General features: G+C 45.4%; 2 protein-coding genes across 4 annotated transcripts; both read left to right on the plus strand.

Annotated features, from left to right (window-relative positions):
• The first annotated feature begins 23883 nt into the window (after window positions 1-23883).
• On the plus strand, window positions 23884-30030 carry Spata31f3 (SPATA31 subfamily F member 3). 2 transcript variants are annotated; one of them, XM_076933526.1, is made up of 5 exons: window positions 23884-24095; window positions 24565-24610; window positions 25001-25061; window positions 25966-26453; window positions 29373-30030. In XM_076933526.1, the coding sequence occupies exons 1-5, from the start codon at window positions 23949-23951 to the stop codon at window positions 29633-29635; spliced, it is 1005 nt and encodes a 334-aa protein (XP_076789641.1). In that variant the 5' UTR covers window positions 23884-23948; the 3' UTR covers window positions 29636-30030. The 2 variants fall into 2 exon arrangements, with proteins under 2 accessions (XP_076789641.1, XP_076789642.1); XM_076933527.1 differs by having other exon boundaries at window positions 23911-24095; window positions 29376-29783.
• Window positions 30031-31693: 1663 nt separating this feature from the next.
• LOC117708814 (spermatogenesis-associated protein 31F1B-like) lies at window positions 31694-46971 on the plus strand. 2 transcript variants are annotated; one of them, XM_034502699.2, is made up of 4 exons: window positions 40102-41227; window positions 41841-41886; window positions 42376-42436; window positions 43095-46971. In XM_034502699.2, exons 1-4 carry the CDS (start codon window positions 40931-40933, stop codon window positions 46804-46806), a joined length of 4116 nt encoding a protein of 1371 aa, XP_034358590.2. In that variant the 5' UTR covers window positions 40102-40930; the 3' UTR covers window positions 46807-46971. The 2 variants fall into 2 exon arrangements, with proteins under 2 accessions (XP_076791261.1, XP_034358590.2); XM_076935146.1 differs by lacking the exons at window positions 40102-41227; window positions 41841-41886 and adding an exon at window positions 31694-31807 and having other exon boundaries at window positions 43095-46965.
• Window positions 46972-71531: the final 24560 nt, after the last annotated feature.

Consider the following 71531-nt stretch of genomic DNA (forward strand, 5'->3'; position numbering starts at 1 on the left):
ATAAAGTCTACCACAGCTATTTAATGAGTGTTTGTCATTATAAAATCTGCTGGAGAGATGGCTAATCAAGTCTAGAGCACTGGCTGATCTTCCATAGGATCCAAGTTCAATTCCCAGTCCTTGATGGCAGTTTACAATCACCTGTAACCTCAGTTCCAGGAGATTTAACACTCTCTTCTGGCCTCTGCAGGCACCAGGCATTAATACAGACATGCATGCAGACAGACACCCATATACATAAACTAAACAAATAAAATTTTAAAAATTCCTTGAGAAAATATATATAATAAGTTTATTCTCCTAGCCCTCTGTGTTATATATCTGTGTTAAAATATCTGAATTTGGATAAAGAGTTATATAGATTTGAGGCTGGAGAGATGGCTCAGTGGTTAAGAACTGCTCTTGCAGAGGACCTGGGTTCGAGTCTCAGCACTCACACTAGGTGGCTTATACAACTTACAAACACAACAGTCTGTGACTCTAGCTCTAGGGGTTCCAAGTTGGCCTTCATGGGTACTGATACTCACATCCACATACCTACACATAGACCCCCAACACACACATACTTAAAAATACTAAAACAGAGTTATACAGGTTTTCATTTGTTTATTCTGCAATATTTAGTGAATGGCTTGCATTTACCAAATGTTGTTCTTGGAGCTAGGATACAGTAATGAAGGCCACAGGAATTCCTGTTGTCATGAAGCTTGTCTTCTGGGGTAGGAGTGGGGGCTCATGTTATCATAGTGGAGGACGTCACAGTTTAGAGGGAGCTAGTCTCGGACAGAGAACAGGGAATCAGTGATAAGTGCGTATTTAGAAAATGTACAGACAAACTTTTCATTTTGTTATAGAGATAGTCTAATATTGACAAGCTGTCTATGCTTAAATGAATATCTTATCTATATTTACAAATTTACTTTAAAATGTTGTTGTGGTTTGAATTATAATGGCTCCTGTGCATAGAATCATATATTTGCATACTTGGCCTTCGGTTGCTGGAACTTTTGGGGAAGGATTAGGAGGTGTGGCCTTGTTGGAGGAGGTGTGTCAGTGGAGGAGGGCCTTGAGGTTTCAAAAGCACATGCTATTCCCAGTTAGCTGTCTGCCTCCTACGTGCAAGTAAGGATGTGAGCGCTCAGCTACTCCAGCATCATGCCTGCCTACCTGCCTCCATGTTCTCCAACATGATGCTCACAGACTCTAGCCCTCTGCAGACATAAACCCCAAATTAAATGGGTCATGATGTTTTGTCACAGCAATAGAAATGTAACTAAGACAAATGTATTCATGGGTTATAAAACATTTGAAGGAAATGATTTATTATTATAAACGTATTATTGCTACCTTTCTACTACTGCTTGGATCAGGAATTTCCCTAAAGGCCCCAGTGTTAAACACTTGGTCTCACCTGGGCACATTTGAAAGCAGTGGACCGAAGCAGGAGATCTTCATGTTGTTGGGGACACACCCTTTATGGGGATTGTAGGACCCTGGTCTTTTTTGTTTCCTAGTGAGGAGATGTGTGTTTTTGTTCTGTTTCTCAATCCTCCCCAACTGTGATGTGCTGCCTTGACATGGGTAATTGAGCATCGCCTATATCCTGTGAAACTGAGCAAAAACAAACCTTCCTCTCCATGAGTTGATAATTTCAGCTGTCGGTTATAGTAACAGAAAACGGAATAGTGCAACTACTATAGTGAAATTTGTAAACCTAGAAAAATCACCCACAATTTTATTACTATTATTATTCTCTTAAATTGTTTGTATAGTTCATTTGACACTTATTTATTAAGCTGTGTGTGTGTGTGTGTGTGTGTGTGTGTGTGTGTATGCGTGCGCGCGCCAGGCCTCTGGTCTATGTGAAATTAAGCCCAGATTAAATTAGGATACAGAAAAAATGAGTACAATTTACTTAAAGAAAATCATAATAACTGTTTTCCTGCTATCTTAGGAAACCATAGCTGCTGGAAATCTGCTCATCAGCTCTCTGCAGATGCTCAGGGTTGGAAGCCTGGCCCTTTCTCCATGCTTGAACTTCTAACATTTATGAGGCTCTTGCTGTTTTAGTGTGGGGACATTTGGGTTCATTTCCCAACTGGGAATGGCTTGGATGACAGAGAGCTTAGAGTGAGGGAAACGACAGAGGACAGCATCACATAAACACACAGAGTCTTCCCGGGCCAGGGTTTTATTTGGAGGCTCGAGATAGACAGGGTGGGAGGGATACTGGCTACACAGAACAGCTTGGGTACAATTGTAGATACTGAAGCTGGATTAAACCATTGAGACCTGCCAGGTGCCTGAAGATCAGAGAAGGTTCCAGAGGCAGAGGCGCACCGGAGGGCTCCACTGTTGCCTTCTTATCTGAGGCACTTTCTAGGTACATGGCTGCCTATACGTGACAATATACAAGCTTGCATTTTTTTTTCCTTGAATATTGGCTTAGGGAATTAGATGAAGATCTGAGTCTCTTAAATATTAACCTAAAAACAAGTCAGCTTTGAGTCCTACAGGCTGAAGCTTCAGTTTCTCATCTCTTCCAGCTTCTGTCAACCTGTCCCAGGCTGGGTTCTTGCTGAGTTATGTTTCCAGTTGGACTATGTATAGTCTCTCAATTGAATCCTCACTCTTGACACTGAAGTACATTTAGAGCCATTTTTTTTTTTTAATGTTAGCACTAGAAAAAAGTATGTCAAGAAGGTCTTCTATATCAGTTCTCCATGTCCTTTCCCTGCCTCAAAAGGTCATTAGTTTTTCTGTACAGTTGAAATGATCAGTTTCCTGGTGGTCAGATCTGTAAAGAGACAGTAACATAATTACTCTGAGTCTTCACAAATACCAGGAGAGATGTCCCTGATTTTCATGGCACTGCATCTGGGCTCTTTTGCTTTCTTCGAAACCCTTTTCTGACTTAAATTTTGATCCGATCCAGCAGTGGGCACTAGCCGCAACACCCAAGCATTCTTTATTCTAGTCACTAGGCTTGTGGGATTCTGGGTATGACTTTTAGCAAAGAAAATCCTGTACCCGCCCCTCTGAATAAGAGCTGTTAAACATTTTGAGTGACAACTCCAAAGATGTCAGGTTCCTTCTATTCTAGCAGGGGACAAATTGGCTGGACCAACCTCTAAAATCTGGAGGTATATGCCCATCAGAAACCCATAAAGCAGGTGGCCACTTCCTGATACAGGAGGCTTAGACTCCTGACTTGGCTAAGTCCTGGAGATTTTATGAAGAAGACCGACATTTTTTTCTTCCTCATTTTACATATAAATGATAATTTCACATATGGAAGTGAAGTTCAAAGTTAGCACTCATTGTTATTACAATGTAGAAATGTAGGGATGCTGGATTTGTAACGTTACAGACATGCTATGCTGGGGATGCAGTTATTCAGACCAGAGCTGAGAGTCTCAGAGTTACATGATGCTAGGTTGTTATTGACTAAAACGCCCCAGTTCCAGAGGGGCAAGATGGTATGGCTAGACAGGATGGAGGGAGAAGCAGGCTGGCTGGCTTAGGCTGGTGATATCTGTTCAGCTCTTCTCAAGAGGCCATTTTATGGATTTGAATATTTAGAGTAGTGAATTTTTCTACTATGTGATGCAGCTGAGACCCAATTTAACAGCTCTTACTTGTGTGGGGATGATGTTTGCAATGATTACAATGAGCTTGAAGACACCTGCAAATTCCATCACTTTAAGCCTTTGTTTAGAGCCCCAGTGCCAGGAAAATAAGCATTATTCCCTGATTTTCAGTCTCTCCCTCATCTCTTCATTATCTATAGGAATGCTTGTTGGTTACAGGCCTCATGCTACTTATAGGAGATGTAGCAGTAAAGACCAGACAAGTGAGTCTCACCCACCCAAGACTTGCATCTTGTGGAGGTAACAATAAACAAGGGACTTAATGACATAATATTTGACAATTAACAATATGGGTGTTTGAAGGCAGCCTAATACAAATCATATATGGACACTCTAATCCAACATACCTATAACATCTCCACAAACACAGTCCCCAGCTTAAATAGGGGTACAAAGTGCACATGGTACAGATGTGAACAACAAGGCACAGAGCCAAAGGTAGAAATCAGAGGCTTACCTCAGGGGTGGGAACAAAAGTCATAACTCAGCGTGGGAGAAGAAAACTTTACAGAGTGGAAAAAAGAACTCACACTGTATGTTGAGAGGATTCATGAGCTCCTGCTAACCAAGAACAGTGCCTATCTGCACCCTGGTGGGACTTAGGGTTTTAGTAAACTTCTCACCGTATCATTTACTTCTTATCCTTCCCCATTATCAATACACACAGACACACATACAGAGACACAGACACATGTACATAGACACGCACACAGAGACACATACAGACACACACACAGACACATAGAGACAGGTACAGACACACACACACAGACACACACACATACACACATTTAGGTAAAAAACTGGCTGGGGAACCCAGGGTTCCTCCCGCCACACTGTGGGTAGTCTGCTGGGAACGATCTGGGTTCCTCCAGCTGGAAGTTAGGCCCAGCTGCTCAGTAAAGGCCTCTCCACGGCTCCTCACGGCACGGCCCTAACACACAAGAAAGTCCTTGGGTTTCTAAAACCGGTTTATTGGCATGGCAGATGGTGGATGGATCTGGATGTCTACCCCTCCAAAACCCAGGGCAGACCTGAGTTAAAAAGGGAGGGGAAGAGGGGGGAGGTGCTGGGGAGGAATGCTTAATTGACTCCACCCTCTGGCCTTCAGGTACCTTATTAGTATGTAAATCTCTCTAGGGCCTAGGCCTGCTTATCACACCCTCCACCTGTGTACATGACTGTAGGGTGAAGGTGGAATAGAGATTAGACCTCGTGTCAGGCCCGACACACACACACAGACACACACAGAGACACAGACACACAGAGACATACACAGACACAGACAAACACAGACATACACACACACACACACATGCACACACACACAGGGAAGGGGTGCTAAAAAGAATGAGCTCATAATCTAAAGAAAATAGAGGAGGAAAACGGAGCAGATGGAGGACAAGAGAGATGAAAGCTGATAGACTTCCAAAACTTGGAGAGCTGAAGACCAGATGGACTGGTGGTGACTGGTTTGGGAGCCCAGAGAAAGGGAAGGCCAAACTCCTTGAAGTAGGTTACAAGAAAAAGACAAATTCTGGAAGAGCCTAGAATTCATGCAGCTGTCTCAGAAAGTGGGATGAAGGATGAAGACAGACCCCCAAATCTCTCCCACACCCTATACAATATCCCTTTGCAATATCCCTTCTCCCAAAGATGGCAACCTGGGCCGCCAAACCCTGGCGCAGGCGAGGGAGCACACTGAGAGCTCAGGGACAGCTCCTTACTTGCCTTGCCCGCACTGCCTTCTGGGAAGGAGACCGAAGGAGGGTTTCCTAGCATGGGATTTGCAAAGCCTAAATAATTTACTGTCTGGCCCTTTCCTAGTGCACTATCTACAAAGCCTACATTATTTATTATCTTGTTCGTCACAGAAAAAACTCGCTGACCGCTGCATAAGGCTGTAAAAATCCAAGCGTTTTTGAAATCTAAAGTATGCAACATTTAATTTCAAGATTCCATTAACATTCCTAACATTTCCTGGATAATGAAGACGATAGAATTACAGGGAGAAATAATTTTATGGAATTCTTTTTTAATGTTTGTTTTATGTATATGGGTGTTTTGCTTGTTTGTATGTCTGTGTACCACATGCATGCCCCGTTCCTAAAGAGGCCATTGGCCTCCTGGAACTGTAGTTATAGATGGTTGTAAGCTGCTATGTGGTGCTGGGAACCAAGCCGGGGTCCTCTGGAAGAGCAGCCATGGTTCCAGTTCCTTTACCATATTCTTATTTTATTTTAACTTTTTATTGATTCTGTGAGAACTTCCCATCATGCACCCCAACCCTACTCATCTTCCTCTCCCCTTGTACCTGCCCTCCACCCTTGCAACCTCACCCCAACAGAGAAAAAAAAAATCTCATTGTAGAAGCTGTACTGTGTCACGGTGTGTCCCACATTATACTCTTTTGTCCAAGCCTCTTTACTTGCAAATGTTCATTGCAATGACTTGTTAGTTTGGCCACAGGCCTCCAGCTTCTGCTGTTCTATCAATACTGGAACCTCACTGGGACTCCTCTCGGATACCCTGTTGTTGCCCTGTGTCACGGAGATCCAGTAGTTTTGATCTGTTGAACTGGCGGCTTCACGCACTCCAGCAGTTAGTTCACCAGAGGGGGAGATTTTGGGGTGGGCTAATTCAAAGCCCTGGATCTGGGCCCGAGAAGTATCTGAGCTGTTTAGCCCACCAGCATTTCTGCTCTCAAGCCCTAGCGCTGGTTCACCTGGAACCTCCCCTGACCCCATCCACAAACCAGGGCCAGCTCTATCCTACTGCTCAGACCAGGTGCAGGGGTTGCTCTCCCGAGGGTGCAGCCAGTGAAGGACATGGCCAGCTCTCCTAATCTCATGGTCTAGGTCCAGCTATCCCATCTGCCATAGGTGTGAGGCACTAGGAAGCGAAGGAAAGGAGAGCTGGAGTCATCCCACTGTAGACCAGAGGCAAGGCAGGCTCTCATGTGCTCGCTCGGTCCTCTGGGTCAGCTGACTAGAACTGCCCATACACATATACACATGCACACATGCCAGCTATACTGTGCTGCCCAGGTGAGGTGCTGGGCCTCTCTTCCTGTCCATGGTTTTACTTTCATATTTCTCTATGATTACATCTTATATAGTCAATTATATTATCTTAATTAAAACAAGCAACTTTTCTTTTTTTCTAGAGAGGACCAAGAGACAGAAGACAGAAGAACCACAAACTAATTAGCTAGTTCATTTCATGAGCATGCATTATGTATTATATTAACAGATTTTTAGATAGCAGATAATCCTCTACTACATTCACACAGGTATTGCTCTTCTGAGAAAAAAAATGTGTAAATCAAAATTATATTTAGTGAGCAGTGTTTTGTGTGTTTCTTGGGAGACTTCATGCATGCAAATCTTGTCTATAATTTATTTCAACTCGTGTGACAGGTCTGCTTTGGTTTAGATTTCTTGTACTGCTGTGAAACAAGCCCAGAGTGGTACATGCAGGCAGTCTGCCAGGGAGCTCTGACCCAGTATAAAAGTCACAATTGTTTTAATATACACGCTTATGATTTCTAGAATTACAATAATTTCATAGAATTATACTCCTTCAAAAAGATACTCATGACTGTCATTGCATTTAGATCAATACATGCTAATCAGGAGTTTTTTAATTTAGAGGATGTTACGGAAGAAGGGATGATTTGCTTAACTCAGAAAATTAAGTTAGAAAAATTAGGGACTTTGGGTCATGGAAAATTATTCATTTATAAAACCCCAAATCTTGTGTGTCATTATTTTTGTAAGGTAAGGTAATTTTTCAGAGACTTGGCGTCATGCTTCCTACTTTGGCTTTGAACTAAATCTGTTTCTCCTTAGCACGGGTAGATTAGAGACCCTGTGCCCTGTGTGCTTAGTGTCCCCAAGAAGAAACATGAGCAGTCTGATAACTCTCTCTTCGCCTCCAGACTCCACGTATTTATCTATCTGGATTGATAACGTATTGGTCATGTAAACATGTTTTAAGAGCTGAAGAGTAGCTATGAGAGCTACGTATGTACTTATCTGGTGAGAACTCTACGGGCTCATGTCCACAGTACATGTATATGCTCAGAGGACAAACTTGGGTCCTCCAATCAGGCGCCCACCACCTTTTTTAGCATTCATATCTTTTACTTGAGGCAGGGTTTCTCACTGGCCAGGAACTTGCCACCTAGGTTAGGCTGGCTGTCTAGTGAGTCCCAGGACTCTGTCAATCAGAGTGGGTTTTAAACACATGCCACCTTGGTAGACTCTTTCAGTTATTGATTACATGAAGTGTAATGTGTGGGGCTCCACAGGCCTCTGAGCAGGGGCTCCCCTCAATAGACTCTCAGTCCCTTTCCTCCTTCTTTCGTCCCTCAAACCCCTTTCTCCTTTCTCGTCATCCTCTTAGGACTGCATGTGCACACACCCACAAAGACCAAAAATTCTGTGGAGAAATGCACCCACACAGATGTCTATACCTAGAAACACATATGGTCAGGTTCAGAAGACCCAGCTCCACAGATCCTGTTCATGCGATACAGAAAAAATATGCTCAAAGAGAGACATCCACAACCTCATTCTCTACACAAGGACAAAGTGAAATTCCAAATTCACTGAATTAAGATGAGCTGGGTACAGAATAAAACACACTCAATGCTTTGGAATCCTCCTGTTAGCCCCACACAGCCCTGAAGAGATTTTAGCAGGTCACACACACCGATTCCTATATTCAGATCACTCAGAAAAACAAACAAACAAACAAACAAACAACTCCCTTGCCCAACCACCAGCTTAAGTACCCTTGTCCGGGAGGCTTTCCAAGATTACTATTTTTATAGGAGATCTACACAGCTACCCATCTACCAGACACGCCTCGCATACGTGGACTACTATTGTATGGATGGGTGCCTGGTAATTCCTACTATTCAGAAACCGTAGGACTCACTCTGTGTGTAGGTACAGGTATGTCTGTGCCCATGGAGGTTAGAGGACCACCTGAGCTATCATTCCTAAAGCTTCATTCATTGAAAAAAAGTCTCTCTCTGGTCTGGAAATTGCTAAGTGGGCTGGCTGGATAGTGAGTGTCAAGGTTCCTCCTGTCTCCATCTTCCCAGCATTGGCACATCAGGAGAACATCACCACACCTGATTTTTTTATTGGTTATTTTGTTTATTTACATTTCAAATGTTATCCCCCTGTGAGGTTTTCCCTCCACAAACCCTCTATCCCATTCTCTTCCACACCCTGCTTCTATGAGGGAGCTCCCCCACCCAACCACTCACTCCTGCCTCACTCCTAGCATTCCCCTATGCCAGGACATCGAGCCTTCACAGGACCAAGGGCCTCCCCTCTCATTGATGCCAAACAAGGCCATGCTCTGCTACATGTCCAGCAGGAGCCATGGGTCATGCCCCTCCCCCATGTATATTCTTTGGTTGGTGGTTTAGTCCTTGGGAGCTCTGGCGGGGGTGGGGTGGGGGGGGAGTCTGGTTGGTTGATATTGTTGTTCTTCCTATGCGGTTGCAAATCTCTTCAGCTCCTTCAGTCCTTTCCCTAACTCCTCCATTGGGGACTCAGTGCTCAGTCCAATGGTTGACTGCAAGCATCCACATCTGTATTGGTCAAGCTCTGGCAGAGCCTCTTAGGAGACAGCTATATCAGGCTCCTGACAGCAAGCATTTCTTGGCATTTTTTTTTTTTTAAATCAGTTCTGGAGACCAAATTTAGATCCTCTTGCTTGCAAGGCAGGTACTGACTGAGTTATCTCCCCAGCTTCAAAATACACAACTTTTGACTTATGTATTTACTTACTTATTTGTTTGTTTTGAGACAAGGGCTTCTGTGTAGCCTTGATTGGATTGGGGCTTGCTACATAGTCCAGGCTGACCTTGAATGTCCAAGTGCTGGGGTTAAAGGTGTGTGCTGCCGTGGTCCACCCGGGAGTTTTAAGTCAGCAAGACAGATTTGGTTCTATCCTTCACAGTACTGTAGTCAGTGAGCATTAGTGGGTAACACTTTCATCTCAGAGGGATAGAACTAAGACGAGATCAGCTTAGAGGAGAAACAGCAGCACTCACACTCTTCCGTTAGAAAGTTGGAGGTTGTGGTCATCACAGAATTGCTCAGAATTGTCCCCCTGCCTCAGTATCTGGCCAGCAGGGCAAGAATTGGGACAGTTAGTCGGGGAGAGGCAAGGAGTCAGTATGCCTCTGCTTTGCACCCACGAGGTTCTGGTTTTGTTGAAGTGTTTTGAGCCAAATGGTTTCTTTGGGATGGAGCCACTGAAATCCAACTGAAGTAAGATGGAAGAATACACCAGAATGCTAATGTCTAAGTCTACAGTAGGAACCGTGCGCCACCTCCAGGGACCCGGCATGATGCCCCCTGGTGGTCAGGGCACTCTCTTCTTGTTGGTCTATTTACAGAAAGGGATTGATGAATTTGCAATCAAGTCGGAAGCGTGAACGAGTCTCGCTCAGGTGCTGCTATCATTGGGCTGGGCAGCACAGGCATCTCTGTTAGCACCTGAGGTGCATACTTAGTCAGAAGAACCAGGTGTGCCCCTGTAGGATACTGCATGTCTTTGGAGCCAGCCTTTTTCTTTGGTTCCTGTCATAGGGTTTTACTGCTGTGAACAGACACTATGTCCAAGGCAACTCTTATAAAGGACAACATATAATTGAGGCTGGCTCACAGGTTCAGAGGCTCAGTCCATTATCATCATCAAGGCAGGAGCATGGCAGCATCCCATCAGGCATGGTGCACACAGAGCTGAGAGTTCTACATCTTCATTTGAAGGCTGCTAGCAGAAGACTGACTTCCAGGCAGCTGGGATGAGGGTCTTAAAGCCCACACCCACAGTGACACACCTATTCCAACAGGGCCACACCCTGTAATAGTGCCACTCCCTGGGCCGAGCACATACAAACCATCACAGTTCTTTATTTTCAGATTCTATTAAGATGTTCTCCCCCTTTCTCTCAAAATCTAACATCCCAAGGGCGTAGTAGTGGCATGCACACCTTGGCAGTAACCAGCAGCTCTCTAATTGGACTTAAGACTTGCTCTAATTGGATTTGCAACCATCTCAAGAGAAAAATTGTGTCATACTGGAAACCTAGCTAACTACCTGGGGCTAATGAAGTCTTTGCGAAGAACCTACACACACCACTACAGTAAAGCAGTGTGATGGCTAAAAACCCTCCATTTTATGCTAGATATACATCTTGGTTCCCACTACCTATTGGTCCCTGACTCTAGTCCATGAAAAAGTTTCCAGCAACTCTGACTCAGTGCCTTCCTCCCTGCAACCCAGAAATGTACAGCCGTGACCATCTATTTGTTATGACAAATGTTTCAGGCTTCTGTGACCTAATTATACAGACGTTTAGGTCACCTTGACTACCTCATCTTGGTAAAACCAACCAGCATTTAGCTTGCTTGCATAGATACTCAAGGTCTTCTTGTGGGTTTTGCCTTTAAAAATCCTTCCCTTGCTGGGTGTGGTGGCACAAGGTTTTAGTTCCAGCATTCGAAAAGTAGAGGCAGGAGAATCTCTGAGTTTGAGGCCAGCCTGGTCTACAGAGTGAGTTCCAGGACAGTAAGGGCTACACAGAGAAACCCTGTCTCATTAAAAAAACAAAACAAAACCAAAACACAATAAAATAACCATTCCCTTACCCCCTTTCTCACAACCATCTCAGTTGGCTCAGAGATTTCATTATAATTGGATTGAGTCTATGATCTTTTCCTAGGGATCAGAACATAACACCAGCATAATTTTAACTTACACTGTAAATACTTATTCTTACATTTATGGATACATTTGTCTCACCCCTAATTAAAGAAATGTCTTCTTGCAACAGACAGAAACCCACATAGAGCCATAGTGATCAAAACGGAGAGAACAGGGAGCACGTGTCACCCAGTCCCAACTAGTCCAGAACAGCTTCTCAGTCCTAACTAACTAGTCCACCTCCAGCACAGCTTCTCAGTCTTAACTAACTAGTCCACCTCCAGCACAGCTTCTCAGTCCTAACTAACTAGTCCACCTCCAGCACAGCTTCTCAGTCCTAACTAACTAGTCCACCTCCAGCACAGCTTCTCAGTCCTAACTAACTAGTCCACCTCCAGCACAGCTCCTGCATCTAAGGTAGAAGAGGGAGCAGAAAGATTGTAAGAGGCAGAGGAACAGAAAGTTTGATGTGAGATTGTATCTCCTAGAAATGTCAGGGAAGCTACACCACGGAGACTGCCTGAGTAGGAACTGGATAAGGACGGCATGAATAGACATGCTAAACAGAAGGGGGTTTCATGGAACCTCAGCTCTAGACAAAGAACCACAGGCAACTAAGGCACTGTGACATGGGGAGAAAGCATCTTTCCCAGGGAAGAGCATCAAGTTGGTTATCTAACACCAAGGGGTCAGCCCTGAAATCTTGCACATATGAGTAATATTATACAGACTGAGCAGGTTGTACTTATATATTTAGGTACATGAACACACACACACACACAGAGGCACACACACATGCATGCACTTATACGCCCACCCATGCATGCACACCACCATCACCACCAATATCAACAACAATTAAAGAAACAGAGGCCATGAATTTGAGAAAGAGCCAGGTAAGGGGTTCACACAGAGAACTGGAGGGATGAAAGGCAGGGGAAATGGTATAATTCTATTTTATTTATATACATAAATATTTTTAAATATATCTAATAATTTTAAATATTATTAATTGTATATTAAAAATTATTTGTTATAATTTAAAATATTAATTTTAAATATCATACATGTAAATATATAATATTTTATATTATATAAAATAATAAAATATTAGTTTTGGTCATAGTGTTTTATCATAGCAATAGTAACCCGAAGACACCCGAGTTGGCTTAGAAGTCATTATGTGTTCCAAGCTGGCCTTGAACTTGTCATGTACTTGCCTCAACTGGCTAGTACAGGTGCCCATCACGACACGTGACTAGACTTCAGTTTTGATAAAACAAAACTTGTCAATTTGGTATTCTATGGATCATACTTTTACCATAAAAATTTGACAAATTTTGTGTAATCCAAGATTGCAAAGTTTTTTTTTTCCAGAAAGTTTTCAATTTTGGATTATATACTCAGTTCTTTAATTCTTAAAAAGTCTGTGCATTTATCAGGAGCGCTGCACCTAATAAAACCTTTTACACTGACAAATGTTGGTTTATTTCCAGTCTATTAGTAATACAAAATCTTGATATAAAGACAGAAGTCATTAAATGAATAATTCCACAAAAGGTTGAAACTACATGTTTTACTCTTAAATGACATTATTTGTAAATATTTAATTTTAATGTTTTATTTTTTTAAAAAAGGAAGTATCTATGGACAAACTCTGTAGACACACACACAAAACCGACCAGAATATTTGTGGATGAACTGTAAATACTGACTTTTTTCCCTGCTACATTATACAATAACCATAAGAATAGCCACAAATACGTTCATCCTATATCACATGTCCACCCATCTTTATTATGATATAGGTATTATATAAAATCCACTAATTTAGTAACTAACTGTACAGATAAACGGCATTAAGTACGTTTACATCATTGTATTCCTGGTTCATTCTGTAGTCATTTTTTGTTGTTGTTGTTTAGTGTGAAGAATCAATGAAAAGAAATTGCTTTTATATACTGATATCAATCGTTAGTTACCCAAGCCATTTATTGAAAGGACACTCCTTTTGTCACTGAATGGCTTCAACATTACCATCAATCGTTTGTCTATTGTGTGCGGCGACACCTCTGTGTTTGTTTTGCTTGTTCTTGTTTTGTTTGGCTGGCTTAAGGTCCTTTTGCTTTACTCAGATGAAAATCCTAGGTATGCAAGGACTAGCTCTTCTAGTGCTGTTTGGCTTAGGCCTTGGCAGCCAAAGGCTTCTGGGCTGGGCTGGCTCACTCGGACTTATTTTTATTTTTAAAATAAACAAAATTAGTTAATTTATTTACATTAAATGCTGACACCCTACAGGTCCCCCCCTTCATGGTGACCCTCCCCCCCCCATCCCCTTCTCCTCTGAGAGGGTGGGACACCCCCCTTAGCTATTCCCCCACTCTGGCTCATCAAGTCTCTGCCAGAATAGGTGCATTTTCTCTCATTGAGGCCAGACATGGCAGCCCTGTTAGGGACTGGATACCACAGTCAGGCTACAGCTTTAGGGACAGCCATGCTCCGGCTGTTGCAGGACCCACATACAGAGTGAGCTGCATGTCTGCTACATATGTGCTGAGGGCTTCATTTAAAGTGTGTTCCTTGGTTGGTGGTTCAGTCTCTGAGAGCTCCCAGAGGTCCGGGTTACTTGACTCTGTTGGTTCTCCTGTGGGGTTCCTATCCCCTCCAGGGTTTTCAATCCTTTCTCAACCTATTCTATAAGGGCACCTGACCTCATCCAGTGTTTGGCTGTGGGAATCTGCATCTGTCTCAGTCAGCTGCAGGGTAGAGCCTCTCAGAGGACAGCCATACTAGGTTCCTGTCTGCAAGCTTAACAGAGTATCGTTAATATTGCCGGGGACTGGTGTTTCCCCTTGTGATGGGTTTTAAGTTGGGCTGGTTACTGGTTGGCCATCCCTTCAGTCTGTTTCATCTTTGTCCCTGCATTTCTTTTAGACAGGACAAATGTTGGGTCAAAAGTTCTGAGGGTAGGTTGATGTTCTTATTTATCTGTTGGGGGTCCTGCCTGGCTACAGGAGGTGGCCTTTTCAGGCTCCATGTCCCCACTGTTAGGCATCTTGCGTAAGGTCATCAGCATTGGCTCCTGGGAGCCTCTCCAATCTCAGGTCTCTGGGACTTCCTAAAAATTCCCCACTCCCACCCCCCACCTCCACCCTGGCAGCTGCACATTTCCATCCATTCTTCTGGCCCTCTGGGTCGCTCCTGTGTCTCCTGTCTCTCTACCCTCTCCTTACCCTCATTCCTCTCTCCCATCCTTCTTCCACCCAGTTCCCTCCTTCCATCTGCCTCCTGTGACTATTTTGTTCCCCCTTCTAAATGTGATTCAGGCAACCTCACTTATTTAACTTCTTTGGGTCTGTGGGATGCTTCATGGGTATTCTGAACTCTATGGCTGATACCCACTTATCAATGGGTATATACCATGCATGTCCTTTTGGGTCTGGGTTACCTCATTTAATCCACCATATAAACAAATTGAAAGAAAAAAAAATCACACGATCATCTCACTGGATGCTGAAAAAGCCTTTGACAAAACCCAATACCCCTTCATGTTAAAAGTCTTGAAGAGATCAGGGATTCAAAGCCCATACCTAAAAAGCAGTGTGCAGCAAGCCAATAGCCACTCAGACTTCCAATATCAGTCCCTGAAAATAGGGGATTACAGAGCTGGGCTCCAGAGGCCAAAGACTTACAGATACAGGTACTCAGACCTGTCTGTTGGCTTTGATTGCCCATGGCTTGGCACCTGACCGTACTTAATCCTCTTAGCTCAGAGAGAAGTAACAGCAGCCAGCATGGCTATAACTCCCAGCTACAGTTAGCACCGTAGATCTTGAGTTTTAGCACTTAGAATGGCTGGTGCTGCAATTCTTAGAACTTAGGTGTCTAGACCTTTGACCCTAAGGATATATGACCTTTGACCTTGAGCTCCCTGGAGTTCGTCTAGTGACAGACCCTCTTTGGCTATTCACCGCTTTTCTCTAATATTTTCACCATTATTCATAATCTGTGCCCCAAGTCGCTCTCTGGAACTCTTCTTGCCCCTGCTATTGCAGGCATAGATTTCAGACTGTACACAGATCCTTGTGTCCTAGGGCACATGGTTTGAAATAGAAACAGAGGCAGTTGATTAAGAAAGGGGAAGAACACAGGAGAACAGGAGTCATCTAGTGAGCTGAGTGTTAGGATGCTCTCTGAACCTGCTGGGCCATCTGCACACGACCTGCCTCTCCCATAGGTATACCGCAAGCGCTTCTTGAGCATGCTCCGTGTGTTGTGTGAAACCCACCTGGGGAAGAGCTTCTGGTCTTACAGATGTTAGTCTCAACACTGCTATTGTTTTTTCAGTCTCTACACTCCTTACACACTGCAAACTCTGACACCATCTCCACACGACCAACTCAGCCAGCTCTACCCAGGACGAAGATTAAAATGGGCAAGAAACACTGTGTGAGGAATCCTTTGTTGGGACCTCATGTTGCAATACCCGGGGCAGCACAAGTTAGTGTCTACAACTGAATGAATGAGTGAGCGGAACCGAGCAAGGGCGCTCAGGATGCGTGTGACCTGGAAACAAAGGATTGTATTTGCACTAGTCAGCAGATTCCAGTTGTACCCACCAGAAGCCCTGTGTAGGGACCACACAGGCCCTGCATGTTGTGGTCTGACACCCCCACCCCAAGCATAGGCTGTAGCCATTTTGTTCCATGCCTGACAGCTATTTCATATTGTTGCTGTGACATGCCTGACAGTCATTGACACAGAGAAGTGACTTGGCTCAGAACAGGGTCATGCTGACCACATACTCTGTTGTGTTCTGTATGTCCTGAGGTGTGTTAATCTTTTTTTTATATATATAAATTTATTTATTTTATATATGTGAATACATTGTCAGTGTCTTCAGACACTTCAGAAGAGGGCATCAGGTCCCATTACAGATGGTTGTGAGCCACCATGTGGTTGCTGGGAATTGAACTCAGGACCTCTGGAAGAGCAGTCAGTGCTCTTAACCACTGAGCCATCCCTCCAGCCCCTGAGGTGTATTAATCTTAAGGAATTCCACAAAGCTTTACGTGAGACCCATCAGGTTAAAGATCAATATGAACTGCTAGGTCTAAAATGGCTGGAGTCAGAGCTAACCACTAGGCAGCACTTCCTGCACCTGTGTATGAGCTCATGGTGGGTTTTGTGTGTTTTTCCCTTTATAAGCTGACTGAAAAAGGTGTTTATTACTGGGGCTCAGGCCTGAATTCTGAGCTACAATCCTGATTGATCGATCAGTATCAGGGTGTGCCTTCAATAAACCATCCCTGTCTAATTAAGATTGGTGTTTCTGTGGTTTGTGGAGTGACTCTCAGACCTTAACACTGCATAGGAATAAATTATAAGACCTCCATCACACTGTGTGACACGCTTTTCTGGGAAGATGAAACACACAGACACATGCACGCCGCACGGGCACACACACACACACACACACATGCATGCACGCACGGGCACACACACACACACACACACACACACAGAGGCACCCACGCACCATGTACTCCTACACATCCCAGATAGGGAACCTATGACAGACAAAAGTACAGAAACCACCCAAAGTCCAGCTTGGGAAACCAATGAGTTTTATTGCGGTTACTTATAGGAATATAGTAAGAGGTTACCTATAAGAGTATAAATGACTCATACCTGCATCACCAAAGCCCACCCCAGCACGGGTGACAGATTACAAAGCTAGAAACCTGGAACACACTGCACAGACTTCGGTACCTCGGAAGGCTGCTGAGAGTCCTTTCCAGGTGTCTCAGTCTGAGCATCTTCCAGGCAGCTCAGCTGATCTGCTTCTGATGGCTGTGCTTGTCTAAGAGTGAGTCTCCGAGGTCTTTACTGCTTACCCATTTCTGGAGAGGACTGTCTTAGTGAATCCGGCTGGTTTCAAGAACTCCCTGAAGCTGTTCTGAGTTGTTCATTTCCTGTCTTAAGAAGCTTTCCTGCAGTATTTCACCTCCCCCTTAAAAATTCTGTTATCCCACCTCCCTGTAAACACTGTCTGCCTTAAGAGGTTGTAATCTCAGCGAAAACTGCTGCACAACACAAACTCATCACTGGCTTCTTGCTGAGTTACTGAGGAAGTCCTTTTTCTCCTGTTTTGAGAAGAAACTAGCTCCAGAGGTATCAAAGATTCATCTGAGAATCAAAGATTCTCGCTCAGAGTGCCGCATTCAAGGCCCATCGCAAGTAGTCTGCAACCATTGTGACTGAAGCAGGGCCTTCTTATCAGGACTTGCAGCTTCAACCGCAGTGGTCCTTGCAGCCAAGTAAAGTGCTCAGAACAGTTGGCAGCCATCTGGCTGCTTTCCTGAGAATGACTGCTTACTGTTCCTTAGGCGGCCAGGCAAGGGGGAAATTCTATCTGCTGCCATTTCAAAGCCAGAGTGGCCCTCTCCCAACAGCTTCACTGACACAGAGAAAATATTATACGGTGCTTAGATTGCCTATGAAACCTCGATATAAAACAATCACAACAGTGTTCAACAGTACTGAGCGGTATCTAGCGATGTGTAACCTGTCTGCGATCTAGGGTGAATTGGGCCATTCCGTCTCAGTTCCACAGACCTGTGGTCAGTCTTCATGTCAGTACCACAGAGTTTTAATCTACACTTTAGCTGTGAGACCAGACTCAAGCTTTAGTCTTTTTTTTTTTCCCTAGGGTCTTGGTACGCCCCTGAATTTTAGAGTCAGATGATCAATCACACAAAAGGGCCTACTGGGATTTTCTTGTGGATTTCCCTGAGTCTCTGGATAATCTGAGGAACACTGTTAGGTCTTGTGACCCGTGAGCCATGTATGTTTATTCTCTAAGCTCTTCCAGTAGTATTTTGTAGCTTTCATTGTGAAAGTCTTTTACATTTTTTGTTAAATTTAACTCTATCTTAATTTTGGACAAATGTAAGTGAGATTTACATCCCCCCCAGCCCTGATTTCTGCCAAGAAGGATGTGCAAAGGGATGTGCATTTCTGTGAGTCCAAGGACAGCCAGCCTGGTATACAGAGTGAGTTCCAAGACAGCCAGGGCTACATAGAGCGACTTTTTTTTTTTTAAATCAATTTCTGATTATTTCAAGTATATGAGTATCCACTTGATTTCTGTACAGTGATCTTGTATTCTTCAGTTTTGTTAAGCTCATAACCTACTGGTTCTGGTAACTTAAACAAACAAAAAACAACAAAAGAAAACAGAGTCTGTGCATCGTCTACACAGCACCCGCTATTTGCAAAATAGGGCAATTTTGTTTCTTCCTTTCAGACAGTTCCCCTCTGTTTCTTTTCTGTCTGGTTGAACTGGTCAGAATCTCTGGGGCAACACTGAAGAGCACTGTTGAAAAGCTAATATTAGGTCCACCATATGATCTCGCTATGCCACCCCAGGAATACACCCAAAGGACTCTAAGACCTGTTGCAGAGAGGTTTTCATAGCCATAGCTGGAAATGGAACTCATTTAGATGTCCATCAGCAGATAAATGGTTAAAGAAAATATGCTACCTCTTCATTCATAGATAAAATAAAATTTCAACGAAATGGAGGTAGAAATCATGTTAAAAAAAATAAGCCAGACTCAGAAAGATAAACACTGTGCTTTCTCTCATATGTGGAATCTAGATTTAGGTGTGTGTGTGTGTGTGTGGTGTGTGTGTGTGGTGTGTGTGTGTGTGTGTGTGTATGTGTATCTTTGTGTCTTTGAAAGAATTTTTGTAGAACTGATATTATTTCTTCCTTAAATATTTTATAGGATTCAACAGTAAGCAAATATGTGACTGAAAATTTCTTTGCAGCAGCAATCTTTTGCAGTGAGATTTTTAAGTAAAAAAATGTTATTTCTTTAGGAAGGTGGAAAGCCATGCAGGTTGTCTGTTTCTGTTAAATCCTCTATTTGAAAAGTAAATGGTTCATCTCAGAACTCATTTTTGTGCTGCTATAACAGAATGCCAAACAGGGGGGAATTATAAAGAATAGAAATATATTCTCTCAGCTGTAAGCTGGGAGGTCCAGGCTGAAAACACAAGACCCTAATGAGAACCTCCATGCTGCGTCCTTGCCCCTGACAGTAAATCACAGGTTGAGTATGAAGATAAGGACATAACTGGGTATGCTGGCTCACACCTCTAACCCAGCACCAGGGGGGCAGAAGCAGGTGGATCTCTATGAGTTTGAGGCCAGGTTTGTCTGTATTGTGAGCCCCAGAGAATCCAGGGCTTGTCTTAAAACAAAGATAAGGACATAATTTTCTCCTTTTGGAGATCAGTTGATGTCAGATATGTATAACTTAGTACCTTATTGTCTTAGTGTTTTCATTGCTGTGCACAGACACCATGACCAAGAACTCTTCTTATAAAGACAACATTCAATTGGGGCTGGCTTACAGGTTCAGAGATTCAGTCCCTTATCATCAAGGCAGAAACACGGCAGCATCCAGACAGACATGGTCCAGGAGAAGCTGAGAGTTCTACATCTTCATTTGAAGGCTGCTAGGAAAATACTTGCTTCCAGGCAGCTAGGATGAGGGTCTTAAAGCCCACACCCACAGTGACACACCTACTCCAACAGGGCCACACCTAATAGTGCCACTTCCCTGGGCCGAGCATATACAAACCATCACACCTATTGCATAAGATTTTAATTTTAATATTACTTAAATGATACATTTCTGGATCCTATCCCTAGAGATTCTGATTTATTAAGTCTGATCTAAGGCCTGAATAAAAACATTTTTACAGCCTTCCTGAGATTTGACATGAGGACTGGGAGCCATTAGAGTGGATGACCTTGTAAAGGTTCTTCAATGCGGCTGTTGACCACAAGTAGGAATATTAGGTGGGCTTTTGCTGCCCTCTAGCGTCCAGAGGAGGTTCTTTCATTTTTAAGGAGCCTAACGATTTCAGTGTGTTGTGGGTACTGAAGTGTGCGCAACGCACTAACTTGAATGCTCGTGTGCGAAAATGGTCATGTATCTCTGCCCCCAGAACCTTAGAACATTTCAAGAGTCACTAATGTTTTATGTTTTATGAATGTGAGATGTAGCAAAATCCTTCCAAAGGCTCTGTGGAGAGCCGACACTGGCATCCATGGAGTGTCTGTCCAGATATTTCTTTACAAGGGTTATGTGACCCCAGCACCTGTGAACTGAGAGCCATAAACAATTTTATGGAGAAATCTGATGACAGTAACTGTGTCACAGAGGCATGACAATGGAAGCAGGGTCTGCCTTAACCACATTTTCTAGAAACAAGCAAGCAAGGGTCCTTTACTATGTCATGTCCTTCAAAGCCCACAGAGACCTGTCACGGGCTTCATCTCCCCTGATTACTGTTCAGACATGAGGCAGAAGGGTGGATGTGGTGATCCACATACACATGACTAAAAATGGTCTCGCTGTGTCCACCGTATGAACAGCACCTTTGTTCAGGAACCCTGAGTCCACTGTGCTCTCCAAACAGGCATCTTCTGCCCACAAGTGCCAAACCAGCACATAAACTGCAGGGTAGTCTGCAAACATTTTGCCCTAGCACACAGTTCTAACTCCTCAGCTCTGAGACAGAGGAACAGCTCCTGAGAAGCCAATGCAGAGGAGTGTGCAGCGGACGGTCTTTGTGGCATGGTGAGGTCACAGTAGTTGTAGGTCCCGGTGTAGTAAACGGTGCACCAGCAGGAGCAGATGCAAGGTTTGCAGAGTTTGTTGATTTTCGCCTGGGTAGAAGTCAGGAAAATAAAGCCATAGAAGCCTAGAGGGCAGCAGAAGCCTCTGGAAGCCAGAGCCTGTCAACTGAAAGTGATAAAATGCCACGGGATGTGCTGGCAGAGCAAGTCTGAAGTCCTGGCATTTAGGAAGTGGGATCCCATTAGTTCAAGGCTGGCTTGGGTGACATAGAGACCCTGTCCCAAATAAAAAGTTATATAGATTAACTACCTGAAGGTTTGTGATCAGATTATTATGGGTTTCTAAATGTATTGGCATATGCATAAGTCTACCCTGAAGTTTAGTTAGGTTTCATCAGGATCTTATAGATGTAGACTCAAGGTTGTTTAATGTGCCTGTGCTTTGACTGTGACCTGTCTCGTGAGGCTAGGTATGTAGTTTTCCATGTGTGGTATCATGTTAGATTTGTTAAAAATTCAGATTTTGGAACACTTTTGAGTTTCAGATTGAGGTTCGTCAACAGTAAAAGAAATCTGCTCTTTGCAGGCATGTGGACCTGCTGCTAAAACACACGGATTATCTGAGTCGCTTTCGTCTCACTGGAACCAAAATATCTGACGATGAGGAGGGTGGGGTTTATCTTGGCTCACTTGCAGTTTTAGTTTCTATAGTGGGCAAGCATGGCAGAGTGGCTCGGTCTGTGGGAACACGAGGCAGTGGCTGTCCCCATGGTGTGGGCTAGGACGTAGAGAAAGAGTGTGAACCAGGTCTATAACCTGCAAAGGCCTGGCCTGGTGAACCCCTCCCAAGGTCTCCAGAGCTGAAACGTGAGCCTGTGAAGCTATTCCAGACTCAAACCTAACACTGCTTGTTACTTGATGTTTGCCTGTCATTTAGTACCCTTTCTGTGAATGGATGCTCGCATTCCTGAATTTCGCAAATTCATAAAAGATGTAGAAATGGCTTGAGTCTGTCTCGTGTTGAAGTGTGACTTTTCCTAAATCATCTTTAATCCAAAAATTGGTAAGAGATATTTAAGAAAAACATTCATTGATTCATCTATCAAATAATTTCCAGAATATTTTTCCTTGTAAGTAGTAAAAAAAAAAAAATCTTCATAACCACAATTTAAATTTTTTGCTACGATATACTTAGCATAAAATAAACTCACCATTTAAATAACTTTTCTTGGTATACATGTATTATTATATTATTTTGGTGCTGGGGATCAAGTCAAAGCCTTACACCCATTGGCAAAGGTTCTTCCACTCAGCTCCATAGCTGCCCCTTATTTGTTTCTAAGTGCGGTGTTCAGAAGCATAAAGGACACTCAGTTTGGCTGTCACCACTGTACGTTTCCAGAACAGAAAGTGTCCCTGTTAAAACACCATTTCACACTTTCCCAGATCCAGGAAAGGGTGGCTCTTGCTTCGGATGAGTTAGTCTTGCCTTTGCAACTAGATTTTTCAAGCGTCCTGTAGACAAGCAGGCAAAGCAATCCTTACCTACCTCCCTATGCATCGGAACTGTCTAACTCGGGGTGAGCACACATTAAATACTTGTCATGTCTGTCTGATGGATGCTAGATGCTGAAGGAAGGACCAAATGACCTTTTCAGAGATTTTGAACCAAGACCACTCTTAATCTAAACAAGAGTTTAAGTTTATCAAGGAAACTGTTGGCGACACACTGTCCTGTCACCAGGGCCATGAAGTTGGCGTTAATGTGTGAGGCAGGGTGGGCATTGGGGTGGAATGGAGGAAATCTTGCTATGCCTAAGGGCATTCCGATTTTCATAAAACATGTTTTCAGTCAAATATTGCAATCCTGGTAGTTTCAAGCAAAGACTCACAGGTTTGTAGCCCTTGACCAAAAGTCTTGTCAAGAGCCTATCTCAAGGAATAGGCCAGGTGCCACAAGATCTGCAGAGGCAATTGTAAAGATTACAATGGATGGAACTTTCAAGTTAGTCTCATTCATGTGCTTCTGTGGAAGGTGCTGTTTATAGTATCTTCCCACCCACTTCGAGATAGACTACACAGCCTAGGATAACTCTCAGAAATAGTTAAAAGGACAGTAGCTGAGTAGTGGTGCACGCTTTTGATCCCAGCACTCAGAGAGCAGAGGCAGGCAGATGTCTGAATTCAAAGCCAGCCTGGTCTACAGAGTGAGTTCCAGGACAGCCAAGGCTACACAGAGAAACCCTGTCTCGGAAAAAAACAAAAAACAAGCAAATACACAAATAAAGAGCCAGAAAGGTTTATTTATCTTTTTCCTCCAACCTATTTTTACACAACCCCCATCCTAAGCCTTTCAATAATAGCTATCCATCGTTGCCTGACTCACTAAAGTTATGCTTTTACAGTTTAAGAATGTAATGCTTGCCCGACCCTGTTGTATGAGTTCTAGTTATCTCCCCAGTACGATGGTTTAGTTTATGGTATTCCTCTTAGCCTCCATCTTGTTTGAAGAGCATGTAGTGTACATAAAGACTCAGCTGTCTGGAGACAGTTGCCAGACTGTGGAATTAGCAGGGAACAGAGCTATTGTGGGGAGCTCTATGTACAGGGACGAGGAAAGCACAAAGGGGGTATGGCACCAGTGACCACGGCAGCTTTTATCACAGGCTCTGCAGCCCATATAGACAACCAGAAACCCTCATCTGAGCACCGAATCACCACATGAGTTTATCCAAGATGGGGAAAGGTTGGTAATTCTACCCCTGCTTTGTAGAACAAGAGCTCTTTGTGATGTATTTGGTGGCCTGGGTATATCTTCTGTGAGGCAGAGAGCCAAACTCTAGAATTCAGAGGCATTGCATTCTAACACCCTGGAAGCCTAGGAGAGGGATGACTAGGGACGTTAAATGATGTTGATCCCTTCTTTTATCCTGTGGGACGTGGGATGCTCGGTATATACGTATGGATCTATCTTCATTATTGCACTGATTATTTGGCATGTGAAAAGGAGCCACCAAGGATTACGGTTGGGGCCTAACAAGAGCTGTACCAAGGTAGGGAACAGTACGACCAGGCCTGAGCATGCAGTTCAGAGAAATTTATCCCTTTCATGTCTCCTGGTTATCTTACTTCTTGTTTTTTGTTTTTTTTAATAAGGATTTTTTCACTAGATCCCAGATGAATTGGTTAGCGGACACTTGTGTCCTTTGATAACTGAAGTCCTTTGGTTACAGTATTGCTCATCTATTGATTTGTTTCCCCTTTCTTCCTCTCCCCCCCAACCCCCAAGTCCTCCACAGAACTTATCCATGAAATGGGGTGGAGGGTATAGAGTGTGGAAGAGCCTGAAAGCAAGTCAGAAATAGGAAGAATACACGAGCTAGGGTCATGAGATGAGAGGAAGAGGCAGGGACTGTAGAGCTGGACTACAAACTGGGGGAGACGTCAGAATTTTGTATCACTTTAGATATGAAAACGAAATTGATGTCTCAGCTTCATATTGTAATGCTTTTGTCTTTCAAGTGTTTCCGAAGAATCAAACAAAAGCCTAGCGATAGAACAACAAAAGGTAAATCCCGATTCCTTTGGCGCCCTACCCCTGTGGGTGAGGGTTCCACAGATCACCCTTGTGATGACTGGCCCCAGAAGCCAGGCGTTTTCAAGCCCTGAAGACTGTAAAATAAACAGTGAGAACTAATGAAGACTAATGTGGTGGGGAAGAGGCCGGGGCGATCCCATCTTCTATCTGACCTCATGTCACCTCCACCTTTTCCACAGACGGGCACTAGCAGGGAGTTGAAGATCTCGAAGAATTAGATACAGGACAGCAAGGAACTAGCTGTACTCAGGGCATGTGCTCTGGGAGTTGCCAAGTCACCTGTCCTTCAAAGAGCTTCAGCTTCTTATAGGTTGCCCCTTAGCCTTCCCTTCGGCCTAACGCTGTGTCCTCCTTCTTTAGCTAAGAGAACATCCAAGGAAGAAGCTGAGAAACTGCAGAAGCTGCTCGATATCATGAAAAGGTGACCTTTTGCTCTCTCTAGTCTCCCAGCTCCTAGCTTGGATGTGATGCTCGATTAGCCTGCCTGGGCAAGGGAGGAAGGTGGGGGTGCTGATTAGAGACACCATGGAGTAGGTCAGTCCGAGCTAAGAAACTTGTCAGAGCAGAGGGGGCCCGTATGTCTCAACAGGGAAGGGCTATCCATTTTAGACTAGTTCCTCGTAGGCCTGCAATTCAGGGTTAATTGGTAATGGTATTGCTTGTGTTGAGACAGGTGGTTCAATCGAAAGAATAGGTTTGGCATAAAGAAGCCACTACTATTGTGTCTCTTTCCAGCTTCATCCTTTCAAGGGTAGAACTCGGTCTGGCTGAATTCAGCTGCTACACCTAATCTCATCTCTTCCATAGGCCAGTTCTCGGGATACTCTCAGCTATCTTATATTTTTTCCTTAAGATTTTTATAGAGTAGAATTGATTTATGAGAGATGTTGGGGACAGCAGTGGGGACACCCACAGTTCTTAGAATGAGGACCTCATTTCTCACAGTTTGGATATACCGTTTACCAGGCACCACGTTTCTTAGGCCCCAAATAAAACAGATTCAGGCCTTCTGTGGTGGCATCCTCGGTGGTCCCCCATCAGCGCATCACCTGATGCCTATCTGCCTGCTTCTTTTCTTCTGGTTCAGCTTCTCAATAAGGTTGACAGAAAACTGACCCTAGTTCCCAATTCTCTGTGAGGGCTGTACCCTCCTCTGATAGCTTGTCTGAGACCTCTCCCCAGGCTCTCAGTCCAACCCACTCAACCCACTCAACTCAAGAAAAGCAGAGTAGCAGACTTCAGAAGGTAGAAGCCCAGGACTTGTAGGGTGAGGGAAGGAAAGCAGTCTTCGTGCGGTCATTAATGGTTGCCATTTCCCTTCCTAGCCAGGGCTGGCTCCCTCAAGAAGGACGTGTGCGGCGGCTCCTGTGCCCAGACCCCTCTTGCCCAATCTGCAATGCCATGGCTCTGGAAATCCAGCAGTTGCTGGGGGTTGAGAAAAAGACCCCTTCCACTGCACTGAGGCCTTCGCGTAGCTTTTCTTGCCTGGAGGTACTGTCTCCATCCAAAGTGTTGGCTGACCGGAGTTCAGAGCTCAGTTCCCAGCACTCCAGAGACATTTTATTGCCATCCAGGTTCACACAGTCACAATCAACAGATCAGAAATCAACAGATCAGTCAGCTACTCCGTCCACTGGTGACACTGTCCTCCAGTGTGACCATTCTGTTCCTCAGCAACAGCAGGAACCTGAAAGGTCAAATGGGTTCCAGGATGCAAGCGGCCTGTCATCTTCGAGTATGGAAGAGCCTGGGGTGCCTGCAACCCAACAAAGGAAGAGGAAGAAGAGCAAGAGACTTGTCTTGAAGAAAAAAGGTCAGCAGTCCTTGAGTGCTAGATTCCTTCCTATTCCCAGCACCCAGAGTTTCCTGAACCCTGTACCCTCATATTCTCAGTTCCTCCTGTCTCTATGTCCAAATGGCCCCAAGGTGCCCTTGAGTCCAGGAGGCTATAAATGCATGTGTGCTCACATTGCACTTTCCCCTGATCTCTGGAGGAGCATCTCCCGGGGCATCTTGTGGCACAGTGCTTCATCATTTACAATATTTCCAAAGCCCAGAAACTCAACAATCAACAACCATTGAAAGGATGGGTTGTCATCCCCATGATTCTAGCATTCACAGAAGGCCACTCCAAAGTAGACCACAGGCCCACCCTTTGCTTAGTTAGGTTCTACTCTCTCTGCTAAGCTTTCATTTTAGTGGCCTTTATACAATGCCTTAAATGTGTGTGTGTGTGTGTGTGTGTGTGTGTGTGTGTACACATGTGCATGTGTGAGATACTGAAACACCAATGTGCCATCTCTAGTTTTCTTTCTGTAGTTTATCTTTTGCACACTGGATTTTGAGTCTGCCTTTAGAGATCTTTCCACAAGGGGGCAGGGGAAGAGTATGGGACTTTCTTAGTCAAATATTCCTTTATCTCTGCATCACCTAACATTTCCTACATTCCACTGAGAACTATCTTCTTCCCCATATTCTCAAACTTGGCTGTTTCCATGGACAAACCCAGATTAATTTCCCAGTTAAGGCCAAATGTGAAGTCTTGGTGCCTGTGACTATAGTAATGGTAGCCTCAGTGGGTTTGCCACTTATCCAGAGAGCTCCGTAGACGCAGAGAGCCACAGTGTAACACTGAGATGTGTTCTAACCTGCCTCACCAGGTCCAGGGATCTTCCTGATTAGAAGCCATTTCAGACCTCACGAGGGCAGCAGCCTTGTCCTGCAGTGTGCTGGGTTCTACCTCCAAAAGCAGTTGAACTAGCAGGTTGATTTAGTATTGCTGAAACTGTTCCCTAAAGATCCAGCTGCTCCTGTCCCCTGCTGAGCAGTGGCCCCTGCCCTGAAGCAGCACAACCCTGATCTTTGGTGACTTTTTTCTCTGCCTCAGCCCTGGTAGCCCTTGAAAGGATGATGACCTATACTGATCTATTGTGGCAAGTCCACAGTTGATTGATTACACCAGAACATTGAGAGGCTGACAGATGACATGTAGGAAGATCTGCTGGAGCATCATTCCTGCCTCCATCCGTGATTTCTGAGACAGAAAATCACTGTCTACAGTGTTCCAGAAACTCTGGACAGCAACTTGGTTCTGGTCTTCCCTGGAAAACAAGTCTGAGACACATAGATAGTAGTAATCAGCCTCCAGCTTAGATCAGACTTGCTGGATGCTGACAGGCCTTGGCCAGCAGCAACAGAGTTGCCAGATGTTGTTAGCAATGACCCAAAGCCACCTAAGCCTTGTCTCAGGGAGCCATTGAGAGACTGGAGACAAGATTGCTTTCCTACCATGGCTGGCTGCTGATTTGTGACTCTCTGTGTGCTATTACACTGGCCACCATAGCCAATACACAATGCAGAGATGGGGCCTGAGTCCATTGAAGTCTCTGATTCAGTCTTAATAGTGGCATATTAAGGCCTGGCCATGTTTTTCAAGCGCCAGTACACCTTATGCAGAGACTGTACTCTAGGCTGAAGTACCTCTGAGGATGTGTTCCTGACATTTCACAATCACTCAAAGCACTTATCTTTCCCAAACTAAATTTCAACCTAAAAAAGAAATTCCTAGAAATACATTTGGAGAAATCTCATTCAGACAGGGAAAAACTTTTTGGTCAAAGACTTCCTCCATGCAGCAGTCTAAAACAAGCAAAAGAAAGCATTGGCCCAGGACTCTTATCCCACCAAGACAGCCATGTCCCTTAGATCTAGAGTGATCTTGAAAATGGAGCTTTCAGCAGAACTAAACACAGTAGAGCAGAGCCAAGAGAGCCCTAGACCGAGCACAGCGCCCTAAGTTCTCCCATGGAGCTTCTGATATCGCCCAGATTCTTGTGCATACTTGGGGGTCAACATGAATAATCCAACCTGAGAACCCCTGGACCCCTTAGACCAGGGTGAAGCCCAGTCCTTACCTAAGCAGGGAAGACAGAGGACCTAGTGGAATTCAAACCAGTCAAGAGCACACACACTGAGGAGGCTCATGTGCCAGCAGATTTCTAAGCCACACCCCAGGGCTGCTTGACTTTCCCATCTGCTCTTTAGGCTCTTTCTCAGGTAGAATTTTATTTGACGCAGATGAGTTGCCTTCAGGGAGTAGGGACTGTTGAGACCTCCCTCAGTGGAGCCACCCTCTCTATTCCATATGTGGCCTTCAGTTTCTTGACAACGCTCACCAGTTTCTTCACTGGTTCCCAGAGTATCCCTCAGGATTCCTTGGGGCCAAATAACCAAATAAGATTTTCTGCACAACCATTAGATTAAACCAAATGATCTTCCAGCAAAGTTCCTGAGAATGCCCATCCTGGAGTGCCCAGTCTTTATAAGGCTAGACCTTACAATGCCAATTTAGTAGGCTGGCCCAGTATTCAAGAAAGGGCTTCATTTTTATTTTATTTATTTATTTATTTATTTATTTATTTATTTATGTATGTATTTATTTATGTATTTATTGTTTTTTTGAGACAGGGTTTCTCTGTGTGGCCCTGGATGTCCTGGAACTCACTCTGTAGACCAGGCTGGCCTAGAACTCAGAAATCCGCCTGCCTCTGCCTCCCAAGTGCTGGGATTAAAGGTGTGTGCCACCACTGCCCAACAGGGCTTTATTTTTTTAAACAGAAAAATTTCAAGGTGGGAATTCTTCTAGGTCATTCTTCCAAGGTGAAACTTGGTAGGACTGGGAGTTGAAGGGTCTGATGGGGAGACTATGCTCACTAGAGTCCCACCTTTCCAGCAGTGCCCTCATCGCCAGAAGCACCCTCAGAAGCTGAAATGGATAACAAGATGACATTCTTTTCTCACTGGGTTAACCCTGAAGTGAAATGTGACAGGCTGGAGGAACCCATTGTCTTTAAGTCTGAGACAGGAGCCAAACCCGAGACTGGGGAGCCTGAGAAGAGCCACAGATCTGTCAAAGTCCATGCAGAGGGACCCAACAAGGAGAAGCCTGCAAATGATCCAAAAGCCAAGCCTCTCCACGCCAAGAAGAACATTTGACTCTCCTTGGCTCCTGCAGTGCCTGCACAGATCCAGCACTCCTGCCCAACCAACCCTGGGCCCCATGGCTACTCCCACAACTGCTTTAAAACCGTCTATGATTAGTGTCAACCAGCTAGGAAATCAATGTCAGATCTCCTCTCCGAAGGTCCTCGTTCACAGAAAGAGGATAAACATTTCAAGCAAAAAGAGCTCGTAGGCTCCCAAAGCTCTGCATCCTCCCTAACACAGGCTGTCAACCGTCATTTCTGATCCCAAGCAAGTATGCCATGATACTCTCCAAATACACTCTATACCCAGAAAGCAAAGAGCTGCCTGTATTATTCTTTGTTGTTGTTGTTTTCATTGCCATATGTGATAAAGTAGGAAAAGCTCTCTGTGTGGTATGGGTGCTTAAATCTGCCTTTCATTTTGATGGATATATATATATATATATATATATATATATATATATATACACATATAAAATCTCCTATGGGTAAAGGCACTGGTGTGGAGAAGGGAAGGCCCCTTGTTTAAAGCATGTTGCACATGGGTGCTATGTAGCTGCCCGTGGCTACGGATAACTGGGTTCACCCGAAAGAAGGTCTGGGAATGAAAGGGGAATGGAGGGCGAGAGAAAACATGGGGCCAAGACAACATATTCTGATTAAAGCCCGGAAGTTTAATATTCTGCTTTCAAATATAAAGAGGAAGCCCCACCCCCACCACTAGAACGTCTTGTTGCTTCAGCCCGGTGGTGTGGTTGAGGGGAATGCCTGGAGGTGTCTCAAGGCAAGCTCAGCAGGCAGTCTATTCTTTTTAGCTCCTGTAGAGTTTGGGGGTGTATTTATTGTGCTTACAGCAAGCTTGGGGAATTTCCATACTGATCTGCAAGTTAATATTTTAAAAACTGCATTTCTGGTGTAATCTGCAGGAACCAAACATAGGAACTAAACCACCTGATAAGATGGCTAGGTTATCTACTTTCTGCAGGCTATTTTAGGTTATCTATATGTACTTTGACACTGCTGTTGTAGCCTAGATTGGCTGCTGCTAAGGGGAGGTTGCCATAGGATGTTTGCTTACGTGGACTTTGTGGTCCCTGGTCAGGCCTTGCACAGAATGGAGCTTTGCAAAAACAGAGTTGGTTGGTCTTTACAACACATTCTGCTGGCTCCACCCAAGTTAACAATGCTTCATGTACATAAGAAACTCAATAACATATTTTGGGAGTTAGAAAGGAAGAAAAAAGGAAGGGAGGAAGGAATGAAAAGAAAGGAAGTGAAGAGAAAAGAAAAAATCCTAACGAATCCATCGAGCACAGGGCCCTAGGAAGGTCAGCTAGTGTGGTAGAGGGAAGGCAGGAGAGAGTAGCACCCAGAAGGCTGGGGAGGAAAACGGGTCAAGTAGAAAAAAAACTATCAACCAATTGAAGAGCAGCCAATCTGTCAGGTGAGATGACTTGGTGTTGACTGTCAGATTGAGCAATACAGCCTTCATGATATTGAAAAGAATAACCAAAAAACAGGTAAGATTTGCAAAGCTAGGCAGTGGTGGTACATGCCTTTAATCCTGGCAATCGGGGGGGGGGGGGGTGGGAGGTGGGGGGAGGAGGAGGAGGAAGAGGCAGGCAGAGCTCTGAGTTCGAGGCCAGCCTGGTCTACAGAATGAGTTCCAGGACAGCCAGGGCGACACAGAGAAACTGTGTCTGGAAAAACAAATATAATTGACTTCTTGGATAGCCTTTGTTTTATAAAAGTACAATTAGGCCTTTTGTTTTGTTTGAAGAAAGTAATTGATAGTGTACAGTACAAGGGGGGGGGGTGAGGTGGAGATTAACTGCCCTCCAAGGGTGGTGTGTGTCTGTTGGTTGGGTTTAAACAGAAAGCAGTTCTTCAGCAGCTGATGGCAAAAAATAGTTAAGAGCTAAAATGATGGTTTGAGAAGTGAGGACTTCCGAGAGAGGAAGCACCCACACTCTGAGCAGCTGAAACTGCATATTTGGCTGGTGGGGGTGGGGGTGCTCAGGAAAGGAGCTTCCTCCAGACACAAGTGAGTGTGGGCAAAGACCAAGGGAAAGGAGTGAGTGAGCGGGGAAAGAGATTTGGCTTTAAGAGGAAAAGGGCGGCCAGAGGATCGAAGCTGGAAAGTCGGAAGTGATGGTTTCTGGAGGTTACCATGGAGTAGGAGGTAATGAGACTGGATGGGTAGAAAGGATGGAGCTGCAGATCACAGGTGTGAAACAGGTACTCTTGAAACTGGGAGCGGCAAGAGAGATCTCAGAGGAAGCTCTGAATCCGGGGAGTTGGAGGGAAAGCTGGAACTGGAGACGAGACACAGGGCATCGTCCACCCAGCAGTGGATCAGCAAGGATGTGGAAGTGAACGGGGGTTGAAAATTGGGAAGGAGGAAGGCAAAGGAAGGGTTTTGATTATGTGGGATGGATTCCTGGTGGCCATCCAGTATTCCTCAGAAGGCAGCATGTCTGTTGCATCTTGTCCCAGAAAAGAGCTGAAGCAAGGGCAGGAAGCACAGGGCTTCCTTGTGATGTGGCATGAGGCAGGGGTGAGGGAGTGTGGTGGAGTGATTGGGGTGTGGGAGTGGACCTCTCTGGTTCATAAGGAAACTTTGGATCTGTCACCATCCCATCAAGTCAAGAGGAAGTGGGAATGGTGGTTGTTTCCTCTCATAGGACCCTGCTGTTTAGCACAATGTGTTCACTGCTAGCAGGATACAGAAACCGCAGGTGGGAGAAAGTATGAATATGTGTGTGTCATCCCTCCCCTCCAGGGTAACTCTGTGCCTAAAGGAAGGAAGACCAGCCCTTAGTTGATCCTCAAAGCAGAGAAACACAAGGCCCAGCTTGCTGAACTAACATTCTCCCAGATGTTTTCCTGAAGCACCCCATAGATCAAGGAGGTCTTCCAACAGGCATCCTCTCTGCCCGGTGGGAGCTAGGAGATTACAGGGAGACCTGAATGAGGGAACTGATGGGCTCAGGCGGGGAAACGGAGTTCATGTGCACACTTCCTGGGTTAAGATGGAGTGGGTTCTTCCCATGCCCCACTCCAGGCTGTTATCTGGCTTCGATTTCATGGCAAAACAAGGCAGTTGATCCTCATAAACTCATGTTTGTTTTATTTTTTATAGACTATATTTTGATCATACTTTCCCCTCCCCAAACTTCTTCCAGCTCCTCTCTACCCACATACTGCTATCCATAAGTTTATGGTGCTGCTCAGCTCTCATCAGAGAATGTTCTTGCAGTAGATGGTGACTAACAAGGAGATCCACACCTGGACAATGTAGAGGGAGAGGGAGACTTTGGAGCACTCAGCCTTAAGTGGGATGTCTTTATTAAAAATCCCCTCTCTCAAGACTCAGGGATCTGGGTGGAAGATGAAGCAGAAAGATTGTAAGAGCCAGAGGCAGTCGGTCTTTAGGAAACAGTGTCTTTCCCACAAGTTCTTTTGTGAAACAAGTCTTCTTTTTCTTCTCTTCTCTTTTCTTTTTCTTTTTTTTTTTTTTTTTTTCTCTTTTAATTCATGAGTGCACTATAGCTGTCTTCAGACACACCAGAAGATGGCATTGGACCCCGATACAGATGGTTGTGAGCCACCATGTGGTTGCTGGGAATTGAACTCAGGACCTCTGGAAGAGCAGTCGGTGCTCTTAACCACTGAGCCATCTCTCCATTCCCACCCCCACAAATTGTTAACCTTCACCCCCTGCCCCCACTTTATCCTAGAAGTGAGGTCATAAGATGTGCAGATCGCAGGACTGAATGTGTACCTGTTCATTTCCTAGCTTTGTGCAGTCTTGTCATGACAGACTTTTGCCAGCAAGCAACGGGGACCCCTGAGCAGGGGCAGACATTGTCTGCTTCTATTCAAAAATCACAACTTATGGGAAATCCCTGACTCTAGGGCCCCTATTCTACTCACCCTCTCCAATTCTCCGTGTGCTTTGTGTAAGACAGCTGACTGCTAAGTTCTCATAGCCTCAGAATCTTACCTACCAAAGGCCTCACCCTTTAGCGTACCTCTCCGTTGCCATCTGTCTTAGTTAGGGTTTTACTGCTGTGAACAGACACCATGACCAAGGCAACTCTTACAAGGACAATGTTTAATTGGGGCTGGCTTACAGGTTCAGAGGTTCAGTCCATGATCATCAAGGTGGGAGCATGGCAGTATCCAGGCAGGCATGGTGCAGGAGGAGCTGAGAGTTCTACATCTTCATCTGAAGGCTGCTAGCAGAAGACTGACTTCCAGGCAGCTAGGATGAGGGTCTTAAAGCCCACACCCACAGTGACACAACAAGGCTGCTCCCTGGGCCAAGCATATTCAAACCACCACACCATCTTGCCTTGCCTTTGCCTGAACAAGCTGAGTCCCTGGAAAGACATTAATAAATGATTATAGTTTGTAAAAAAAAATTGTGTTATGTTTTAAGTTTTTGAAAACACAGCTTAAGATTTTCAGAAACATGGATTGAAAAATACAAAGTTCCCATGACCCTTTCCGGCCCCTGGCAGTTTTCTTTATTATTATATCTTGTGTCACGCTTTCCTTTCTTACAGTTGAGGGACCAATATTGATTAATTCCCAAAGCTCACCTTATACATTGCACTTCGTTTCTGTTTGTTAAGGTCACTGACATTAAACAGTTTTACAAGCACAGTGATTGTTTTAGTAAAATAGGGAGTCAATGACACCAAATATGGCAAAGGTGAAGCCGGGGTGGGAACCCATCTGGGAAATTTGGTGACAGTCACCTTGCACTGGCAGAGGGGAAGAGAAGGGAGCTGCTTCCAAGAGTGAGAGTTTTCAAGTGGCTAAAATAGCAAAGGGAGAATTCTAGAAGACCTTGGAGTGGCTGGTGAGTGGGCCACCAGCAAGGTTTTCCCTTGCAGAGGACTGGGAGGGGCCTTGCTTGGCTGAGTCTCTAGAGAGGCTCACTGCTGAGTGTTGGGGACAGAAGGACTCCCCCAGTATACAGCACCATATACTGCTGAAGACACACACAGCAATGTCTTCATACATGTAAGCTGAAGGACGTTTACACATACACACTTCTCTGGAGAAGTCGTCACGTGTGTTTAGCACCAGACCAAGGACTACACAGGTCTTGTTCAGTCTCCTTTCATCTAGCCTTTGCCCAGGACTCCACCATGATGGCATGCAGGCTGAGCCGTGAAGTATTGGTGTCGCTTTGATATGTTTTGTTTTTGATCTAAGAAAAGGTCTTGCTATGTAGGCTGGTCTCTAATTCATGATGGCCATGCTGGGATCCCAGGTTTGCAACTACATGTCCAACCAACTCTGATGCTGTTGGTCAGGCTGAATGGCAGTTGTAGGTCACGTGTTACTAATACCACCTACCTTGGGCCACTCCCACTAATCAGACATTCCTGTTTGTGTTATACATCCTACGATTTTCTTTCTTTTTAATCTCTAAGGTTTTTTGGTATAGTTTTTCTTCATTCTTGAGAATTTCACACATGAAATATGACAATACTCATCTTCGAGTCTTCAATTTCCCCTCCAACTACTCCTTTATCCGAATATGTCCTTCATGGCTTTTTAGTTATTTTTTTGGTAGCCCACTAAATCCAATTAGTGCTGCCTATATGCGCATGGGTGTGGGGACATCCAGTAGAGCGTGGGGAATCTAACAATGACCACGGCCTCAAAAATAATGAGCTTCCTTTCCCCAGCAGCTATCAGCAGCCAATGGCTCCTCAGTGAGGGGTGGGTTCTGATGACCATCCACGTCATCTGTGCCAGGCTGGCTGGCTTGTGTACAGGTAGCCCAGCTTCTGTGAGCCCATGACTATGAGCCATGCCATGTCTAGAAGACAGGACTTCACAGCACTCTGCCCGTCCTCCAGGTTATATTCCTTCTATCTTGTCTTCTGCAAAGTTCCCGAGCCCTGGTGCTGGGGTGTGAATACAGATGTCCCGTTTAGTGCTGAGAGCCAAGTCCCTCATTTTCAGCATTGTGGCCAGTTGTGTGTCTCCACTTTGACTTGTGTCCTCTGCAGGTTTTTTTTTTTTTTTAATTAATTTATTTATTTATTTATTTTGGTTTTTCGAGACAGGGTTTCTCTTTGTAGCCCTGGCTGTCCTGGAACTCACTCTGTAGACCAGGCTGGCCTCGAACTCAGAAATCTGCCTGCCTCTGCCTCCCAAGTGCTGGGATTAAAGGCGTGCGCCACCATCGCTCAGGTTTTAATGTTAATATAAAGAATGCAACTTGTCAACATGATTACATTAGTTACTTTTCTGCTGTTGAGATAAAACACCTCAAGGGGAGGAACTGGTCTATTTGGGCTTACATTTTCAGAGGGGATACAGCCCAACACAACAGGAGAGGCATAGCAACAGGCATGGAGGCAGGAGCGTAAGGTAGGTCTGGCATCGGGAGTCTGGCTGACCACATTTCACTCACACATGAAACCCAGAGGGAGCAAAGGAAGCAGGGCCAGGTTATAAAGCATCCCCAGTCACCTGTATCCTCCACCAACACTCTGGATGTCTGTGTACCATGTATGTGTCTGGTACATAGAGGCCAGAGAGGATGTTGGATCCCTTGTGACTGGAGTTATAGGTAGTTGTAAACCTCTTCTTTGTTTCTCGAGACAGGGTCCCACTATGTAGCTCAGGCTAGCCTTGAACTCAACATCCTCAGACTGGGATTACAGGCTTGTGTCACCATGCCCAGCTTATCAGAATCCTTAGGAAAACAGATTCTTTTTTTAAAAAAAAAGTTATAATATTTTAAATTACTTCTTTGAGAATTTCATGCATTTAAACAATGTGGGTTTTTTTTTAATTATTATTATTATTATCCCTGTGGAGGGACTTGTGTGCCTGATGCTGTCATCCTATCTCACATCTATGGGGGTCATGTCATGGGGGTCATGGTCCCTAGAGTAGAGCCAGCTATTGTTATTTTGCTAAATGTTCATGGTGCCGATTTTGTCTTCTGAATATTTATACTTACACCTATAGATGTGGGCTATTTGTAACTTTGGTCAGAGAAGCTTCTTTTTGGAGTGGAAATAAGTCAAAGCTGAGACGTATAGCTGGTGAAAGAGTAAGGAGGGACTGTGTGCTCCAACCTAAGTGGAATAGCATCAATTCCTCCCACAACCACTACCGCCAAGGCCCAGGGGGGGAACGAACTGCAGGATGAGAGCAGCGTTGTGAAATGCCATTCCTGGGCATGGTACGCCTGTCTCGCTCATGCACTCACAGCAGCTATGGCTGCCTCCACAAGACCTGGACAAGATCAAGTCAGCCAAAATCCTGGCGTAGATGTGGGTAGATGATCTCCAGGCCCATCCCCTCACTGAGGAGCTGTTAGCAGTTGACAGCTGCTGGGGAGAGAGAGAATCATTCTGAGGATGTGGTCACTGGGTGAATTCCTATGTTCCAGTGGATTGTCCCCACCAACCCACACACAGGCAATGCTAACTGGATAGATATAGTGGGTTATTTTAAAAAAAAAAAAAAAAAAGACATGAGCCTGCCTGCTGTACCACCATATGGTACAAGTGAACTGAAGACACCCAGAGGCTTGCTCATCACATGGCCACTTGCAGCTGGAGCCACTACATTGTGTAGGTATGTGGTAGAGAGATGGGAGGGAGGGAGGGAGGAAGGGAGGGAGGGTGGAGAGACCCAGCCTGGTGTGAGTAGCCTGCCCTGCCAGGAGGCCATGGTGAAGTCCCAGCATGACCCACCACTGAGGGCCATGTCTTTGTCTGTGACCAAGCAGCAGAGGGACCTATGTTGATGTCCATGCCTCATATTACCACCAAAGGCTCCATCCATGTGGATGTCCCTGGTCTGGGCTGCTGCCTGGGACTATGTTGATGGTCAAGGACTGTGCAGAACTGGCCCTGTTGGGGGTTGAGGGGACTCAGGTGAGCCCTGTGGCAGATCATGAGAGCCAAAAACCTGTCCCTGCCCCTTACCAGATGTAGTACTCCTGAGAGCAGGCCTTGTATTTTGCTTGGGTATCACACTAGAGATGGCCATGGTGGGAGGAGTGTGGGTAAGCTGGTCTGCCACTCACTTGCTGTGGGGTGGTATAGGTGAGGGAGAGATGGACCCCATGCCCCTTGCCACCCATGGCAGGTGGGAGATCTGGCCCTGCCCCTTGCTGGCTGCAGCACTGGGTGAACTGGAGAACTTGCCCTGGTGCTGTGGATGTGGGAGAGCTTGATGGTTGATCAAGTCAGCTACCGCGCAGGCCCAGATCCAGGCCTTGGAGTTGGCCCACCCCAACATCTACTCCATCTGTGGACTGCTGGAGCATGAAGGAGCCAGTCCTGCGGAACCAAAGCTGCAGGATCTCCATGACACAGGGCAACAACAGGATATCTAAGAGGAGTCTTGGTGAGGATCCAATATTGATCCTCCTGTCTTGTCATTCCTTAGTTCTGGGGCTGGGATTATAGATGCAAACGACCACATACAGTATTTGTGTGTGAGTCCCAGAAGCAAGTTCAGGTTGTCAGGTTGTCAAGCAAGCGCCTCACTGCTGGGTCATCTTATCCACTTCTTACCGAGTCACCTTTGAGTCCTGCAACTCGGAATGTCAGCAGATAAAGTGATTTGAAATAAATCACCGATGTGTGAATTAGTCTTGTCTTTAAAACTAGATTGCTGTTTGTCCTGAGAGTAGGAAGATAGTATTTTCCCAGTGAATTTATACACTTGTGTTATGGCTTGACTCTGAAAAGACTCCCAAAAACTCATGTTGAAGTCTTGATCTTCAATGTGGCTAACTTCTGAGATGGGCTTTGGTAAAGAGAGTGGATTCTGAGGACTCTCAATGGAATATTCCATTGATGGGTTCATAGTTTAATTGGATATTGAGAGGTATAAAAACTTAAGAGGCAGGGGTGGATGGGAGGGATCAGTGGATAAAGGTAGTTGCCACCAAGCCTGGTGACCTATCAGATAGCCTATGGTTTCCCGGTGTCATGGAGATCTTGGATCTGCAGGACTGGCTCCTTTAGTGCCCCAGCAGTTCATAGATGGGGTACATGTTGGGGTGGGTCAACTCAAAGCCCTGATCTGGGCCTGGGTGGTAGCTGAGCTGGTCAGTCCCAGCTCTTCCATACGCACAACACCAGGACCAGTTCCCCAGCACTGGCCCACTCACTCAATGCTACAATCGGCAAGGGATGGGGCCAGATCTTTGTATGCTCCATCCCTGAAACCCATGTGGTGAAAGGAGAGGACTAATTCTTGAAAGTTACCCTCTGACGTCCACAGGTGTGGTTTGATCTAAGTGCACCCTCACAATGAATAAATAAATGTATAAAGAGTGCTTAATTTAGAAGTTAGACTCTGTTAAAGGGAGTGCTTCCTTGGGATATGTTTGGGAAGTATAGCTTTGTCCCTGCCTCTTTCTGCTTCCTCAGTCTTTTCCTTTCTGGATTTTACGAGGTGAGTGCAGCTTTTCTTGCCACCAGCTTCCATCCCCACTATTTTCTGCTTCATCGTAGATCCAGAACAATGTGGCCAAATGTCTGAGTACTGAAATGCTTGAAACCATGAGTCTGAATGAATCTTTGCTTCTTTGTGCCCATGTATTCTATCTCAATGATGGGAAGATGCCTAACACACTACTCATTGTGGGGATTAGTGTTCATCAGACCAGTAGGGTTTCCACTGGTCTGAGGGTAGTATGAGATAGACTCTTTACAGATTTGGGACACAAAGGTTTTTGTGAGATCATTGTCACTGGGTAGGATAGTCTAAAGAATTTTCAGAAATCCTGAGTGTTAGAGAAATATCACAACATCCAAAGGGATCAAGCAGTTAGCACAAATGCACAAATTAATGGGAAGAGCACAGGAATAACTGGTTCTAGAAATGACTTGCAAAACACTTGCCCTGTGTCTTAGATGCACATCAAACACAACTACAAGAATATCTAACCACAACTAGCTACTGTTCTTTTATGATTCAGAATGGAAGTGGCCAACTAATCCCTCTGTACAGGCATCATTGCCTTGAGCAGGTAGGAGGCTGTAACATGGATAGAAAGAGCTCCAGATACAAAGCCTTGGACAGAGGTCCACCATAAGCTGAGTTAGTGAGTCTCCATGGAGAGCACTCTTTCCACTCAAACTGGAGGCTTCTCCTCCTTGCTCTTACTGTGCAATTTAAGGACAGTGCAATCTTTGTGGTTGGAACACTGTCCGGACTTTTAGTTTAAAGATACTATTGGCCAAATGTTTTGCTGAGGAAACTTTCCATCGGTCTGATTTTGTAATGAGAGCAGGAGCTGATACCTGACTTACACCTGTGCATAATTGGGTATGCATATGATCAAAGTAAGATGCATTATGGGAAAGAACATGTACAGTAGGAAAGAGGTTATTATGCCCAAATCTGAGGGTCTCCAAAGACTACCAAGAGTTGAACTCTAGTATGCAAAAGCAAAGAGTCTTTATTCAAGCTTGAGCTCTGACCCTCAGCCCCCTCCAATGAAGCAAGGTAGCACAGAAGGCCCCAGGCACCTAAGGTTCTGCCTTTTTATTGTGGTTACAGCAATGTGAGTGGCTTATCAACTTGGCAGTTAGATTATTGGTTGACAAGGATTTCAGTTGGCTTAAGGGATCTATATCTATCTATAACCTCTGGAACGCCAGGTATTTTCCTGCTGGTGGCCCTTGTCTAGGATGGTTCCTTCCTGGAACAGTTTGTGCTTTTTCCAGTAATTAGGGTTTAACCTGAGAACAGGGTCTAGTGTATAAAATGGGAGCCTGGTTACAAGATAGAGTCTGTCTTGTCAAGTTGGGGCCCTTCAAGGTTACATAACATTCTGTCAGTCATGATAATCACCTATGCAACCTTTAGCAAACAAACTCTTCCTTCTCTTAAATCCCATAAAAGGAAATGCCAAACAGTCCTTGGGGGACCTTGCATACCTTTAGCCAGTAGCCCACGGTCACTATTTTAACTGCATTCTTTCTTTCTCTTCTACACTATCACTTTGCTTTGAATACAATTTTGTACTTTGCAGATCTGTATCTGCTCATTTCAATGCCGTCTATTAGATGTCAAGAACCTGCAAGCACCAAGCCCAGACTCTGACTACCAGGAGCAACTATACAGTTGTGAAGAAAAGAACCAACCTAGTGGGCTGGCGGGGTGGGGTGGGTACAGGGAAAACGGACAGCAGGCCCTGCTTGTGAATGTGACATTCAGGTTGAGGGTTCATGACCTTTAAAGATAACCATGCATCTTTTTCTATAGACTGAATTACCACACAGGCTTCTTTTATGGAATGGAGGTCTTTGTGATGCAGTCTGGTGGCCTGATTCTATCCTCTGTGATGTGTACAGGCCAACGCTCAGCCCTGGGAGATATTAGTCACTTGGACTCTGAATGTCATAAGAGTAGGGATGGCTGGTCTCCTCATGCTAATGAGGTTTGGACCATGTTGAGCTCTATGTGCTTTCTGTGGGACACTGAATGTCCTTCGTACGTCTATTTCTACGTCTTCATCATTGTCCTAATTGTCTGGCAAGTGCGTCAGAATTACCAAGGATTGAAGTGTGAACATAAAAGAAGCTGCTGCCGGGTAGGGAGACCCTGGGACCACTACTGAACTAGTTGAGAAGCTTTCAAGATACAGTGTCTGCCACCTTCCACTTAAAACCTCATTACCCCATCTGACAGTTTTGATATGATACTTTTAAGGGTGTTTATATAATACCTTTCTCCTGTGGGGCCTTTCCTTACCAGGATATTCATGAGCTCTAAGCCAAAATCCTTTGTATTGCTTTGAATAGAAGATTAACATTATCTCACATCTCCCAAAACAGGAGAATTTCCCATCTAGTTTGTTATGGCATTTATACATGGAAGGTCTTTTATATTAGAACACACCCTATATATGTCCTAGTCTTTCTACTGTTTTGCCTGCAGAATCTGGTAAAACATCACTCAGTAGCTGGATAGTAAATAGAGTTCAGATCAGTTTCAAAGAGAACCAGAAGGATGGAGAAGAGGGAAAAGTCAGGAAAAAAAAAAAAAAAAAAAAAAAAAGGTAGAGCCTAGCAGAAGGTGATGGAGGAGAGAGTAAAAATTACATACAGATAAGGAAAGGAAAGAGAACGTATAAGATCTTTGTCACAATTTGGACATGAGAAAGCAAAGTTCCAGCTTCACATTCTAATATTTTTCTCTTTAAGCGTCATCAAAAAGTCAGGCAAAGGGCTAGAGATGCAGCGTCAAGAGGTAAAGTCCCAATGTCTCCTGACTCCCTGCCCCTGGGAGAGCTCCCCACAGTTCCTCTTCTCTATGACCCTGCCCAGTGCCAAGTGCTCTAACTTCTGAGATTCCAGAGCCACTAACTGGTGACATTTACAAAGGACTGCTCTTGATGGGAAATCAGAAAGTAAGAATGTTAAAAAATTATCTGCCTTACTCCCCTGCCAAGAAAGAATTGAGGAATTAAGGCATCCTTAACTGTTGTTTACCAAGTTTATGACCCTATGGAACTCATTTCACCTATGGGTTTATCAATAAAATAAGCATACCATTAATTATCCCTACAGGGGACAGTGCATTGTAAATGGTGGTGCTCTGCACGGACACGCCATAGAGCACGCCATAGAGTCTAGGTGCTCAGCTTCCTCTTGCTGAGCTGAGGGTTTACTGTTCAGATTCCTGTAGGATACCCTAATGTGCTCATTCACCACATAACACTGTGTCCTGATTCCTCAGCCAGGAGACTTTCCCGAGAAGAAGCTGAGAAGCCATGGGAGCTGCTCTCTATCATGCAAAGGTGATCTCTTGACCTCTGTGGGTGGTCTAAACTCAGATCATTTCTTGGCCTGATCTGGGCCAGGGGTGAGGAAAGGGGTAACTGAGGGAAGGAGAGACACACTGTGCAGGCAGGTTCACCAGCTGAGAGGACTGCCAGGCCAGGGATGGGTCACATCTCAACAGGGAAGAGCCACCCCATACTCACTCTGTATGTTAGGGTCTCAGCAGTTCTGAAGTTCAGAACGGACTAGCGCATACTCTGTAAAGGACATTGCTGGGGTTGCACCCAGACACCAAGCTGTCAAGACAGTGAATTCAGCATAAAGAGGTCACCATGTCATATGGGCTTCCCGCTGCTGCCTTTCAAGGGCAGAGCCCTGGGTCTGGTTGGATCCTGCTGATATTACCTCCTGTCTGTCCTCAGGGTGGGGGAGCAGTTGCCGGAGGCCATCGCCCCATCATCTTACCCTCTAGTTTCTGGAGAGCAGGAATGATTCCCAAGAGTTTCTGGATATAGCAGCAGGGACACCCCATGCTTTGAATAAGGACCTCATTTTCTACAGAATAGGGTTAGAACTTGTGGGACTAGAGAAAGGGGCCCAGAAATCTCCAGACACATTCTTCCAAAGAGGCAGATGTAATTTGTCCATTCATGGTTGTCTTTTTTTCTCTTCAAGCCAAAGCTGGCTCCCCAAGGAGGGCAATGTGCGGCAGCTCCTGTGTATAGATCCCGGCTGCCAAATCTGTGAGGCTGTGACTCTAGAGATTCAGCAGTTGCTGCAGAGTGAGAAAAGCCAGCTCTCCCCTGCTTTGTTGGGACTGCCACAGGGCTCTGCTTGCCTGGAGATGCCTATATCCAGTGAGTCTTTTGAATGGAATGAGGAGCTTTACTCCAGGCATTCCACAGACTTTCCAGTGGCACCTGGAAACCAAACATTCACACACCTAACAGAAGAGTTAACACAGTCAACCGACGCAGATGGTGTCCAGCTTTGCTGGGCTGATCACCTCCAGGTAGGACAGGAATTTCACCTGGCAGACATGTCCATGGCCTCTGAGACTGTGGCTTCTTCAAGACTTGAGAAGTCAGTGGTTTTAGTGGATGAGGAAGACACAGTGCACAGCAATTTAAACTATATCCAGCAGTTCCAAGACCATGAGGCATTGAACTCACAGATCCCTTTTCAGACCCTGAACCCACAAATCACTCATGTCACACATCCTATTACTGTGTCGATTGTCACCGATATCCCCCAGCCATTCCTCAGTCCCGAAGTGTTAAGGCTTTTGGAGCTACATGTGAAAAAACTGATGCATTTCCAAAGGTGGGGGCTCCCCAGACGTGTAGAGGAGTCCTTAAAGCAACTCATGCCAAACCCACCAAAGTATTTCCAGCCAGAACATAACCAACCGGTTTCATTTATCTTGAATACTAGTTCTCAAGACTGTGTTCATAGGTTTGGGGGTATTTCCCCCCAGACCTGGTACTCATATATGGACGGACAATCTATCCAGACCTTTTGGGTTTCCGAGTGGTCTAGTGGAAACCTAGAACAAAGACTACCCTGCAAGCTAATCCCCAGCCCTGTGGAAAAGCCCTTCCTCACTCCTGAACTTGAACTTCTACGTGGCCTCTGTCTACTGCCTGAGAGACAAGCTAATGACTCCCAGAGCAATCTTCAGAAGAAATTTACTCAGTTATTCTGCGGTCTTCCTTCTATGCACAGTGAGTCCTTGGGGTCCACCTTCTTATGCACTCAAGGAGTCTCCAAGGACAACACACTCAAACCCTCCTACAAAGATCCTCATTTCTTGAAGGAGTCCCCACTCATTCCCTCACCCAAGGCAGCCCCTCCCACCTCTTCAACTTTTCCAAATGAGTCTTTGTATGAGCATCAAAGAGCTCAGATTGGTGTCCCACTTCTAACTCTGTCAGAATGTAAAACCTTGGAATGGCATCTTCTACAAAGACAGCTTCAGCTTCAGTGGGGCCTGCCAGCTGTCATCCCTGGATCTCCATATATGCCGAGCCACACACAGTATAAGCCGTGTAATAAAGCCAAGCCATGTGGGACTTTAAAAGCCTTCCCGCCAGGAAAATCCTTCTCAGTCCTCACCAGAGAGCTTTTCTTCATCCCATGGCATGCACGCAGGCTGTTGGAATTTCACCTCCAGAAGCAACTGATTCACCTTCGCTGGGGGCTGCCCCAGAGGATCCAGCACTCCATTCATAAGCTTCTCTCCTCTACTGACCAGCAGTCCCTCTCCTGCAGGGTCAGTAGGCTACCCAATGTGAGCATCCCAGAGCCAGAGAAGCCAGAGGCCGATAGGTCTGGTGACATGTTTTCATCCAGAGCAGGCAAAGGGTCAATTCCCATGCCACACTTGTTTGCTGAGGCAAAGGCAATATTGAAAACCCATGTTGATACCAAATGTGAACAGATCCATGAGGGCAAGGTCCCTACCTGTGTCAAAATCTCTTGGAAATGCAGAATTCCTCGGAATTTGGCAGCAGGGACTTCATTCCCAAACATTTCACAAGGTCAGTCCTTGGAGCTACAGGCAGAAAACAACCCTGACCTACATCAAGAAATTGTTCCCTGGAAACCAATGGACCTTGGCCAGGAGACGCAGGCCCTTTCAGGCGCTTTCATTGAACACTGTAGGCGACCCCAAGCCCTGTCTGAGGAAACCATTAAGAAACTGGAGACAACTTTAAGACATAAGTATTTGGCCTTCCTGTCAGGCCTGCAGGCCCTTTACTGTGTGGCCCCGACTAGAACAACATCCCCAATTGTTGACCAATCTGTAATCACAACTATGCCCAGGCCTGCCAAAAGCCCACAGAAAACCCTACCTCAGAAGTCCCCATTTGAAGGTCCATGTTGGAGGAGGCTTGAGCCCTGTACTCAAGATGACGCTGAGAGCTCTGCAAACGTTGCAGAAGAGTTCCAGTGTGGAGTGCAGGTGGATGGAAGGATGGAGAAGGTGCCTCCAGAGAGACAGCCTTTTCTGATTAGGCCCTACTCATTAAACACAGAGATCATGGAGAGATTGAATTTCCACCTCAAAAAAAAGGTCCTAGAGATAAAGTTGGGAGTTCCTCTAAAAACAAGTGCGTTCCAAGAGCCAACTGCTGGAGACTCAGAGGGTGAGTCTATACAGGAGCCTCTCGGGAGTCCACGTACCTCAGAGAGCACACTCCTACAGGAGCAGACCACCTCATGTGACTCTCCTCCAGCCCCAGATCCAAATAAGGTCCACTTTAAACAGCCAGCTACTGTAGTGCAGGCTGTGTTTCAGGAGCAAAAGAAACCGGGTTCCAGAGCAGCACCCCAGAGTTCTGCCCGGCAGGGCTCCAGGGCCTCTCAGTTCCACAGGACTATGACTGAGGCCCAAGTGCACTATGTTCAGATGGGGACCAGTGGGGAAACCCCCAGACTAGAGGAACCCTTTAGCCCTGAGTCCCAAAGCCCAGGCAAGAGTAAATACTCAGGCCATGTCCCCACAGTGACAGGCAAGAGCAAAACCCCAGGAAAACCCCAGGCAGTGGGGGACCTCGGAGAAGGGGATGCAGGTCTTGGGCTTTCCCTGGTCAGTCAAAAGACACACCAGGATGGAGAGCAGAAGCCAGAAAGGCAGCCCCTGCACAGACCCCAGGGCTCCTCACAGCAGGGTCATAACTTTCATCTTGAGGCTATCTGTCCACACAGCCTCCCCGAACCCCCTGAGCTTGAGTTCCCAGATCCACCTTCAGAAGTCTTTATGGAGACAGACTCTGAGCAGGACACAGAAGACAGTCAAAGCGAGGAATACATTGTCCTGGAACCTGCGAGGATTCCTGAAGTCCCCCAGCCTGTGGTCTGCCAGGCTTCCCAGGGCCTTCCTTTCCCATGCTCACCAATTCAGAGAAAGCCTTTTCAGGGCCAAACTTGTCCAAGTCACTTTTCACCAGGGCATATGATGCCAGCCTCTCCTTATACTAAGCCCGGCCATCTTCCAGAGACTGGCTTGAAAAATAAGATGAAAATCTTTTTTCAGTCTATTAACCCCAAGATAAGGAGCAAAACACACTCAGAACCATCCATGGTCTCTACACCTGGAAAGGTGGCCAAAACTAGTAAAGAAAATGTTGAAAGGGGTCCATCTCGAACCAAGATCCCCACCAAGAAAACTAAGTCAGAGGACTCCAGAGGGCCCAAGGCCCAGTCTTCGATCTCTGAGAAGTCAGTGATCGCCCCCTGTCTAACTTCTTCCCATATTCTAGACAGTAGGTTCTGGCCTCGCTCTCGACAGGTTGGCTCTGTCTCCCTACTAGGCCACCCCTATCATTGCCCTCGCCACTGTCCTAGGTTGGCTTATGCCACTCAACAGAGAAACCCACCCTAAGTCCCAAGGTTCACCTCAGAAATGTTGTTCTGCTAACGGAGACCACTCAGGGTGATGGCAGCCTCTAGGCTCCCCCTCCTCTGTATCCTTTAAAGAGAACGATTGCTATTTTCTCTAATGAACAGGTGGATTAAAGAGCCACCCATAATATATTATGTACCTGTAATGAAGAGTTATGTCTTTTCTTGTCTCTACTGTACATTATTAAGGGAAGGAAACAATGACATCCACCCCCATCCTGGAGAAAAAATTTAGCCCCAATCTCATGGCTCTTTTTAGAGAAGTACCACTAGCACACCTTTCTTCAAGGGACACGTTTGAGTTTATATTTTTGAGGCAGAAAGTGAACGGCGGGCAGAGAGGGATGCTGGGAGAACAAGAGTGGGAGATGTAGCCAACAGCAAAGTAGCTTAAAAGAAAATGCTCATCGTGTGTACGACAAACATCACAACTGAGTTGTGGAATCTCCGTGTTCACTCCAGTGCTGTCAGGAATATCTTTCTGAGGACCCATTTGGAAGCCTGTTACAGCCCCTTTCCCTGGTTCTTGTGCTTCAGCCGTGTGGCATTCATAGATGCCTCCTTGAAGGAAGATCATGGAGGGTGGGGAACAGAGAGGGAGCTCTTGTACTTGGGACAAAGCTGCCGTGTTTCTGATCTTCATGCAAGGACATAAGGTCAGTTTTGTTAGCACTAAAGCCTAAGTAGGAGGCTAGCCCAAGGCCGAGCTGTGTGGGGATAGGACTGTAAGGCCATTGTAAGCTGCTTGCATGACCAAGGAGCGAATTGAACATTAAAGATTCTTGGCTAAGATTTATGGCACCAGAAGTTATATAAACATATTTGAGCCTGTTAAGGCCAATAGCTTGTACCCAGCCCTACTGCCATGCCCTGTCTGTAACACACACACACATACACACACACAGACACACACAGACACACACACACACACAGACACAAACACACAGACACACACACAGACACATACACACAGACAGACACACACAGGCACACATACACACAGACACACACATGCACACACACACATGCACACACACACACACACACTCACACACAGACACACACACAGACACAGACACACACACACATACACACAGACAGACACACACAGACACACAGACATACACACAGACACACACACGCACACACACGCACACACACATACACACAGACAGACAGACAGACACACACACACACAGACACACACAGACACACATACACAGACACACACAGACACACATACACACAGACACACACACGCGCACACACGCACACACACAGACAGACAGACAGACAGACACACACCTGTCTTTTAACCCACCCTCTCTTCTACCACCCTTACTCTCCCAATACATTTTCATTTTAATTTAATTTTAAAAAGATGTCTCTACTTATGTACATGCATGTTTTGTCCGCATGTATATCTGCACACCAGAAGAGGGTGTGATGGGGCTACAGTTATGGGAGACAGTTGTGAACTGCCATGTAGGTGCTGGAAATTAAACTCAGGACCTTTGGAAGAGCAGCTGGTGTGCCTAATGGTTGCGCCATCTCTCCAGCCCTTAATTTTTTACATATGGATATTTTTCTGCATATATGTTTATTGGGGTGCACTGTGGAAGGCATGTCTCTGTGTATTCAATGGACAATTCTGTACCAGCAGAGAGCTAAATGCTGGCAGGATCTTGGTACTGTATTTCTGTGGCTCATCTCCTATTTTGTAAATATTTGTTCTTCCTCGCCGGCCTAAGACAATCTAGAATTGTATCTGATTTGCTGCAATAAAGATCTGAGGGCCAATAGCTGGTCAGGAAGTGGAAGGCAGAGAGAGAAGGATGCTGGGAAAATAGAGATGTGGGAAATGCAACCAGCAGACATGGACACAAATGGACAGACCAGAGTGGAGGGCCAGTAGCCATGTGGCAGGATGGGGTGCCAGGATTAGTACAGTTAGCGTAGTTGGGAGATTGCCCAAGCTGAAAGGCCTACACTTTAAAATATTAGGTCTCTGTGTCATTATACCACTGGCGGGTCTGAGATAGCCCTGCTCTGTATGTCTGTACACTGCATGTGTACATGTGCCCACAAAGGCCTGGAAAGGGCATCAGGTCCTGTAGAGGACACAGCTGGCAGGCAGTCAGCAATTAAGATGCCCACATGAGATTTGCCTTTCAACTATGTTCAGTTTATCCACACAAACATTCCTTACAATACCATGTTAATATAAAAGTTAAACAGACACCTCACCAAGTGGGGAACAAACATCTGGGCAGAACCTGCTGCATGGTTCTAATGGGGACTTTGCTCCAGTGACTCAACCCATGTCCTCCATGAAGTCCTCCGGCTATGACAGGCTGGAGGATGTCACTTGTGGAGGTTCCAGAAGGTTTCAGCCAGATGCTAGTGGTCACAGGCAGGCAGGCAGGCATGTGCTAGCAACGGTGCTGGAAACGGTCATCAAAGCCAGGGGCACACACAGGCAGCCTCAGAGTTGCCTTGTTGATGGTCTTATGATGCTGTCTTGGGAGCACAGCACAGCAATGTGGTCCCAGGGGCCACTTTCAAAGTTCCATGTTTTTGGTATCATTTCATTGGGCCTTAGCTTTACCCCTATCTGGGGTGCTCACATCTTAGTCTGGGTTATTTACCCAGCAATTCCACTTTGGGGTTAGTTCATTAGAACATCAGACTCTGTCATGGGCTCAGCTCCTGTCTGAGCTTGCTTAAGGCAGGCTCCTAGCTTGTAGGTAGATAAGACACATAAACTGGTTTTCAAGTTACACAAAACGGTTTCACTTATGTTCCTAAAAGATCCTTTGGAGCTGGAATTACAGGAAGTTGGGATTGGGTTTGTACATGCTGGAAATCAAACCCTGGAAGATCAGCCTGTGCGCTTAACCACTGAGACATCTCTCCACACAATATACTTTCGTAGCAGATACTGGTACTGATCTTAGGCAGCTGAGCCCCCTCCCGTGGTATTCATGGTAACTGCCTATCATAGGATGGCTCTCGTACTTCCTCCCACCAAGGACAGTTCCACAAGCCTTAAGTTAGGTCAGTCTGCTTTCTCTTCACCCATCTGGCTTAGTCAGGATTCTCACTGTTGTGATGAAACCATGACCAAAAGCATGCTGGGGATGGAAGAATTTATTCGGCTTATGCTTCCACATTGTAGTCCATCACTGAAGGAAGTCAGAACAGGAACTCAAATAGGGCAGGAGGCTGGGGGCAGGAGCTGACGCAGAGGCTGGGGGAGCTGCTTACTCACTCGCTCCCCCTGGCCTGTTCAGTCTGCCTGCCTTATAGAACCCAGGACCAGCAGCCCAGGAATGACTCCACTCACAATGGACTGGGCTCTTTCTATCAGCTACTAATTAAAAAATGCCCCTAACAACGAACTGCCGGTGGCTTGGCTCTTAAGGCTCCCGCCTGCAGAGGGCGCACCGTCTCTTGGTGCGCGGGTTCGAGTCCTGCTGTCGCCTTGTCCCGTTTCCCGAGTCTTGTGGGGAAAAAAAAAAAAAAAAAGTAAAAAAAAAAAAAAATGCCCCAGAGGCTTGCCTACAGCCCAGTCTTATGGAGACATTTTCTTTATGGAAGACCCCTTCTCTCAAGACGACTTTAGCTTGTGTCAAGTTGACATAAAACTATCCAGCATACCATCTATTTCTTCATTATGTTCCACTGAATTTTAGGAGGCATCAAAACCCTCCACCTAGACTTCAAAAAAAAAAAAAAAAGACTTTTAGGTTCTTTATAAAGTGTCCCATCTACTCAATAGCCACAAAATGTGATCAAAATTCTGGAGTTTAGTAACATATGTAAGTCTACAGCCAGATTGTGAGGTCCAAAGGAAATGCCATTTCCCCAAATTCTGGCTGTCAGACAAGAGCCAGCGTTCCTTGGGAACTTGTGAAGTCAGTACTCCTCTACCAACAAGAGCCATTCCCCTTATGGCAGAAGGACAAACAGGTGTCTGTGGTGCCTGTGAGCATACCAAAACACATGCTGGTCTACACTCTCCCTCAGCATCACAAGGACTGGTTGCACACTTCATAGTCCATGGTAGCATCCCATGAACTCTTCTCAGCTCCTCTCCACTCTAAACCTCCCCAGCCCACAAGGCTTCCCTCCCCCAGCTACTCTTTCCTACACCTCTTCTATCTCGGCTCTGCTCTTTTTGTGTTCTCTCTCTCCCTCCCTCCTTCCCTCCCTCTCTTCCTCCCTCTCTCCGTCTTCCTCTCCTTCTTTATCTATTTGCTCTGCTCCTGCTTCTCCCATGGTCAGGTCCAGTCTGCTGGCCATGTTCAGTCTACTACTTTCTCTCTCTGCGCTAGACTTCCGGATGCCCCTGGCTGTGTCTCTCGCATATCTACAGTAAAACCCTCCTTACCCATACCATGTACCACGGAGCAGTCATGTCGCCAGTTTAGACACAGACCAAACATCTGTCCTTTTTGCTGTTTTTGCTGGCAATGTCTAATCCTGGGCATTTCGGGGACATCTGTTTATTACTAATGAAGACGTTTTGTTCGGTTTTGTGACATCCTTGTAAGGTAATGGAGAAAACAAACAGGTTGAAAAGCAAGCTGAGGGAGACTGTAAGCAGAATCTAATAAACATAAGATCCAAACTGTGACTTGTCTACATGGGTTTAGCTGGCTGACAACTACACTGGGTATTCAGGATCCCAGCGTAGCCAGAGCCTTTCTTGGGTGAGCTTTTAAGCACAGAACTGCATTCTGGATTGACACACTTCAGTCAACAAGAACACTTACCCAAAAGCAGAACTACAGAAGCCAAAAGACAAGGTTACTACATTTACAGACTTTTCTTGAACCGTGAATTTTGATGGATTAGGTCTTTGTTTCAATTTTGGCAGGTGGTGCTGTCTATATGCTGAGTATTAAATCCTGAATGGCATTTATATCATGGAGTCAGTTGTGCTAAGGTCTGGGGGCCTGTTACAAGTAACAGTGATTACAAGTAAGTGATTCACCACCAAAGGCAGCTTTGGTGGCCCTGGACACAAAGACCTCCACATTATCCCCAATTTCTCTTGAACCTATGGGGAAAGAAGACTGGTTTTCCTCTGCTAATTACTCAGGATGGGACAAGCATTCTTGCCGCCGCCCCCCTCCCCCCCACCCCGAGGAAAAGACTGGAAACTTAAGCCTTGGCACAACAATGGAGAGCAAGGCTATGCTTGCAGAATAAAGTCAAAGGTTTGAGTTGGAGAGAAACTTTAACTGAAGTGGCCAGAGACTGACTTTTACAAAGACGACAAACATGAATAAAAGTGTGTGTGTGTGTGTGTGTGTGTGTGTGTGTGTGTGCCTGTGCGCACATGAAACATTTCAATAGTCTTTGAGTATTTTGTTATTTATTTTTGACAATTTTTAGGTCAAAAAATTTTTAGGTCTGACCTCTTGGGGGAAAGATACACACTAAGGTCAGGGTTACAAGGATGGAATGTAGAAAACAACCCTCAGCTCTGACAAGTTAACATGTCTAAGCCCCAGTTTCTTTGGGGGGGGTGTTTGTCTTAGTTAGGTAGTACTGCTGTGAAGACACCATGAACGTCTCGTAAAGGAAAACAGTTAACTGGGGAAGCTTACAGCTTCAGAGGTTTAGTCACTTATCATTGTGGCAGAAAGCATGACAGGCAGACGGTGCTGGAGAGTGAGCAGAGAGTTCTACATCTTGATCCACAGGCACCAAGAAGAAACTGTGTGCCACACTGGGTGTAACTCGAGCATAGAAAACCTCAAAAGACCACCCTAACAGAAACACACTTCCTCCAACAAGGCCACACCTACTCCAACAAGGCCACACTTCCTAATAATGCCACTCCCTATGGGCCAAGTATTCAAGCTCATGAGTCTATGGGGGCTAAACTTATTCAAAACACCACATGGGGGAGGACAATTCTACAAGTATATCCAAAATCTCAATTGTTGTTGATATAATTAATTGTTAAGATATTTAAAAAGCCACTTCTCTCAAAACCACTTCTCTGGCCCAGTATTTCCTATGAGCTTTAAATCATACGGATGGATTTTAAAACAAAGCAAAAGCAAAAGAGCCATATGCCATGTTCCTCTTGAGACAATGCATGTAGATTAAAGTTTTCCAAACACCCTCTTCCTCATTAAACAGCATCAGGGAATGGTTTCGCTACATTTGTTTGCTCAGTCTGTACATCCAGATGGGCACTGGGCTCTTGTCTTGATAATTCTCAGCTACCCCTTCTCCAATTTGCCGACTGTCCTTGGAATTCAGTTTCTCGTCTTCACTTGCCTAAGTAACTAAATTAGTGTTTTGAGTAATGTGGTGGTTTGAATGTTTGGCCATAGGGAGTGGCATGATTAGGAGGTGTGGCCTTGTTGGAGGAAGTGTGTCACTGTGTGGGTGGGACTTTGAAGTCTCCTATGTTCAACCTCTGTCCAATGCAGATGACAGTCTCCTTCTGGCTATCTTTGGATCAAGATGTAGAACTCTCAGCCCCTTCTCCAGCACCATGTCTGTCTGGATGCTGCCATGCTTCCCACCATGATGATAATGGACTGAGACTCTGAAATTGTAAGTCAGCCCAATGAAATGTTTTCCTTTGTAAGAGTTGCTCATGATATCTTCACAGCAATGAAACCCTAAGACAGAGATGGAGGAATGAGCTGCCAGTTTGATGTGCTACTTCTGAGGAGAAAGAGGAACATCAGTGTGACTGTGCTTTGGGTCTGAAAGGCACTCAAAAGGACCAAATGCTACAAGCATGGCCACCAGCCCGAAGTGCTGTGTTGAGTGAGCTTGCCTGTCACTTTGGGGGCATTTAGAATTGCTATGAAGATAAATCTCTCTGGGCTTCTCTGTGAAGGGTTATTCAGATTGGGTTAACTGAGGTGGGAAGAACCACTCTAAATGTGGGAGGTACCATTTCATGGCCTGTGATCTAAGACTCCGGACGCCATGACTTCTCTATTAGGATGGGTTATTCTTTTGAACCATGAGCTGAGATAACACCTTCCTCCTTCAGCTGTTTTCATCGGGCCTCTTGACACACCAAAGAGACAAGTAACTAGTGCCCCTGGTAGGAGATGCAGCTGGGGAGGGCTTAGCCAAAGATGTAGAACTCTGGATAGCTGGATGTGAACATGTGTTGGGGACTTGGGACACTGCTCCCCTTTGTCCCTGGCCATTCTGACATGAACAGTTTTTTTTTTTTTTTTTTTTTTTTTGACCATATGCTGTTGACAACGATAAACTGCCTCATCACCCAACACAGCCAAGCTCACTGATCATGATCTAAAGTCTCTGAAACTGGGGCTAGAGAGATGGCTCAGTGGTTAAGAGCTCTGGGGGGGTTTCCCAAAGGACCCTGGTTCAATTTCATGCATCCACATGGCAGCTCACAACTGTCTCCATCTCCAGTGAATCTGATACCCTCACACAGACATATGTTTAGGCAAAACATCAACATACATGAAATAAGTAAATAAATTTTCTGAAATCGAGAGTCAAAAGGAAGTCTTCCTCCTTCATAATCACCATGAGTATTTTACTTTTTCATAGTAACACAAAGCTATGGTGTGTCCAACTCAAGAGATGGGTTTCTCTCACAATAAGTGAGTATCAAGCAAGCACACAGATGGGATGACAGCAGGGAAGGGAACCATAAAGTTAAAAAACTAGAAGTATATAGAGATTCTGTAATACACACACACACAAATACACACACACATGAGTGCGCGCGCGCGTGCACACACACACACATACACACACACACACACACACACACACACTCAGTTTTGTTCCTCTAGAGAACACTAATGAAGCAGACAGACTTAGGAAGTTGTTAGCAGTGTTGGAGAGCACAGATGGAGGTCCCTGGTCATGCATTCAAGGCAGATGCTGTTGGGACACAGGGAAAGCTTTGATTGTGTGGAAGCTGCTGGACAGCAGGGTTAACCTAACATTCAGAAAGGGTTGAGGATAGAAGGCAGTGTCTTATGGCTTGAATCCAGGGTGTCTCACACAGGCTCGTGTCCCAGTGCCCAGTACTCAGTTTCTGGCACTGTTCTGAAGACTCTAGAGACATTATGACAGTGGTTCTCAACCTTCCTAGTGCTAAGACCCTTTAATACAGTTCTTCATGTTGTAGCGACCCCCGACCATAAAATTACTTTTGTTGCTACTTCATAACTGTAATTCTGCTACTGCTATAAATCATAATGTAAATATGTTTTTCTTTCTTTTTTTAAGATTTATTTATTTATTTATTTATTTATTTAATATACGTGAGTACACTGTTGCTCTCTTCAGACACACCAGAAGAGGGCATCAGATCTCATTACAGATGGTTGTGAACCATCCATGTGGTTGCTAGAAATTGAACTTAGGACCTCTGGAAGAGCAGTCAGTGCTCTTAACCGCTGAACCATCCATCTCTCCAGCTTCCATATCTGTGCTTTTCAATGGTTTTAAACAACCCTTGTAAAGGATAGTTCCACACCCCCAAAGAGGTCATGACCCACAGGTTGAGAATCCCTTGTTAAGAGGTGAGCTAGCTGGAAGAAGCAGATCACTCCTAGCAGAATTTTGAAGCTGGTTGTGGACCTAGCTTCTTTCTTCCAAGGGTGGATTGATCCCCACAAGCTCCTCCCACCATGTCCTCTCTGCTGTGCTGACCTGAAACTCCCTGAAACCATAAAGCCAAAACAAATCCTCCTCCCTTCAGCTGTTCCTCAGAGGTAATTTGTCACAACGAGGAAAACAACTGACACAGAGGAGATGAGAGTTAGTCACTAGGCTTCGGGAAGATGGGAGATTCCTGAGCAAATATCATGGACCTCTAATTGGATATCTGAAATCTCTCAGATGCGTCCTCCTCCCAGTCTGTCATAGTGTAGCAACAGCCGAAGTAAGAGTCCTTGAAATTCTTTACAATGTGGCATGAGATACATGGATATTCAGGGTTTCTAAGAAAACACTAACCAATCTGGTCAAATGAAGAAGTGGTCATAGAGGGCTTGCTCACAAGGCAAGACTGCATAGTGTACAGCATCATGTGCCTACTTCTAGCAGAGAACTCATCACTGAACACGGATGCGCATGTGCCTGAAGATTAGAAGCCCAGACCATAGCTGGTCCTAGAGACAGGCTCAGGCTCCAGGTGTTTTCCTGAAGTGTCCCAAAGATAAAAGGAGGTCTTGTGACAGACACATCCTCTCTGCCTGGTGGGAGCCAGGCAGAGAGCCACACATGGAGGAGTCTGGGGACAGAGGTGATAAAGAGAATTGACTCAAATGTCATGGTGGCCCAAGGTAGGAAGGTGGGTTACCATGCACACATCCTGGTTTAGGGTGGAGCAGGTCCTCCCGATGGCTCCCCACAGGCTCCTGCCTGTCACAATCCACCATGGGCTCGTGCTGCTGACCATCCTCCCACAGCAAAGGGTTGGGGATGAACTGCAACAGAGACTTTCGGGATCCTGAGTTCTCGGCAGAGAAGTGAGCTAGAAGACAGGTAGAAGACTGGCAGAGCCTATGGTTCAGCAGGATGCCGATGGAGGACGGAGCCTTCCCATCCTTCCCACAATCCTAGCACAGCCCCATCCCTTCCCTCTCCTTAGACTTAAGGGAGGGAAACTCTGAAGAAGCAAAAGCCTCACCTAGGCACAAATTCAAGAATTCGGGGAGATGGCTCAGTCACCAAAGGAGTTGGTGCTCAAGAATGAGGGCTTGAGTTTGAATCCCCAGAACCCACATAAAGCCAGGCAAAGTAGCACACACCTGTAATCCCAGCACTCCTGCAGATGGGAAGCAGAGATAAGAGAATCTCTGGGCTATCAAGCTTAGCATGTGCTGTGGAGAACAAAAGAAAGTGCTTCAGACTGGGTGCAAGGTGAGGCCCTAAGCTTCAGGTAGTCATCAGACCTCCACAGCTACACAGGGCTCATGAACAAATGAAGGAGCCCATGCAACATGGACGTGTGTGTGTGTGTGTGTGTGTGTGTGTGTGTGCATACACACACACAGGCAGAGACAGACAGAGTTTTCAAGGGTAACTCAGTAACTCACTACTCAGCATCAACGTTTGGTTAGACATCTGTAGTTGACCCCTAGCATGGCATGCTGCTGTAAATGGCCCAGACTTTTCAGAAGCTCTTCCTTGGGGCCCTCTAGAAGAGCCCTTCATTATTCTGTGGAAGAAATTTCTGGCAACTGAATGTAGGTAGAAGGAGGAGGGAAAGCTCTTTCTGCCATGCCTGTTCTGTGCTGGGCTGTAGAGGACAGAGCCACAGCTGCCTTGCTTTTGTGGCTGCTCTGAAAGCCAGGTAGGGAGGGCAGATGCCTCAGGATGTGAACAGAAGTAAGTCACATGAGAGCACACTGCATCATGGAGTGGTGGTTGCGTTTCTGATGTTTTCCCAGCCTACTGAGGCCTAATGCACTGTCTGATGTCCTCAGCCCATGGCATAGGCCAGGAGTGTCATAGAAGGAAGAATAAAGATGATTTCTGTGTCCACTGCAGAGAGAGGAAGAGAGTGCCTGGAGAACATGGTGGTACATATCTGTGATCCCAGCGTTCACGAGGCTGAGGAAGAAGATTGTGAGCTGAAGGCCAACCTCAGACAATGACACACCTGGGAAGAAAGAACATCCACTGAGGAACTGTCTCCATCAGACTGGCCTGTGGGCATTTCCCTGATTTGCTCTTTGGTGTAGGAGGGCCTAGACCACTGTGGGTGGTGCCATCCCTAGGCAGGTGGGCCTGTGTTTTATGAGAAAGGTAACGCTGCTAGCCAGAAAAGCACACTAGCGTTCTTCCATTAGTTTCTGCTTCAAGGTCTTGTCTTGAGTTCTGCCTTGGTTTTCCTCAGTGAAGGCCTATAAACTTTAAGCTAAAATAAGTCCTTTCCTCCCCAGGTTGCTTTCGGTCTTGCTCATGGTCTGCTGCTTTTATTCACAGCAACTGAAATCAAGCTAGAAAAAGGGAGGAAGAAGAAGTGGAGGAGAGGGAGAAAAAGGAGGAGGGGTGGAAAGCATTGAGGGACAAGGGGGACAGCTGGAAATCAGTGGGCACACAAGTCCTGGGGCGGTGTAGGCACAGCAGCCCAGATCCACAGCAGGTCTGACTGGATTCAGAAGGCTGCTCATTCCCAGGGCCAGAGATAACAAGAATGGAATTCTCACCACATGTTGGGAATTGAGCATGGGGCAAGGAAGGGGACCTGGGAAGAAGTCAGGAGAGGTTTTGTTTTAGAAGGGCTGGATGCTGCGGCTGCCACTTTCCCACTCTGCATAACTTGGGTCAATCCTCAGATAGAAGAACCACACTGGGGATTTCCAGAATGTAGCATTTCCAAGGTCAGGCCTGCTTCAGAGGCCAGAGGGCCAGGGGCCTGGGCAGGCAGCCTGACCCGTGGGAATCCAGACAGCGGGAAGGGAAGCCATTATTTGCGGTAAATAGTGCTGGCAGCTGGGGCGTGTCAGGTGGAAACAGGGAGAGCAAAAGGAGGGGCTGAAGCCAACTCACAGCGAAACACACACCCAGTCACACAAGTATGTCAAAGGTAACCAGGCCAGTCAGAAACAAATTCAGAGAACACAAAATCATGTGTTGAAAACCTACCTGTACAGACCCGTGAACACCCACGTAGGCGTGTGGGAGCAGCCACAGACAAGACATTCATGCAGACAGATTCATCTGTACACACAGTGCCACAGCACATTGCACACAAATGCACTCCAAGCTTTTCTTCTCCACCAAAGCTCTAGGCCTCTTCTGACCTGGCCCCTCCCTCCCCCTGCTAAGCCTGGTTTGTAATTTTTATCCCATTGTGTCTTTATCAGGATAGCCTCAGAATGGAATAAGTGTGTAGCCTGGTCTCAACAACTTGGCCGTGGCTTGTTCTCGTGACTCTCTGGTCAGGCAGCAGCCCCACTACCTCTCGTTTCAGTTATGCACCTTGAAAGCCCCAGTGTACTCAATGGGGCCTCAACCAAATCTGTTCACATGGCCAAATAAGTTTGACTGAAAACTGTGATGTTGTCCCTGTTTGGGGGACAGCTGAATGGTTATCTGTTCTATTGATGACTATAGAGACACTCATAACCATCAAGCATAGAGGGCCTGGAAAACAGCCAAATGTTCCATCTAAACCAGAAAAACAAACAAACAAATCAATAACAACAAACTGCAAGTAGGGCAGTGGTGGCGCTCGCCTTTAATCCCAGCACTTGGGAGGCAGAGGCAGGCGGATTTCTGAGTTCGAGGCCAGCCTGGTCTACAGAGTGAGTTCCAGGACAGCCAGGGCTACACAGAGAAAACCTGTCTTGAAAAACAAACAAACAAACAAACACCACTGTCTCGAAAAACAAAAACAAAACAATAAACTGCACAAAATACACAAGTCTAAACCTGTCTCAGCTCAAATTCTCAGCATGTCCTGGCTCTGGTCTGCCAAGCTGAGGATCTTTGAAGTTAAAAGGGGCCCAGAGAGGTGGCTTGGCAGTTTAAGAGCCCTGGCTGCTCTTCCAGAGGACCTGAGTTTGACTCCCAGGATTGTTATCAGGAAGCTCACAACTGCTGGTCGATCTAGCTCCAGGGCATCTAATACCCTCTTCTGGCTTCCAAGGACACCCACACAAAGGTGGCACACACTCCTACAGGCACACACATATGCACACATAAATAAAAAACAAAAATAAATATTTCAAAGATTCTTTTAAGTAAAAAAAAAAATTTAAGAAGTTAAAAACTAACCTTTGATGCTGTTTATCTCCTCAGCCATTTCAGTTCCAATGCTAAATGCAAGCCGTCCTCTACTCCATTCTTAATAAATCTTAGTATAAAATACAGCAGGTCTTTCAATTTTTTATTGCATTTTAAAATTCTTATTTAATTATCTTATGCTGTGTGTATGTGTGTGTTTGTGCACGTGTGTGTGTGTGTGTGTGTGAGTATGTGTGTGTGTTCACGCACGTGTGTGCTTGTGCATACTACTCATGCCACAGTGTGGGTGTGGAGTTAGGGAACAACTTTTGGGAGTGAGTTCTCGTCTTTACCATGCAGGACCCAGGCATCACTTAGACTATGAGACAAGTGGCAAGTACCTTCACCTCCTCAGTCACCTCACCGGCATAGAATACCCTAGATCTTTTCATAAGGATCACAAATTCAATTCCCAGCCCCACTTTAACCTCAACAGGATCACTTTGACCTTCTCATTGCCCGACTCTGGTCTGTGATTACACCAATGCTGTTCTAAGTTACGGTATGACTCAACAACCCACAGAGGCTACACCTTGGGTGACACAATCCCCTACACTGGGCACAGGAATCTCACACGCACATGAAGGGTTGTATCATTTACCCACAAGGGAACATAGACTTCTTCCGGAGCAGCTGCACTGTCCTGGGGACATTCTGTTTTTGGAGGGCTCAAGAATCTGCTGAGAATGTAAGAGGATCTAACTGCCTCTGACCCTTGTTGGATATACAGGCCAGGGCAGTTGGCCCATCCCCTCTTCTGGAACCAGCCCAGGTCCCGAGCTCACATTCCCGCTCTAGACCTTCAGGCGATCTCATTCCTGCCAAACGGGGAGCCTGTGCTGCCCTGGAACCCACCGCAGGCTGAAGTAGGTGTGGCTAGAGCTGAACAGGAATGTGTAAACACGCCTTTCTTGGACACGGGAGCAATAGTTGACTACTTCTATAGCTTGGCTCTGTAACGTCCCCTGAAAGGCTTGTGGGTTAAAGGCTTGTCCCCAGCAAGGGGCGTATTAAAAGGTAGTGAACACTTTAAGAAGTGGGATCCAGTGGGAGGCTTTGGCGATGTAGAAGCTTGGAGTGAGGGCCTTGCACTTGCCAGGCAAGGGTCTTCCTCTGGATTACAACAGTCCTGGTGGGTAGCTTCATTCAGTTGGATCCTGGTGCTTAAGGAGGTAGTGGAACCCTACCCACATCTCTCTTTGCTTCTTGGCTATCATAAGACGATTAATGTTAGCATCCCCTCCCAGCCATTCTGCAGCCTTGCCACAAACAGACACCAAAGCAAGAAGTCAAGCAAACGTGAAGTCCCTGACAATCACGCCACACAAACGTTTCCTCTTTCTGCCTTGTTTTTTTCTTTTATGTGCAGGGATGTTTCGTCTGCATGTATGGCTGTGTAACACTTGTGTGCCTGATCCCTGAGGAAGCCAAAAGAGGAAACTGGAGTTAGAGACAGTTGTGAGGTATCATGTGGGTGTTTGAAATTGGACTCAAGTCTTCTGCAAGAGCCGCAAGTGCTCTTACCTGCGGCGCCATCTCTCCAGCCCCACCTTCCCTCTTTTTAAGTTAATTGTGTCAGGTGTCTTGTTACAGAAATCTGAGACAGAAATGCCATTCTGTACAGGGTCTCGTCTCAAAAAAGTTCTTCAAATGAATTTTTCTTTAATATATCCTCTTAGCCTGTGATAGGTCGGGTCTGACCAACTCTAGAGATGTACATAAAACATTTTTCCTGTTATACCAAAGTAGTTTATTTCTTTTTAATGACACTAATATTTTTTATAGTTGGATTCTTTTTGTCCAAAACCTTAAAAACATTTTTAATTTTTAGCCAAATTACACAATTTTCAAAACTTTCCACTTGTTCCAAATTCTCACTGTAAACCTGGCTAACAGTATTCTGCATGAACTATACAGCAGGCCGAAGGCGACCATGCTGTTTCAAAATTTCCTCCAAGTTAATTAGTTCATTGCCTTTAAATTCAGCCTTACACAAACTCTCAGGACACAAATAAACCGCAGGGGATTTCTTTTCTCGGCTATCTACATAAATAGCCATGGTCTAATTACCAAGGTTATCTCCTCCCAGATGAAACCTCTCAAGCCTTGTGGCCTTCACTGGCCACATTCTTGTTGCCATTCTGATCTCCTATGTACCTACTGTATGAACTGATGACATGTCTGCTCCATGGTATGGTTGATTCTTTGCTGTAGATATGAGAGAGAAGAGCTGGAGGCATCTGGAAGTCTAGAGCAGAAAAAGAACACAGTAGACTGAACATGGCCAGCAGACTGGACCTGACCTTGAGAGAAGCAGGAGCAGAGCAGAGAAGGGTCGGAGTGAGAAAGAAAACAAAGAAATGACCAAGGGAGGGCAAAGCAAAGGAAAGAAATCATGAGGAAAGAAACCATGTAGCTGGAACTACATGGGTTATAAAGGAGAATGAGTAGCTTCGGGGGAGAGACCGTGGGGGGGTGTGCCTGTGTGTGTGTGTGTGTGTGTGTGTGTGTGTGAGAGAGAGAGAGAGAGAGAGAGAGAGAGAGAGAGAGAGAGAGAGAGAGAGAGTGTGTGTGTGTGTGTGTATTTGAAAAGAACTGAAAAGAGCCAGGAGGCCAGCATGGACTTTGAAGTGTGGAACAGGTACTTGTGGTACGGAGGGAGCCTGGAGGCCAGCATGCACTGTGGTGCTAATAGATGCCACAGCCAGCCATTTGTCCCTTCTGCCAATGATAAGGGAAATGGTTCATTTTGGTAGAGGGGAACTGGCATCACAAGTTCCTGAGGAATGCTGCCTTTTTTCTGACAGCCAGAATTTGGAGAGATGGGGTTTCTAGTTTTCCATTCTTGACACCCACCACATCACCCATTAAGTCCTGCCTACAGGATCCCAGGGATTCTCTAGACTGCTTTTCCAAATTCCTGCCATAAACAACCTGAACCTGCCAAAAGGCTTCTGAACTACATGGCCAGGTTTAGCTGTGGCAAGGACCTCAGCTTCTCTGGTCCTGATCTTCTGTGTTGGTTGCTTTTGTTCTTGATGTTACAAAGACTTGATAGAAACCATCTAAGAGAATAAACGTTTATTTGGGTTTATGGTTTCAGAGTCTTCAGTCTGTAGTCCTTTGCTGTACTGGTTCTGGGCCTGTGGTGATGAACAGCATGATGGTGGGATAAGAGAGTGAAGAAGGGACTGGAGACCAGGTATAGCCTTCAAGTGATCTACTTCCTTCAGCTAGGTCCTACCTACAAATTGTCTCTCAAAATAGTGTCAGTAGATGAGAGCTAGACAAGCAACACGAGTGTGTGGACAACATTTCATGTACAAATCATAACAGATATTTTATGTAAATAAAAGTTGGAGCATATGTTGTGTATATGTGTGTATATATGTATGTATGTGTGTATATGTGTATGTGCGTATACGTGTATGTCTGTGTGTGTTTGTGTGTTTATGTGTGTATTTCTCTCTCTCTCTCTCTCTCTCTCTCTCTCTCTCTCTCTCTGTGTGTGTGTGTGTACCTGAACTTGTAGATGCAATGGCAAGTGTGAGTGCTGGTCAGGCAGTCCCATGTGGTTACTGTCTTTGTCTCCAATGGCAGAGACTGTAGTCTATGAGACAGAGATCTGGGGAAATGGTGACTGTGAAGTGAGAGCCAGTAACAGTAAACTGAAACCTCAGACATAAGCTAGGTCACAGTGGTTGGCTGGAGTCCATGTTGGTTCTGGTCTTCTGATCTTGGCAGTGTGCGTATACAACTGAGATCAGGGCTCTTTGGTATGGAGTTAAACACATGCACATAGCTCAGACACGAGAGAAATTAGTGGGGATCCAGGGGAAAGTGTAACAGGTATTTGTGATACTGAGGAAGCCTGGAGGCTCTCAAAGACCTACATACTGTCTTCCTTCCAACAAACTAATCCAGATCATATGAGACATTTCTATAGCAATAACATATTCCAGGACTTCAAGTGCATTGCATGACTGAAATCATGAATAGTACCAAACTCTATATATGTTCTTTTTTTCTATTTATATATATCAATGAAAAATCAAATACCAAGATGATTCAGTTATAAATAATTACATTAAATGTATTAGAAAAAAATCCCCCCAAAGATGCAGAGATTGTTGAGACCGGATTTTAAGAAACATTAAGGCCAATGATATCCCGCCTCAACAAACACAATCTGAATATATAGTCATGAGTAGGTTAAAATCAAAAGGTTGGGGAAACATATCCTATGATTAGATTAGCCAAGAGAAAGCGGCAGAGGACATGTAATTTAACTAAAGTGTATTACAGAGCAAAATTTACCAGGATAAAAATAATTTCAAAATGATAACAAGCTCAATTCATCAAAAGGACATAAAAATCTTAAATGTTTAATCATCTAGTAACATTGCCCCAAAATATACAAAAACAGAATCTGGTAAGATAAATATATTATGATTAAAACAGATTAAAAGAAATAAAAACAAATGATTAAGAGAAAAAATGTTCCGGAGATAAGAGGACTGTAGATTTGAACACAAAGGCCAAGCAGTTGACATAATTGCTATTTACAGATGACTTTCCAATGACAGTGAGAGCTACATGGTTTCCATAGGTGCGCCAAACAGTAAGCATGCTAGACCACGTGCTGAACCACAAAACAACTCAGAAAAGTTTAGGAATCAGACAATGCACTTACAGCATAACAGAACTTTTAGAATGCTACAGTAGACTACGTCTGGCTCATCCTCAGCCACACAGAAAGCAAATGCGAGACCTACAGGCCCTGAGCTGTGAGAGCCAAAGGCACGACCCGTAAGAAAACAGTGATGCTTGACTTCCTCAAAAATAAGAATCTTAACTCATTAAAAGACATCTTTTTGAGAGAATAAAACAACCAAATACTGGGAAAATATTTACAAACCATATATCAAATAAATGACTTAAATCCGTAATATATAAAAACCCATGGATTAGATTCTGATGCCCCCATGGACAGGAACATTTGATGTGAATGCAAGAGGTGAGTTTAAGTCCTTAGGTGACTAAAAAGCTGAGCCTTACCACACTGCTTGCAATCTTGGCAATGGAAGCCAGAGACAGGTAGGTCCCAGGAGCTGGATGGTCACTCTGACTATCCAAAGCAGTGAGCTCTAGGTTCAATGAGAGACCCTGTCTCAAGAAAGTAAGGTGCTGAGTCAGCAAGATAGCACAACTGGTAAACACACTTGTCACAAAGTCCAACAACCCTGATTTTGATACCTCAGAGCCCAAATGGTAGGAGAGAAATGACTCTCACAGGATGTCCTCTGACCTCCTCCATATGTATGCACCTACACACTCACATGTGCACAGAGAAAGAGAGAGAGAGAGAGAGAGAGAGAGAGAGAGAGGGAGAGAGAGAGAGAGAGAAATAGATAAATACATAAATGTTAAATAAACAAAGACCTTGACATGATTAGTTGTTGAGGAATTACAGTTAAAATCACAATGAGGCATCATTTCACACCTATTTAAATGGCTCAGAATTTAAAAGCAACAATGTAGAGATGTTCAGGGGTTAGGAGCACTGGCTGCTCTTCCAAAGGATTTGGGCTCAATTTCCAGTACCACAAGGAGGCTTACAGACACTTATAACTTAAGTTTCAGGGGATCCAAAACTCTATTCTAGTTCCTGTAGGTGCCAGGCACACACATGACAAATCAACATACATGCAGGCAAAACACTCATACACAGAAAATAAAATAATAACAAAAAGATTTTATAAAAAAGAAGAGAAAAAAGAAAAGAAGGAATGAAGGAAGTGAAGAAGGAAGGAAAGAAGGAAGGAAGGAAGGAAGGAAAGAAGGAAGGAAGAAAGGGAGGGAGGGAGGGAGGGAGGAAGGAAGTGTAGGGAGCCACGGCGAGAGGTGACAACATTCGCCATTACAAGATGGCGCTGGCATCCGGTGCTCCCACAAGTAAACAACTAAACTGTACAGGTGCAAGAGGCGAAAGCGCGCCAAGTCACTGCCCATCCCAGGGCGTAATATGGGGTGATGAGTGAACAGCCAATCAGAAGTAAACATGCCACTCTAGGGTGCATATAAGCAGTGCCTTTTCCGGGCTTGGGGTCTTCTGCTTCAGCTGATACAAGAATAAAGTCTCACTGTAGTAACTACCCGAACACTGCCTCCCGTGTCTCTCTTTCAGGCGAGGGGACTCGGAAGGGGCACGGAACATCTGGTGCCGAAACCCGGGAACTTCAAGGCACCGCGGAGACCCCCCTGAGACTCGGGGCGGGTTAAAAGACTACAGGATCGAGGTACGTCTCTGAGAGGTATGTTTGGGGTGGAAGCCTTGGTTGCGAGCGGATTTTCACCCATTGCCGCCGCTGCACTAGTTGGCCTCTTGTTTGTGTTGCTTTCACTTTTAGCTTATTTGTGTTGTGAAGATCCAGCTTGCAGCACAGCTATTAATGCAAGTCAAGAGGTTTTAGAAGAGGTCCACTCCAGTGTCTCAGAAACAGAGCGTGTTAGCCGGCATCAGGCCAAGGAGCCTGAGGAAAAAGATAAGGCCAAGGAGCCTGGGAAAGGGAAGCAGGCAAGAAGGCCTGGACAAAAGAAGCAGACCCAGGAGTCTGGTAAAAAGGGAGAGTACTCAAAAGAAACAGAGGCCACTGCAGGGCCTATTAAGAATAAGGACCCTTCACTGGCTGGTGAAGAGAGAGTGGAGGTCAAAAGGACCCCCCTTTACCCCATTAAGGAGCTTGCCGCCATAGACCTTAGCAGCTCTGAAGAAGATCTAACACGAGGAGAGGAAGAAAGCCTAGAGGAAGAGGCAGCCGCCTATGAACAAAACAGATATGGACCAAAAAATAACCGTCCTGAGATAAGACTAAGAAAGACCTTGAGTCCCTCGGCCCTGCCCTTGCCTCCGGCCTACGCCCCGGGCAGCGTCTCTAATTCATTTCTCAGCCCAGGAGATCGGAGACAGCTACAGCTGGCATTTCCGGTCTTTGAAGGGGCAGAGGGAGCCCATGTTCATGCCCCAGTAGAGTATAGGCAGGTCAAAGAATTAGCTGAGGCAGTATGTGCATATGGAATTGGGGTTAATTTTATCGTATCCCAAGTGGAGAGATTAAGTGCAGCTGCCATGACGCCAGGAGACTGGCAAGATACTGTCAAGGCGGTGCTTACCGACATGAGCCAATACCTAGAGTGGAAGGCCTTGTGGCACGAGGCACTACAAGCACAAGCCAGAATTAATTCAAACCCTGAGGGACAACAATTATGGACTTTTGACATGCTAGCAGGAGTTGGCGCACATGCCAGTGACCAGACCACTCACCCTTGGCAGGTATACGCACAAATAGCGACAGCTGCTGTTAGGGCCTGGAAGTCTCTCCCCAGGCGAGAAGGGAGTAATCTTTATTTGTCCAAAATAACTCAGGGGACCAGTGAGTCTTTCTCTGATTTTGTGGCCTGAATGACCGAGGCAGCGGGTAGGATTTTTGGTGACCCGGAACAGGTGATGCCATTGATAGAACAAATGGTCTTTGAAAATGCTACAACGGAATGCCACACAGTCATTGCCCCTCGTAGGAACAGAGGGTTACAAGACTGGTTGAGAGCCTGTCGAGGCTTGGGAGGTCCCCTTACTAATGCCGGACTTGCAGCAGCAAACTTAGAAATGGCTGCAGTCCTCCTTAAAGGTCAGAATCGTAAAAAATTCCCTTCAAAACAAATGGCCCGATGCTTTGCCTGTGGGAAGGTGGGACATATGAAGAAAGAGTGCCCAAATAATCAAATACCATCAAAACTGTGCACCAGGTGTGGAAAGGGCTATCATCTGGCTTGGGATTGCCGCTCTGTTAGAGATATAAGAGGTCAGATCCTCCCTCCAAATCCCTCAGCCATTAAGGAAGAAAAATTTTCAAAAAACGGACATACGGACCCAAGATCCCAGGGCCCCAAAAGATATGGGACACTGCTGAACACTCAGGGGACTCTTTTCGCTGCAGAACCACAAGGGGTTCCTCAGGAGTGGACCTCCGTTCCACCTCCCGAGTCCTACTAATGCCACACACGGGGTGCAGCCGATCCCGGTTGATTATAGAGGTCCCCTGCCAGGGGGAAGTGTCGGCCTTATTTTAGGCCGCTCCTCTCTTACTTTAAAAGGACTTGTGATACACCCCGGTGTAATAGATCAAGATTATACCGGAGAACTTCAAGTTCTCTGTTCTAGCCCACAAGGCGTATTCTCCATCTCCCCTGGGGACAGGATTGCTCAATTGGTTGTCCTTCCAAGCTTGCATAATTGTTTTCCATCCACCGGGACGCTTAGAGGTACTCACGGGCTTGGTTCCTCAGGAACTGACTTTGCTCATCTGGTGGTTGACCTTAAAACTAGACCCACCTTACAGTTAGCAATAGAGGGGAAGAACTTTACTGGAATTCTGGACACAGGAGCGGATAAAAGTATTATTTCTTCTAATTGGTGGCCCAAGGCATGGCCTGTCACACGATCATCCCATTCCCTACAAGGATTGGGATATGAGGCCAGCCCCGCAGTCAGTTCTCGCTCGTTGACTTGGCAGGCACCAGAAGGTCAAACAGGAAGTTTTATACCTTATGTGCTTCCTCTCCCTGTCAATCTCTGGGGAAGAGATATCTTACAAGACCTAGGACTAGTTCTGACCAGTGAGTACTCCCCACAAGCTATAAACATTATGAAGAGAATGGGATTTAAAGAAGGGAAGGGTCTTGGCAGGAATGAACAAGGAAGGTTAGATCCTGTCCCACAAGAATCAAACACAGGAAGACAAGGCCTGGGTTTTCCCTAGTTGCCATTGAGGGTTCTATGCCCATACCCTGGCTCACAGAGGAGGCCGTGTGGGTTCCTCAGTGGTCCCTATCCTCTGAAAAATTGGAAGCTGCTACAAGACTAATTAAAGAACAAGTGCAGCTTGGTCATCTAGAACCTTCTACCTCTCCCTGGAATACACCCATATTTGTCATTAAAAAGAAATCCGGAAAATGGAGGCTTTTACATGATTTAAGAGCCATCAATGCACAGATGCGACTATTTGGCTCTGTGCAACAAGGCTTGCCTTTACTCTCTGCCTTGCCTAAGCAGTGGAAAATCATAATTATAGATATTAAAGATTGTTTTTTCTCAATTCCTTTGTGTTCACAAGATAGACCAAGATTTGCATTTACCCTACCTACTATTAATCATTTCGAACCTGATAAAAGATATCAGTGGAAAGTTCTGCCTCAGGGCATGGCCAACAGCCCCACTATATGTCAGCTGTATGTACAAATGGCCCTCGAGCCAATTAGGAAACAATTTCCCTCTCTGCTGCTGGCCCATTACACAGATGACATTATTATGTGTCATAAGGATTTAATTACTTTACAGACCTCATACCCCTTATTATTAAACACCTTGGAACAGTGGGGTCTGCATGTTGCTACTGAGAAAGTTCAAATTTCAGAAATTGGCTCCTTTTTAGGGACAGTTATCTATCCAGAAAAGATAATTCCTCAAAATTAGAGATTCACAGAGACCATTTACATACCTTGAATGATTTTCAAAAATTATTGGGTGATATAAATTGGTTGAGACCATTTCTGAAAATTCCCTCTGCTGAATTAAAACCTTTGTTTGATATCTTAGAAGGGGATGCTCATATTTCCTCGCCAAGAGCCTTAACACTGGCTGCAAGCCGCGCCCTACAAGTGGTAGAAAACGCATTACAAGATGCCCAGTTGAAACGCATAGATGAAACCAAAACCAAAACCTTTGATTTATGTGTTTTCAAAACTAGATGCTTACCCACCGCTGTATTATGGCAAGAGGCACCTTTGTTATGGATTCATCCCAATGCTTCTCCCGCAAAGATTATTGAATAGTATCCAGATTCAGTCACTCAGCTTGCCCTTCGTGGACTAAAAGCAGCCGTTACTCATTTTGGAAGAGAGCCTAAGGTTTTGATAGTGCCTTATACTGCCCATCAAGTCCAAATATTAACGGCGACCTCTGATGTTTGGGCAGTGCTGGTTATTTCCTTCAGTGGTCAAATAGATAATCATTATCCTAAGCATCCCATCTTACAATTTGCCTTAACTCAAGCTATCATATTTCCACATATTATGTCTCAGGAGCCACTCACAGATGGAATGGTAGTTTATACGGACGGGTCAAAAACAGGAGTGGGTACCTATGTGGTTAATGATAAGGTTACATCCAAACAATACCATGAAACCTCACCTCAAATTGTGGAATGCCTAGTGGTGTCAGAGGTTCTGGAAATCTTTCCAGGTCCCTTAAATATTGTTTCAGATTCCTTCTATGTGGTTAATGCAGTAAAAGCATTAGAAGTTGCTGGGTTAATTAAGACATCTAGCAGACTTGTAGAAGTTTTTCAAAAGATTCAGCTTACCCTGACTAAGCGAAGATTCCCTGTCTTTATAACTCATATTAGGGCTCACTCAGGCTTACCGGGACCTATGTTCCATGGAAATGACCTGGCAGATTGAGCCACAAAGCTGATTGCAATTGCCCTTTCGCCAAAATTGGATTTGGCTAAAGCCTTTCATAAAAGGTTTCATGTGACAGCTGAGACACTACGATGTCGATTTAACTTCACTAGAAAGGAGGCTAGAGATATCGTGACTCAATGCCAAAACTGCTGTCAATTCCTACCTGTTCCCCATACCGGAATTAACCCTCGGGGAATTAGGCCATTACAGATCTGGCAAATGGATGTTACTCACATCCCATCCTTTGGCAAATTACAATATTTGCATGTCTCCATTGATACCTGTTCTGGAGTTATGTTCGCCTCTCCATTGACCGGAGAAAAGGTGGCCCATGTTATTCAACATTGTCTCAAGGCTTGGAGTGCCTGGGGAAAGCCTAAAATCCTCAAAACTGACAGTGGACCAGCCTACACTTCTCAAAAGTTTGGACAATTTTGTCACCAAATGGAGGTGACACACCTGACGGGTCTTCCTTACAACCCTCAGGGACAGGGCATCATTGAGTGTGCTCATCATACCCTTAAAGCTTATTTGATAAAACAAAAAGGAGAAGTTGAGGAAGCTCTGCCCATGGTGCCACGGGTTATTGTCTCTCTGGCACTTTTTACTCTTAATTTTTTGAATTTGGACAGTCGGGGCAACACGGTGGCTGATCGCCATTGCCTGGAACCAACTAGGCCAAAAGAAATGATAAAATGGAAACATATTTTGACTGGTCAATGGAAAGGCCCGGATCCTATTTTAATAAGATCCAGGGGAGCGGTTTGTGTTTTTCCACAGGAAGAAGACAACCCGTTTTGGTTGCCTGAACGCCTGACTCGACGCCTCACAGTTGTGGATGATGATTCCTCAGCAGGTTCCCCTACGAATGCTTTTGATCGCTACATGGATTCTCCAAGCTTGGGTTCCTAGTATATATAGTGAATTTAGATGGCTATCCTAGCTGCTTTTCCAAAACCTATGCCCTTGCCTTCTTAAAAGGCGCCGCTTCTGCTAAACAGAATTTCTCCTATACCTTTAACTATACCGAGCGAATTAATGCCTCACTCCAGTTTGTGTGTATCCTCCATTTCTTTTCATCTTACCCAACCATTCCTTTAATACTTGTACCAATGTAACTTGCTTTATGTCCCAGTGCTTGTCTGCTCTTGTCTATAAGCAGGCCCTAATAGGCAGAATACCACAATGGATCCCTATCCCCATTCAGACGTCTGGGACCTTGACTTTATTTCGACAGAAGAGAGATTTTGATATAATGACAGCCATTGTCACAGCTATTATGCTCGGAGCAGACGGTGCTACCGTTGGAGCTATTGCCATGTTTCACCAAGTACAAACCACTGAATTTGTCAATATTTGGCAGAAAGAGTTAGCCAGGCAATGGCTACCCACTCTTCCTCCACAGCAGAA

This window comes from Arvicanthis niloticus, chromosome 5 (genome assembly GCF_011762505.2).
Source record: "Arvicanthis niloticus isolate mArvNil1 chromosome 5, mArvNil1.pat.X, whole genome shotgun sequence".
Classification (NCBI taxonomy): Eukaryota; Metazoa; Chordata; class Mammalia; order Rodentia; family Muridae; genus Arvicanthis; species Arvicanthis niloticus.

Bases quoted from the DNA above. Each gene is read 5' to 3' on its own strand.
- Spata31f3 (XM_076933526.1), top strand. From the start codon at position 23,949: ATGATGTTGATCCCTTCTTTTATCCTGTGGGACGTGGGATGCTCGGTA. The intron at 24,611-25,000 runs GTAAATCCCGAT...CTCCTTCTTTAG, and splicing joins TAGCGATAGAACAACAAAAG to CTAAGAGAACATCCAAGGAA. The intron at 25,062-25,965 runs GTGACCTTTTGC...TTCCCTTCCTAG, and splicing joins CTGCTCGATATCATGAAAAG to CCAGGGCTGGCTCCCTCAAG.
- LOC117708814 (XM_034502699.2), top strand. From the start codon at position 40,931: ATGGAGGTCTTTGTGATGCAGTCTGGTGGCCTGATTCTATCCTCTGTG. The intron at 41,228-41,840 runs GTAGGGAGACCC...TTTCTCTTTAAG, and splicing joins ATAAAAGAAGCTGCTGCCGG to CGTCATCAAAAAGTCAGGCA. The intron at 41,887-42,375 runs GTAAAGTCCCAA...CTGATTCCTCAG, and splicing joins TAGAGATGCAGCGTCAAGAG to CCAGGAGACTTTCCCGAGAA.